Consider the following 72089-nt stretch of genomic DNA (forward strand, 5'->3'; position numbering starts at 1 on the left):
GACTGAAACACACCAGCCCCTCCACTGCAGCGACAGACTGAAACACACCAGCCCCTCCCACTGCAGCGACAGACTGAAACACACCAGCCCCTCCCTCCACTGCAGCGACAGACTGAAACACACCAGCCCCTCCACTGCAGCGACAGACTGAAACACTGCCAAACACCCCTCCCTCCACTGCAGCGACAGACTGAAACACACCAGCCCCTCCACTGCAGCGACAGACTGAAACACACCAGCCCCTCCTCCACTGCAGCGACAGACTGAAACACCAGCCCCTCCACTGCAACGACAGACTGAAACACCCCCACTGCAGCGACAGACTGAAACACACCAGCCCCTCCCTCCACTGCAGCGACAGACTGAAACACACCAGCCCCTCCCTCCACTGCAGCGACAGACTGAAACACACCAGCCCCTCCCTCCACTGCAGCGACAGACTGAAACACACCAGCCCCTCCCTCCACTGCAGCGACAGACTGAAACACACCAGATTCCTCCCTCCACTGCAGCGACAGACTGAAACACACCAGCCCCTCCCTCCACTGCAACGACAGACCAGCCCCTCCCTCCACTGCAACGACAGACTGAAACACACCAGCCCCTCCCTCCACTGCAACGACAGACTGAAACACACCAGCCCCTCCCTCCACACGACAGACTGAAACACACCAGCGACAGACTGAAACACACCAGCCCCTCCCTCCACTGCAGCGACAGACTGAAACACACCAGCCCCTCCCTCCACTGCAGCGACAGACTGAAACACACCAGCCCCTCCACTGCAGCGACAGACTGAAACACACCAGCCCCTCCACTGCAGCGACAGACTGAAAACACACCAGCCCCTCCACTGCAGCGACAGACTGAAAAACACCAGCCCCTCCCTCCACTGCAGCGACAGACTGAAACACACCAGCCCCTCCACTGCAACGACAGACTGAAACACACCAGCCCCTCCCTCCACTGCAGCGACAGACGACAGACTGAAACACACCACACCCCCTCCCCACTGCAACGACAGACTGAAACACACCAGCTTCCTCCCTCCACTGCAGCGACAGACTGAAACACACCAGCTTCCTCCCTCCACTGCAGCGACAGACTGAAACACACCAGCTTCCTCCCTCCACTGCAGCGACAGACTGAAACACACCAGCTTCCTCCCTCCACTGCAGCGACAGACTGAAACACACCAGCCCCTCCACTGCAGCGACAGACTGAAACACACCAGCCCCTCCCTCCACTGAAACACACCAGCCCCCCTCCACTGCACGACAGACTGAAACACACCAGCCCCTCCCTCCACTGCAGCGACAGACTGAAACACACCAGCCCCTCCCTCCACTGCAGCGACAGACTGAAACACACCAGCCCCTCCACTGCAGCGACAGACTGAAACACACCAGCCCCTCCACTGCACTGACAGACTGAAACACACCAGCCCCCCTCCACTGCAGCGACAGACTGAAACACACCACTGCCCCTCCACTGCAGCGACAGACTAAAACACACCAGCCCCTCCACTGCAATGACAGACTGAAACACACCAGCTTCCCCCTCCACTGCAGCGACAGACTGAAACACACCAGCTTCCCCCTCCACTGCAGCGACAGACTGAAACACACCAGCCCCCCCTCCACTGCAGCGACAGACTGAAACACACCAGCCCCTCCCTCCACTGCAGCGACAGACTGAAACACACCAGCCCCCCTCCACTGCAACGACAGACTGAAACACACCAGCCCCCCTCCACTGCAACGACAGACTGAAACACACCAGCCCCCCTCCACTGCAACGACAGACTGAAACACACCAGCCCCTCCCTCCACTGCAGCGACAGACTGAAACACACCAGCCCCCTCCACTGCAACGACAGACTGAAACACACCAGCCCCTCCACTGCAAGCGACAGACTGAAACACACCAGCCCCTCCACTGCAGCGACAGACTGAAACACACCAGCCCCTCCCTCCACTGCAACGACAGACTGAAACACACCAGCCCCTCCACTGCAACGACAGACTGAAACACACCAGCCCCTCCCTCCACTGAAACACACCAGCCCCTCCACTGCAGCGACAGACTGAAACACACCACCTCCACTGCAGCGACAGACTGAAACACACCAGCCCCTCCCTCCACTGCAGCGACAGACTGAAACACACCAGCCCCTCCACTGCCGACCTCCACTGCAGCGACAGACTGAAACACACCAGCCCCTCCACTGCAGCGACAGACTGAAAACACCAGCCCCTCCACTGCAGCGACAGACTGAAACACACCAGCCCCTCCCTCCACTGCAACGACAGACTGAAACACACCAGCCCCTCCACTGCAGCGACAGACTGAAACACACCAGCCCCTCCACTGCAGCGACAGACTGAAACACACCAGCCCCTCCACTGCAGCGACAGACTGAAACACACCAGCCCCTCCACTGCAGCGACAGACTGAAAAACACCAGCCCCTCCACTGCAGCGACAGACTGAAACACACCAGCCCCTCCACTGCAATGACAGACTGAAACACACCAGCCCCTCCACTGCAGCGACAGACTGAAACACACCAGCCCCTCCCTCCACTGCAACAACAGACTGAAACACACCAGCCCCTCCATCCATTGCAACGACAGACTGAAACACACCAGCCCCTCCAGCCCCTCCATCCACTGCAACGACAGACTGAAACACACCAGCCCCTCCCTACACTGCAACGACAGACTGAAAGACACCAGCTTCCTCCCTCCACTGCAGCGACAGACTGAAACACACCAGCTTCCTCCCTCCACTGCAGCGACAGACTGAAACACACCAGCTTCCTCCCTCCACTGCAGCGACTGAAACACACCAGCCCCTCCACTGCAGCGACAGACTGAAACACACCAGCCCCTCCACTGCAGCGACAGACTGAAACACACCAGCCCCTCCCTCCACTGCAACAACAGACTGAAACACACCAGCCCCTCCCTCCACTGCAGCGACAGACTGAAACACACCAGCCCCCCTCCACTGCAACGACAGACTGAAACACACCAGCCCCTCCCTCCACTGCAGCGACAGACTGAAACACACCAGCCCCTCCACTGCAACGACAGACTGAAACACACCAGCCTCCCTCCACTGCAGCGACAGACTGAAACACACCAGCCCCTCCCTCCACTGCAGCGACAGACTGAAACACACCAGCCCCCCCTCCACTGCAGCGACAGACTGAAACACACCAGCCCCTCCACTGCACTGCAGCGACAGACAGACTGACAGAAACAGACACCACCAGCCCTCCACTGCAGCGACAGACTGAAACACACCAGCTTCCTCCCTCCACTGCAGCGACAGACTGAAACACACCAGCCCCTCCACTGCAGCGACAGACTGAAACACACCAGCTTCCTCCCTCCACTGCACGACAGACTGAAACACACCAGCCCCTCCACTGCAGCGACAGACTGAAACACACCAGCCCCTCCCTCCACTGCAACAACAGACTGAAACACACCAGCTCCCTCCACTGCAGCGACAGACTGAAACACACCAGCCCCCCCTCCACTGCAGCGACAGACTGAAACACACCAGCACCCTCCACTGCAGCGACAGACTGAAAAACACACCAGCCCCTCCCTCCACTGCAGCGACAGACTGAAACACACCAGCCCCTCCACTGCAGCGACAGACTGAAACACACCAGCCCCTCCACTGCAGCGACAGACTGAAACACACCAGCCCCTCCCTCCACTGCAGCGACAGACTGAAACACACCAGCCCCTCCACTGCAGCGACAGACTGAAACACACCAGCCCCTCCCTCCACTCCACTGAAACACACCAGCCCCTCCACTGCAGACAGACTGAAACACGCCAGCCCCTCCCTCCACTGCAACGACAGACTGAAACACACCAGCCCCTCCATCCACTGCAGCGACAGACTGAAACACAGCCCCTCCCTCCAGCGACAGACCTCCAGCCCCTCCATCCACTGCAACGACAGACTGAAACACACCAGCCCCTCCCTCCACTGCAACGACAGACTGAAACACACCAGCTTCCTCCCTCCACTGCAGCGACAGACTGAAACACACCAGCTTCCTCCCTCCACTGCAGCGACAGACTGAAACACACCAGCCCCTCCCTCCACTGCAGCGACAGACTGAAACACACCAGCCCCTCCACTGCAGCGACAGACTGAAACACACCAGCCCCTCCACTGCAGCGACAGACTGAAACACACCAGCCCCTCCCTCCACTGCAACGACAGACTGAAACACACCAGCCCCTCCCTCCACTGCAACGACAGACTGAAACACACCAGCCCCTCCCTCCACTGCAGCGACAGACTGAAACACACCAGCCCCCTCCCTCCACTGCAGCGACAGACTGAAACACACCAGCCCCTCCACTGCAAAGACAGACTGAAACACGCCAGCCCCTCCACTGCAACGACAGACTGAAACACACCAGCCACCTCCCTCCACTGCAGCGACAGACTGAAACACACCAGCTTCCTCCCTCCACTGCAGCGACAGACTGAAACACAACACACCAGCCCCCTCCACTGCAGCGACAGACTGAAACACACCAGCCCCTCCACTGCAGCGACAGACTGAAACACACCAGCCCCTCCACTGCAGCGACAGACTGAAACACACCAGCCCCTCCACTGCAGCGACAGACTGAAAAACACCAGCCCCTCCACTGCAGCGACAGACTGAAACACACCAGCCCCTCCACTGCAATGACAGACTGAAACACACCAGCCCCTCCACTGCAGCGACAGACTGAAACACACCAGCTTCCTCCCTCCACTGCAGCGACAGACTGAAACACACCAGCCCCTCCACTGCAGCGACAGACTGAAACACACCAGCTTCCTCCCTCCACTGCAACGACAGACTGAAACACACCAGCCCCTCCACTGCAGCGACAGACTGAAACACGCCAGCCCCTCCCTCCACTGCAACGACAGACTGAAACACACCAGCCCTCCCTCCACTGCAGCGACAGACTGAAACACACCAGCCCCTCCACTGCAGCGACAGACTGAAACACACCAGCCCCTCCACTGCAACGACAGACTGAAACACACCAGCCCCTCCCTCCACTGCAACGACAGACTGAAACACACCAGCTTCCTCCCTCCACTGCAGCGACAGACTGAAACACACCAGCTTCCTCCCTCCACTGCAGCGACAGACTGAAACACACCAGCCCCTCCACTGCAGCGACAGACTGAAACACACCAGCCCCTCCACTGCAGCGACAGACTGAAACACACCAGCCCCTCCCTCCACTGCAGCGACAGACTGAAACACACCAGCCCCTCCCTCCACTGCAGCGACAGACTGAAACACACCAGCCCCTCCACTGCAATGACAGACTGAAACACACCAGCCCCTCCACTGCAGCGACAGACTGAAACACACCAGCTTCCTCCCTCCACTGCAACGACAGACTGAAACACACCAGCCCCTCCACTGCAGCGACAGACTGAAACACGCCAGCCCCTCCCTACACTGCAACGACAGACTGAAACACACCAGCCCCTCCCTCCACTGCAGCGACAGACTGAAACACACCAGCTTCCTCCCTCCACTGCAGCGACAGACTGAAACACACCAGCTCCCTCCCTCCACTGCAGTGACAGACTGAAACACACCAGCCCCTCCACTGCAGCGACAGACTGAAACACACCAGCCCCTCCCTCCACTGCAGCGACAGACTGAAACACACCAGCCCCTCCCTACACTGCAACGACAGACTGAAAGACACCAGCTTCCTCCCTCCACTGCAGCGACAGACTGAAACACACCAGCCCCTCCACTGCAGCGACAGACTAAAACACACCAGCCCCTCCCTCCACTGCAACGACAGACTGAAACACACCAGCCCATCCACTGCAACGACAGACTGAAACACACCAGCCCCTCCACTGCAGCGACAGACTGAAACACACCAGCCCCTCCACTGCAGCGACAGACTTAAACACACCAGCCCTCCCTCTACTGCAGCGACAGACTGAAACACACCAGCCCCTCCCTCCACTGCAGCGACAGACTGAAACACACCAGCCCCTCCACTGCAGCGACAGACTGAAACACACCTGCCCCTCCACTGCAGCGACAGACTGAAACACACCAGCCCCTCCCTCTACTGCAGCGACAGACTGAAACACACCAGCCCCTCCCTCCACTGCAGCGACAGACTGAAACACGCCAGCCCCCTCCCTCCACTGCAGCGACAGACTGAAACACACCTGCCCCTCCACTGCAACGACAGACTGAAACACACCAGCCCCTCCCTCCACTGCAGCGACAGACTGAAACACGCCAGCCCCTCCACTGCAACGACAGACTGAAACATGCCAGCCCACTCCCTCCACTGCAGCGACAGACTGAAACATGCCAGCCCACTCCCTCCACTGCAGCGACAGACTGAAACATGCCAGCCCACTCCCTCCACTGCAGCGACAGACTGAAACACACCAGCTTCCTCCCTCCACTGCAGCGACAGACTGAAACACACCAGCTTCCTCCCTCCACTGCAGCGACAGACTGAAACACACCAGCTTCCTCCCTCCACTGCAGCGACAGACTGAAACACACCAGCCCCTCCACTGCAACGACAGACTGAAACACACCAGCCCCTCCCTCCAGACTGAAACACACCAGCCCCCCCTCCACTGCAGCGACAGACTGAAACACACCAGCCCCTCCCTCCACTGCAGCGACAGACTGAAACACACCAACACACCAGACTGAAACACACCAGCCCCCTCCTCCACTGCAGCGACAGACTGAAACACACCAGCTTCCTCCCTCCACTGCAGCGACAGACTGAAACACACCAGACTCCTCCCTCCACTGCAGTGACAGACTGAAACACACCAGCCCCTCCACTGCAACGACAGACTGAAACACACCAGCCCCTCCCTCCACTGCAACAACAGACTGAAACACACCAGCCCCTCCCTCCACTGCAGCGACAGACTGAAACACACCAGCCCCTCCCTCCACTGCAACGACAGACAAAAACACGCCAGCCCCCTCCCTCCACTGCAGCAACAGACTGAAACACACCAGCCCCTCCACTGCAAAGACAGACTGAAACACGCCAGCCCCTCCACTGCAATGACAGACTGAAACACACCAGCCCTCCCTCCACTGCAGCGACAGACTGAAACACACCAGCCCCCCCTCCACTGCAGCGACAGACTGAAAGACACCAGCCCCTCCACTGCAACGACAGACTGAAACACACCAGCCCCTCCCTCCACTGCAACGACAGACTGAAACACACCAGCTTCCTCCCTCCACTGCAGCGACAGACTGAAACACACCAGCTTCCTCCCTCCACTGCAGCGACAGACTGAAACACACCAGCCCCTCCACTGCAGCGACAGACTGAAACACACCAGCCCCTCCACTGCAGCGACAGACTGAAACACACCAGCCCCTCCACTGCAGCGACAGACTGAAACACACCAGCCCCTCCACTGCAGCGACAGACTGAAAACACACCAGCCCCTCCACTGCAATGACAGACTGAAACACACCAGCCCCTCCACTGCAGCGACAGACTGAAACACACCAGCTCCCCACTGCAGCGACAGACTCCCTCCACTGCAGCGACAGACTGAAACACACCAGCCCCTCCACTGCAGCGACAGACTGAAACACACCAGCCCCTCCCTCCACTGCAACAACAGACTGAAACACACCAGCCCCTCCCTCCACTGCAGCGACAGACTGAAACACACCAGCCCCTCCACTGCAGCGACAGACTGAAACACACCAGCCCCTCCACTGCAGCGACAGACTGAAACACACCAGCCCCTCCCTCCACTGCAGCGACAGACTGAAACACACCAGCTTCCTCCCTCCACTGCAACGACAGACTGAAACACACCAGCCCCTCCACTGCAGCGACAGACTGAAACACACCAGCCCCTCCCTCCACTGCAACAACAGACTGAAACACACCAGCCCCTCCCTCCACTGCAGCGACAGACTGAAACACACCAGCCCCTCCCTCCACTGCAACGACAGACTGAAACACACCAGCCCCTCCACTGCAGCGACAGACTGAAACACGCCAGCCCCTCCCTCCACTGCAGCGACAGACTGAAACACACCAGCAGCGACAGACTCCCCCTCCCTCCACTGCAACGACAGACTGAAACACACCAGCCCCTCCACTGCAGCGACAGACTGAAACACGCCAGCCCCTCCCTCCACTGCAACAACAGACTGAAACACACCAGCCCCTCCCTCCACTGCAGCGACAGACTGAAACACACCAGCCCCTCCATCCACTGCAGCGACAGACTGAAACACACCAGCCCCTCCATCCACTGCAGCGACAGACTGAAACACACCAGCCCCTCCCTACACTGCAACGACAGACTGAAACACACCTGCCCCTCCACTGCAACGACAGACTGAAACACACCAGCTTCCTCCCTCCACTGCAGCGACAGACTGAAACACACCAGCCCCTCCCTCCACTGCAACGACAGACTGAAACACACCAGCGCCTCCCTCCACTGCAACGACAGACTGAAACACACCAGCCCCTCCCTCCACTGCAACGACAGACTGAAACACACCAGCCCCTCCCTCCACTGCAACGACAGACTGAAACACACCAGCTTCCTCCCTCCACTGCAGCGACAGACTGAAACACACCAGCTTCCTCCCTCCACTGCAATGACAGACTCATAAACAAAGTAGAATAGTGTAACAGTATAACTTTAGTCCGTCCCCTCGCCCATACCCGGACTCGAACCAGGGACCCTCTGCACACATCAACTACTGACACCCATGAAGCATCGTTACCCAATTCTCCACAACAGCTGTGGCCATTGCAGAGCAAGGGGAACCACTACTTCAAGGTCTCAGAGCAAGTGATGTTACCAATTGAAACGCTATTAGCGCGCACCACCGCTAACTAGCTAGCCAATTCACATCCATTACAATAGCATCTGTAATACAGTATTATAAAGTACTGTGTCAAGTAGAGTAGGCCAGAAGGCTAAACTGGATAACCTAACCTCTATCAAAATAAAAAGATGGCGGAGCCGCAAAAGTTCTTCTGTGCAAAGGTGTTTATTTACAAGTGATTCCGGAACAAAAAACAACAGTACTGCCATCAACATCTACCTTATGGGACAGCTTAAAAACAATGCTGCCCCATCCACAGCTCAATCCAAAAATGCCTCTCCATGACTGAGGCTCCTTTTGTAGGGCTAGCCCCTACCCTCAGAACAATTAACCCTAATTAATTAATCAATTAACAATACAAACCTACATTTTCCATGAACTAAACATACTAAAGGATATACATTGCAACACGGTTTTAAACTATCACAACATAACATTTACAACATTACATCACTACTGACAATATCTTTCAATATGCCCATATGCATTAATGAGCCATTTGGGACAGGCACTATAAAGCCAACCCAATTCCCTTAGCTCGGGTCCTTTTCCAGCATACCCGGAAGCTACAGAGATGGAGAGAGAGGAACAGAACAAACAAACAAACAATGCGCTCATCCACAACATTGATAAGTATAATAATTATTGTATCTCTCAAATATGAACATTGACAAGTGTGAAATGCATGCACCAAGAGAGAAGTTAATTTGTGTGTCGACCCACATTGTTAACTTATCTAATAATGGCGCAGGGAGGAGTGATGAATGTGTGTGCGTTAAAGAACCAAATGCTGCCTGCGGCCAGTGACCGACTTCTACGTCACATACTGACACACACATACAGTAATGACTCACACATACTGTCACGATCGTCGTACGAACTGGAAATATAATCAGACCAACGTGCAGCATGATTTGGGTTTTAAATAAGGAAACTATATCACCCACCCTAGTCACACTCGACCTAACCAAAATAGAGAATAAAAAGGCTCTCTATGGTCAGGGTGTGACAGTACACCCCCCCCCCCCCAAAGGTGCAGACTCCGGCCGCAAAACCTGACTCTATAGGGGAGGGTCCGGGTGGGCATCTAGCGTCAGTGGCACCTCTGGTGCGGGACTTTGCCCCTAACTATCCTATTCCCTCATGCTCTATTGTTCTTTCCTGTGATATTGACTAAGATTCTGGATGATGTTTTATGGAGATTTCAAGCTATTTAGGAACACTAGGCTTCCACCCCAGCCAAAGGTACAACACGATACCACAAGCAATAGGATAATTGATTAATTGTCTAAATCAATGTGTGTGTGACCGAGCCGAGAGCTCACCTTTCCACACAGCCAGAGAGTTGAGTTCACCTTTCTACACAGCCAGCCCAGCACTCTTCATCATTGTGGGATGAGGAGCATCACTACCCCCTAGTGGACAAATAATGCACATACAGTACCTCTCTGTCTCTAGTAAAATGTTGGTTGATGAGTGGACTGCTGTAGTATTGTATTTAGAGATTGTAGTTTATGATGGTAGTTCTCATGTTTTATTTGTTTACTGAGAAGCTAATTGGTATCCATGAAAACAGCTTTACCACTCAGTCTGAGAGACACACAAACGTTTATGCACGACACACACACACACACACACACACACACACACACACACACACACACACACACACACACACACACACACACACACACACACACACACACACACACACACACACACACACACACACACAACTCTCTCTGTTATATGCTAATGCAGGAAGGCTCCAACTCCCACAGCCCCCAGCCAAACCAGATAAACAAAGTGCTGTTTAGCACCTCAGACAGACTCTATAATCTGGGGGGGGGAGAACAGTGTGATTAGAAATGATTAGATTGGGGTACACAAGATTGGGGGGGGGGGGGACTCCACATTTATGGTGACCAGAAAAGGTTACAGAAGATGGTGAAATTACCTAGCCTATCAGAGGGCAAGTTGGAGCCATTACCTATATGTCCTATACTGAAGTTTTGGAAAAGGAGTTTCTCCTGACCACACGACCATATAAGGAAAACCATCTGTTCAAGGTGGTCAGTACATGAAGTGTGTCGGCAGTGTGGTTTACTAGGTGTTGCAAGGTCAAGCAAAGAGAGAGTCCACCACTCCTCGATAGTCTCCTCCCAGCGAGGAAGTTCTAGTGTGTCCAGCTCTCTATCACAGGAAGACTTTTGGTATTTGATTAGGATCCCCCATTAGCTGTTGCAAAAAAAACAACAGCAGCTACTCTTCCTGGAGTCAACATGAAATATGATATAATACAGAACATTAATAGACAAGAACAGAACTACATCAAAACAATGTTTTAAAAATGCACACGTAGCCTACATACCAATACATACACACGATCTACAATGGCAAGAGAAATGTTTGTGAACCTGTTTGATATTACCTGGATTTCTGCATATATTTCATCATAAAATTTGATCTGATCTTCATCTAAGTCACAATAATAGACTAACAGTCTGCTTAAACTATTAACATGCAAATTGTATTTCTTGTCCATATTGAATACATACATCATTTAAAATATTCACAGTGTGGGTTGGGGGAAAGTATGTGAACCCCTAGGCTAATGACTTCTCCAAAACCTAAATGGAGTCAGTAGTCAGCTAACCTTTAGTCCAATCAATGAGATGAGATCGGAGATGTTGATTAGAAAGCTGGAAAGGGTTACAAAAGTATCTCTAAAAGCCTTGGATGTTCATCAGTCCACGGAAAGACAAATTGTCTATAAATGGAGAAAGTTCAGCACAGTTGCTACTCCCTAGGAGTGGCTGTCCTGCAAAGATGGCTGCAAGACCACAGCACAGAAAGCTCAATGAGGTTAGGAAGAATCCTAGCGTGCTGCTAAAGACTTATAGAAATCTATGGAACATGCTAACATCTCTGTTGACGAGTCTACGATACGTAAAACAGTAAACAAGAATGTTGATGGGAGGACACCACGGAAAAAACCACTGCTGTCCAAAAAAACATTGCTGCACGTCTGAAGTTTGCAAAAGAGCACCTGGATGTTCCACAGCGCTACTGGAACAATATCCTGTGGACAGATGAAACTACAGTTGTTTGGAAGGAACACACAGTAGTATGTACTCACGACGCCAGGACAGCGGAGTCAATCACCACCTTCCGGAGACACCTGAAACCCCACCTCTTTAAGGAATACCTAGGATAGGATAAAGTAATCCTTCTCACCCCCCCCCCCCCTCAAAAGATTTAGATGCACTATTGTAAAGTGGCTGTTCCACTGGATGTCATAAGGTGAATGCACCAATTTGTAAGTCGCTCTGGATAAGAGCGTCTGCTAAATGACTTAAATGTAAATGTATGTGTGGAGAAAAAAAGGCACAGCACACCAATATTGAAACCCCATCCCAATGGTAAAGTTTGGTGGAGGGAGCATGATGTCCTGACTTAGAGCATCTGGACGGTTCCACAGCGCTACTGGAACAATTTCCTGTGGACAGATGAAACTACAGTTGTTGTTTGGTGGAGGGAGCATGATGTCCTGACTTAGAGCATCTGGACGGTTCGGACTTAGAATATGTGAGCAACTACAAATACGCAGGTGTCTGGCTAGACTGTAAACTCTCCTTCCAGACTCATTAAGCATCTCCAATCAAAACATTAAATCTAGAATAGGCTTCCTATTTCACAACAAAGCATCCTTCACTCATGCTGCCAAACATACCCTCGTAAAACTGACTATCCTACCGATCCTTGACTTCGGCGATGTCATTTACAAAATAGCCTCCAACACTCTACTCAGAAAATTGGATGTAGTCTATCACAGTGGTTTTCGTTTTGTCACCAAAGCCCCATATACTACCCACCACTGCAACCTGTTCGCTCTTGCTGGCTGGCCCTCGCTTCATACTCGCTGCCAAACCCACTGGCTCCAGGTCATCTACAAGACCCTGCTAGGTAAAGCCCTGCCTTATCTCAGCTCACTGGTCACCATAACAACACTCACCCGTAGTACGCGCTCCAGCATGTATATCTCACTCGCTCCAGCAGTTATATCTCACTGGTCACTATAACAACACCCACCCGTAGCACACGCTCTAGCAGGTATATCTCACTGGTCACCATAACAACACCCACCCGTAGCACGCGCTCCAGCAGGTATCTCACTGGTCACCATAACAACACCCACACGTAGCACGGGCTCCAGCAGGTATATGTCACTGGTCACTATAACAACATCCACCCGTAGCACGCGCTCCAGCAGGTATATCTCACTGGTCACCATAACAACACCCACACGTAGCACGCGCTCCAGCAGGTATATCTCACTCGCTCCAGCATGTATATCTCACTGGTCACCATAACAACACCGACACGTAGCATGCGCTCCAGCAGGTATATCTCACTGGTCACTATAACAACTACAAATACGCAGGTGTCTGGCTAGACTGTAAACTCTCCTTCCAGACTCATTAAGCATCTCCAATCAAAACATTAAATCTAGAATAGGCTTCCTATTTCACAACAAAGCATCCTTCACTCATGCTGCCAAACATACCCTCGTAAAACTGACTATCCTACCGATCCTCGACTTCGGCGATGTCATTTACAAAATAGCCTCCAACACTCTACTCAGAAAATTGGATGCAGTCTATCACAGTGGCTTTCGTTTTGTCACCAAAGCCCCATATACTACCCACCACTGCAACCTGTTCGCTCTTGCTGGCTGGCCCTCGCTTCATACTCGCTGCCAAACCCACTGGCTCCAGGTCATCTACAAGACCCTGCTAGGTAAAGCCCCGCCTTATCTCAGCTCACTGGTCACCATAACAACACTCACCCGTAGTACGCGCTCCAGCATGTATATCTCACTCGCTCCAGCAGTTATAGCTCACTGGTCACCATAACAACACTCACCAGTAGCACGCGCTCCAGCAGGTATATCTCACCGGTCACCCCCAAAGATAACACCTATTTTGCCACCTTTCCTTCCAGTTCTCTGCTGCTAATGACTGGAACCAATTGCAAAAATAAATTGGAGACATATCTCCCTCACTAACATTAAGCATCAGCTGTCAGAGCAGCTTACTGATCGCTGCAGCTGTACACAGCCTGTCTGTAAATAGCCCATCCAACTACCTACCTCATCCCTAGATTTGTTTTTGTCTTTCTGCTCTTTTGCACACCAGTATTTGTACTTGCACATCTCTCACTCCAGTGTTAATTGCTAAATTGTAATTACTTCTCCCCTATGGCCTATTTATTGCCTTACTTCATTTGCACGCACTGTATACAGATGTTTCTATTGTGTTATTGACTGTACGTTTGTTTATCCTATGTGTAACTCTGTGTTGTTTGTGTGGCACTGCTTTGCTTTATCTTGGCCAGGTCACATTTGTAAATGAGAACGTGTTCTCAACTGGCCACCTGGTTAAATAAAGGTGTTCTCAACTGGCCACCTGGTTAAATAAAGGTGTTCTCAACTAGCCACCTGGTTAAATAAAGGTGTTCTCAACTGGCCACCTGGTTAAATAAAGGTGTTCTCAACTGGCCACCTGGTTAAATAAAGGTGTTCTCAACTGGCCACCTGGTTAAATAAAGGTGTTCTCAACTGGCCACCTGGTTAAATAAAGGTGTTCTCAACTGGCCACCTGGTTAAATAAAGGTGTTCTCAACTAGCCACCTGGTTAAATAAAGGTGTTCTCAACTAGCCACCTGGTTAAATAAAGGTGTTCTCAACTGGCCACCTGGTTAAATAAAGGTGTTCTCAACTGGCCACCTGGTTAAATAAAGGTGTTCTCAACTAGCCTACCTGGTTAAATAAAGGTGTTCTCAACTAGCCACCTGGTTAAATAAAGGTGTTCTCAACTGGCCACCTGGTTAAATAAAGGTGTTCTCAACTAGCCTACCTGGTTAAATAAAGGTGTTCTCAACTAGCCCACCTGGTTAAATAAAGGTGTTCTCAACTAGCCTACCTGGTTAAATAAAGGTGTTCTCAACTAGCCCACCTGGTTAAATAAAGGTGTTCTCAACTAGCCCACCTGGTTAAATAAAGGTGTTCTCAACTAGCCTACCTGGTTAAATAAAGGTGTTCTCAACTAGCCCACCTGGTTAAATAAAGGTGTTCTCAACTAGCCCACCTGGTTAAATAAAGGTGTTCTCAACTAGCCTACCTGGTTAAATAAAGGTGTTCTCAACTAGCCTACCTGGTTAAATAAAGGTGTTCTCAACTAGCCCACCTGGTTAAATAAAGGTGAAATACATTTTAAAAAATACATTAAAAAAAATGTTTTGGGGCTGCTTTGCAGCCTCAGGGCCTGGACAGTTTGCTATCATCGACGGAAAAATGAATACCCAAATTTATCAAGACATTTCGCAGGAGAATGTTAGGCCATCTGTCTGCCAATTGAAGCTCAAAGGAAGTTGGGTGATGCAACAGGACAACGACCCAAAACACAGAAGTACAACAACAAGAAAAATACTGGAGTGGACCAGAGTCTGACCGTTTGAGATGCTGTGGCATGACCTCAAGAGAGGAGTTCACACCAGACATCCCAAGAATATTGTGGAACTGAAACTATTTTGTAAAAAGGAATGGTCCAAAATTCCCCCTGACCGTTGTGCCAGTCTGATCTGAAACTACAGAAAACGTTTGGTTGAGGTTATTGCTGCCAAAGGAGGGTCAACCAGTTATTAAATCCAAGGGTTCACATACTTTTCCCACCCTGCACTGTGAATGTTTACACGGTGTGTTCAATAAAGACATGAAAACATATTTGTTTGTGTGTTAGTTTAAACAGACTGTCTATTGTTGTGACCTAGATGAAGATCAGATCTCATTTGATGATAGAATTACCTGGATTTCTGCATAGATTGTAAAGGGCCCACATACTTTTTCTCGCAACTGTAGGTTAAAAATCTGCCACACCGTCTTTGAATCAGCTGTTGTTTTCTCAGAGAAGAAACACATTTCCAATTGGCTCATTCATCCCCCTCCTCTCCCCTGTAACAATTCCCCAGGTCGTTGCTGCAAATGAGAACGTGTTCTCAGTCAACTTACCTGGTAAAATAACAGATAAATAAATACAAATATTTTTTTTAAATTCAAAACCACACTACATATCCTTTTATCTATGAAAGGTCTTTCACAACTAGCTCAATTCCTTTTCATTATTTACACATTTCTTTGGGATTTCACCTATATAAACGGAATTTGCCTCAGCGGAGGAGTTATTTCATGCCAATGCGTTTGTTTCCATGTTTTCCTCTCCCCCATTACCTTTGACCTTTTTCAAAGTGTTGAGGAGAGAACTGAGGACAGGAGGCAAAGCAAAACCAAAACTGGGATCCTTCCACAGTGGAAGCTCCACAAGATGGTGAAAGCTATCCGAGGGAACGACGGAGCTATTTTCACGTGAGTAGAAAATACTGTACAAGGCCAATCTGTTCAGATCAACAGAACGCGAGGAGCCTTTGGATAGGCTGTAGGGTTCTCTGATGGCCCTCCTGATACCCAATCTGGTCTCTCCTTCCCAAAAAGATTGGATAGGTTTCCCCTTCCTCCCCCACCATCTCTACCCAGGCCCCAGATCTTTCTCTATGCACCTCTAGAACTCGTCTCCTTACACCTCTCTCCCCATGCATACAATTACACCCCCACCCCTCCCCAATGCATACAATTACACCCCCACCCCTCCCCGCATACAATTACACCCCTCCCCGCCAGACATTCCCTTCATTAGCACAAGTACAGTAGAGCAGACAGAAAGGAGACTAGGCAGAAATCAACATGGTCAAAGATTGAGTTGTGCATTTCATGCACTGTAAATCCCTATGGGGGTGGGGGGGGGGTAAACAGAGTTGCTGAGTTTGGCTTTACTACCATCTCTCTCTTATGCGGTCAGACAATCTCGTCTGAACGTTAAGACAATTAAATAAACACTATGGATGTGTACCTGTAATACGACCAGAGCATTAGACAATACAATAGAAACACTATGGTTGTGTACCTGTAATACGACCAGAGCATTAGACAATAGAAACACTATGGTTGTGTTTTCAAATACTTGTTGGTCGGCTACCTGTAATACGACCGGAGCATTAGACAATACAATAGAAACACTATGGTTGTGTACCTGTAATACGACCAGAGCATTAGACAATAGAAACACTATGGTTGTGTTTTCAAATACTTGTTGGTCGGCTACCTGTAATACAACCAGAGCATTAGACAATAGAAACACTATGGTTGTGTTTTCAAATACTTGTTGGTCGGCTACCTGTAATACGACCAGAGCATTAGACAATAGAAACACTATGGTTGTGTTTTCAAATACTTGTTGGTCGGCTACCTGTAATACGACCGGAGCATTAGACAATAGAAACACTATGGTTGTGTTTTCAAATACTTGTTGGTCGGCTACCTGTAATACAACCAGAGCATTAGACAATAGAAACACTATGGTTGTGTTTTCAAATACTTGTTGGTCGGCTACCTGTAATACAACCAGAGTATTAGACAATAGAAACACTATGGTTGTGTTTTCAAATACTTGTTGGTCGGCTACCTGTAATACAACCAGAGCATTAGACAATAGAAACACTATGGTTGTGTTTTCAAATACTTGTTGGTCGGCTACCTGTAATACAACCAGAGCATTAGACAATAGAAACACTATGGTTGTGTTTTCAAATACTTGTTGGTCGGCTACCTGTAATACGACCGGAGCATTAGACAATACAATAGAAACACTATGGTTGTGTTTTCAAATACTTGTTGGTCGGCTACCTGTAATACAACCAGAGCATTAGACAATAGAAACACTATGGTTGTGTTTTCAAATACTTGTTGGTCGGCTACCTGTAATACGACCGGAGCATTAGACAATACAATAGAAACACTATGGTTGTGTACCTGTAATACGACCAGAGCATTAGACAATACAATAGAAACACTATGGTTGTGTACCTGTAATACGACCAGAGCATTAGACAATACAATAGAAACACTATGGATGTGTACCTGTAATACGACCAGAGCATTAGACAATAGAAACACTATGGATGTGTACCTGTAATACGACCAGAGCATTAGACAATACAATAGAAACACTATGGTTGTGTACCTGTAATACGACAATACAATAGACCTGAAGAACCTATCTATTCCTACTTCCTCACACCATTTGCACACACTGTATATAGACTTTTTCTATTGTGTTAGACTGTACGTTTGTTTATTCCAGGTGTAACTCTGTTGTTTTTGTCGCTCTGCTTTTGCTTGGCCAAGTCCTAATTGTAAATGAGAACTTGTTCTCAACTGACCTACCTGGTTAAATAAAGGTGAAATAAATAAATAAAATGCAACTGGTCCACTGCTCTCAGCTTTGATAATGGTAATTATGACATGATATACACATTACATTCTGCCACTCAGAAATCATGAGATGGGTGAGAAATCTGTTGATTTTTTGAGCACAGTTAGAAAATGAACCACCAAACTATGACTCATTGACATAGCAGTGGGAGAAAGCCATCAATTGAAAACCCCCCCTCCCCCCCCTTGAAGCGGATTGGTCAATACCACTGATGCCGAAGCGGATTGTTCAATACCACAGCGGATTGGTCAATACCACTGATGCCGAAGCGGATTGGTCAATACCACTGATGCTGAAGCGGATTGGTCAATACCACTGATGCCGTAGCGGATTGGTCAATACCACTGATGCCGAAGCGGATTGGTCAATACCACAGCGGATTGGTCAATACTACTGATGCCGAAGCGGATTGGTCAATACCACTGATGCTGAAGCGGATTGGTCAATACCACTGATGCCGAAGCGGATTGGTCAATACCACTGATGCCGAAGCGGATTGGTCAATACCACTGATGCCGAAGCGGATTGGTCAATACCACTGATGCTGAAGCGGATTGGTCAATACCACTGATGCCGAAGCGGATTGGTCAATACCACAGCGGATTGGTCAATACCACAGGATTGGTCAATACCACTGATGCCGAAGCGGATTGGTCAATACCACTGTGATCACTGTATTTTGTGTCTGTTAAACAGATTAGTCCATCATAGTCTCCTCAAGCTAGGGGGACAATGAACTACAACAGAATAAAATCACACTAAACTAAAGCAAGAACCTGCTGCCAGGTATATGAATGGAGCTAGAAGCTCTAGGAGTCATCCAATCAAGAACAAGCAGAGTTTGAGTTGGTGGTTTATTGTTATTCTGCCTTGTAGCAACAAAAGAACATTTTACAAGAAAATATTTTTTTTTAAATGGAGAAAACAATATTTTCACTTTGTGAGTGAGAAAAATATGGTTGTTGTACACTCCAACAGACAAAACAAATAAATATGCAGAAATTGAAATATAAAAATGTTTGGTTAAGTTTGATGGCAGTTATACACCAGTGTCTAAAATGTCAGAAAAAAAAATGTTTTGAGAAAAAAAAGAAGATATAACTGGACATTTAAAAAAAATGTAAAAGAAAAACATAATTAATCAAAACTAACATACCACAGTTTAAGACTTCACATGTTAAGAAGATACTTCACAGAATAGTTACCAGATAAAAATATTGGTAGTTAAAAAATAAAAAGCATGGTAAATTAGCAAGAAAAATAGAGATTCATAACAGAAATATATACTTAATCAGGCCAATTAGTACATTCTAAGTACATGTTCTGGTAGTGAGTCCAGAAGTGTTGTAAAACCTTCATTAGTAAACAAATCAATGAAAATAAAACAAAATGTCTTGAACCCTGTAACACATGCTGGAAAACCAATGAACCCTCTCATACTGTAAGTAGCATTGGGGTGGCGGGTAGCCTAGTGGTTAAAGCATTGGACTAGTAACCGAAAGGTTGCTAGATCGAATCCCCGAGCTGACAAGGTAGAAATGTGTCATTCTGCCCCTTTAACAAGGCAGTGGATGAACACTTCAATTGTAAAAAAAAAAAAATGTGTGTGGGTGGAATCAAAACTCGGTGTTTGCAGAACACGCTTGGAAAACGCTTGGAAAACAAAAGGGATTTAAACAATAAAGGAGAAACTTGATTCCTGAAGCCTTTCCCGATAACTCAAGACTTCTTTCAACGCATCACAGCTTAAACTAGATCTAATAAAAAAAGGTCAACCACTATGAATCTTCTAGAACAGATAGACATCAAATGGATGAACAAAAACAGCAGACCTTGAGAAACAATTAAGGAACTAAAATGGTGTTGAACACAATACTGAGAGAGAAATTAAAACCAACATTACTGAGAGATGAAAACCCATCATAATGAGAGAGATGGGATTATAAAACCCATCATAATGAGAGATGAAAACCCATCATAATGAGAGAGATGGGATTATAAAACCCATCATAATGAGACAGGATTATAAAACCCATCATAATGAGAGAGATGGGATTATAAAACCCATCATAATGAGAGAGATGGGATTATAAAACCCATCATAATGAGAGAGATGGGATTATAAAACCCATCATAATGAGAGAGATGGGATTATAAAACCCATCATAATGAGAGAGATGGGATTATAAAACCCATCATAATAAGAGAGACAGGATTATAAAACCCATCATAATGAGAGAGACAGGATTATAAAACCCATCATAATGAGAGAGACAGGATTATAAAACCCATCATAATGAGAGAGACAGGATTATAAAACCCATCATAATGAGAGAGACAGGATTATAAAACCCATCATAATGAGAGAGACAGGATTATAAAACCCATCATAATGAGAGAGACAGGATTATAAAACCCATCATAATGAGAGAGACAGGATTATAAAACCCATCATAATGAGAGAGACGGGATTATAAAACCCATCATAATGAGAGAGACGGGATTATAAAACCCATCATAATGAGAGAGAAAACCCAACATTAATGAGGATTATAAAACCCATCATAATGAGAGAGACAGGATTATAAAACCCATCATAATGAGAGATGACAGGATTATAAAACCCATCATAATGAGAGAGATGGGATTATAAAACCCATCATAATGAGAGAGACAGGATTATAAAACCCATCATAATGAGATTAAAGAATCATACTGAGAGGATTATAAAACCCATCATAATGAGAGAGACAGGATTATAAAACCCATCATAATGAGAGACGGGATTATAAAACCCATCATAATGAGAGAGACAGGATTATAAAACCCATCATAATGAGAGAGATGGGATTATAAAACCAATCATAATGAGAGAGACGGGATTATAAAACCCATCATACTGAGAGAGGGGATTAAAACGAATCATACTGAGAGAGGGGATTAAAACGAATCATACTGAGAGAGGGGATTAAAATGAATCATACTGAGAGAGAAATTAAAACCAACATTACTGAGAGATGAAAACCCATCATAATGAGAGATGGGATTAAAACGATTCATATTGAGAGAGAAATTAAAACCAACATTACTGAGAGATGAAAACCCATCATAATGAGAGAGACGGGATTATAAAACCAATCATAATGAGAGAGATGGGATTATAAAACCCATCATAATGAGAGAGACGGGATTATAAAACCCATCATACTGAGAGAGGGGATTAAAACGAATCATACTGAGAGAGGGGATTAAAATGAATCATACTGAGAGAGAAATTAAAACCAACATTACTGAGAGATGAAAACCCATCATAATGAGAGATGGGATTAAAACGATTCATATTGAGAGAGAAATTAAAACCAACATTACTGAGAGATGAAAACCCATCATAATGAGAGAGATGGGATTATAAAACCCATCATAATGAGAGAGATGGGATTATAAAACCCATCATAATGAGAGAGACGGGATTATAAAACCCATCATACTGAGAGAGGGGATTATAAAACCCATCATAATGAGAGAGACGGGATTATAAAACCCATCATAATGAGAGAGATGGGATTATAAAACCCATCATAATGAGAGAGACGGGATTATAAAACCCATCATAATGAGAGAGACGGGATTATAAAACCCATCATAATGAGAGAGACAGGATTATAAAACCCATCATAATGAGAGAGATGGGATTAAAACCAAGACTAGAGAGACAAGAGAAGCAGAAACAACCAGCCTCAAACAAAGAGCCATTTAAATAAAGCCCCACTGTCACCGTCATGGTGACTTTCAACTGCCTTTTGCCTGGAGGCCAGCGGAACATTAGTGGACCAGTGTCTTTTCACACACATGCAAATGTCCATGAGCTGAAGGTGATAGGTAAAGGAATGGAGGGAGGAGGGGAACAGACAAGGAGAGAAGGACAAATCAAGATTAAAGATGCGTTTAGCTACAATTCCAATGCATTAGGCTTCACCCACGTGCTCTACCCAAACAAATAGTGTGTTCAGTTGAAGAAAAATCAACATTTTTAAAGAGGGTGAGATGATACTGATGGCTCTGTTTGAGGAAGTGAAGGAGGGAGAAGGGATTGTTTAGGATTCTGAAGAGACAAGAGAGCATTTCAGTTTGTTACAGGGACACCGTTCTGCTTAAATCTAGTGTAACAGAGTATGCCCTCTCTCTCTCAGCCATGCCCTCCCTCTCTCCCTCTCTCTCAGCCATGCCCTCCCTCTCTCTCAGCCATGCCCTCCCTCCCTCTCAGCCATGCCCTCCCTCCCTCTCTCCATGCCTCTCTCTCTCTCTCAGCCTCCCTCAGCCATCTCTCTCTCTCTCTCTCCCTCCCTCAGCCATGCCCTCTCTCTCTCCCTCCCTCAGCCATGCCCTCTCTCTCTCCCTCCCTCAGCCATGCCCTCTCTCTCTCTCTCTCCCTCCCTCAGCCATGCTCTCTCTCTCTCTCTCTCCCTCCCTCAGCCATGCTCTCTCTCGCTCTCTCAGCCATGCTCTCTCTCGCTCTCTCAGCCATGCTCTCTCTCTCTCTCAGCCATGCTCTCTCTCTCTCTCTCAGCCATGCCCTCCCTCTCTCTCTCAGCCATGCCCTCCCCTCTCTCAGCCATGCCCTCTCTCGCTCTCTCAGCCATGCCCGCCCTCCCTCTCTCTCTCTCTCAGCCATGCCCTCTCTCTCTCTTTCTCAGCCATGCTCCCTCTCTCTCTCTCTCAGCCATGCCCCTTCTCTCTCTCTCTCAGCCATGTACCAGTGGCACTCCGTGATGCAGGGCTCTCTTCCACATATAGTAGGTGGAACGGGGAGTCAGGGGGAAGAAGGACCTGAACTCTTTGAAGGTGGGGAAGGACTTCTCCTCGAAGCGTTTCTGGAGGAACAGTTTGGCCTTGGCCTTGAAGTTAGCCAGGGCCACCAGATCCATCACAAACATCTGGTCGTCTGTTGTGGTGGTAGACATCTTGGTTGGGTTGGGGAGGGGCAAAGGGGACATGGGTAAAGGGAGGGGAGCATCGAATGCGGGTGTCACAAAAGTCATTGTGGAAGGGCCTCTCAGACCCTCTGTTGGATCCCCCCCCAAGAACAACACGTCCCGAGTCACGTCCTGAGTCACGTCCTGAGTCACGTCCTGAGTCAGACCCCTCGTCTTTATCTCCATCACGCCGTTAACATTCTCCGTTACTGCGTTGTTGTTTTCCATAATATTCTCAGGCCTGTTCACCTCTAGAGACAGAGACGGATGGGTGCTTTTCTCCTTCCTGTTTTGACTCGGGCCGTTGCGCCACATCCAATAGAAACAGAGTGACAGGGAGGGGTAGTTCACTTTGAACTTGGACATCGGCCATCTTGACATCCACACCTTCACCTTGGCTGCTTCTCTCAGCTTCTTCCTGTGTAGGAACGCCATCCTGAACCCTTTGTGGTTGTTTCTACAAATCTTCATTCTGGGGAAGACAGCAGCAGCATGACCATGTCTCTCAGTACCCCCGATAGGAGACAGTCCACCAGTGGAACTACTCTTATCCACATCAGAGTTGCCTTCACTACTCCTAGCCTTGTAGCCTCTATTGAACAGCATGGCTTCCCTTCTCCAGTTGTAGTAAGTGGATCTGTATTCATTCAAATTAAACTTGTGTTAAATTGCATTTAAAATTGTAACACACTTAGTAAAATCAATAAAATGAAGGAGATGAATAAACGAACAAAGACAATGATTGATTAAAGGCTATATAGCAATTAAATCCTTGTCACTGACCTGGAGATGCCTGGGAAGCTCCTCTTGAAGATCCTGAAGGGGAATGAGGTGTTCATAGCGATGCAGTTCTGAAGAACTTTCTTGGCTTCCTGCATCAGCGCCAGGTTCTGGGCCCGTTCCCCGTCCACCTTATCATTGTTGTAGTTCAGGCCGAACATACCGGCCACGCTGTCTTGGTGCTCTGGGTCTGGCTCTACCTCTTTGTCCTCCTCCTGCCTGGGCTTTGTCTCTGGGGAGGACCAGGACTCTTGCTCCGTGCTGTCCCCTGGACTCACCTCGTCCGTGGAGAAACTACCACCGGACGAGATCAGCTCGTGCTTCCAGGCATAGTAGGTGGACCTGGGAGAGAATGACATTGTTGTTGTCCCAAAAGGAAAGGTAATTCAGCAGCAACAGAAGTATACAAGACAGCGGTAGCATAACTACAGCATTCTGGGCACAGAAAAGTCAAGTTAAAAATCTAGATATTTTTTTTAACCATTTAAAAAAGTTTTTTTTTTTTTTTTTTTTTTTAAATACATCATGCCATGTGGTGATCTCAACTGTATTGACAATGCTTTCAGTATCTTATTTACCGGGATATCTCAGGGAAGAACTCTTTAAACTGGTGCAGAGGCATAAGTTTCCCTTTCAGATAACACGCCTGGACGAAGTGCTTGGCCTCGTACCTTCATAGAAAGAGATTGAATTAGTATTAAATCTGTCTATGTCAGCAGAAGGTTAAATATACAGAACAAACGACACCACAATAAACACAGCACCACAACAAAACACCACAACAAAACACAAGCCATTAAAGTGCGAATGACCCAGAGTGCCATGACACTGTCATCACTATCTACGACTGATAAAAAGTATTGAGCTGTATAGACGTGGACCTGGCAGCTGATTTCTCGCGGTGCTCCTGTGTCTGCCGTCTCCAGCGGTAGAAGGTACTCTTGGTGACCTTGTACTTGTCCTTCAGACTGGAGTAGGACAGGAGAGAGTCCTGGTTGAGAAGCTCCTGGGTCTTCAACAGAGGGGGGGCCCTCTTTTCCGTGTTAGGACTGCCCATCCGGAGGTCACTAGCCTGGACTAACGCTACAAAGATTATGGGTCTAAATCTGGAGCTGGTGGAGCCCACCTCTAGCTCTCCAGACCACATAATGTGCAAGGTGATAGGATCCATGTCTTTGGGGTAGGACCTGGGTCTTATCAGGCGGTTGAAGTAGGGTCGTATCTTGAGGTTGTACATGGGGTAGACAGAATAGATGTTGCACTGGAGGACGGAGGAAAGAGCATAGAGGTGCCACATGTTGGCGTAGGAGCCGGAGAAGCAGGAGGCTTTGACATCAGCGTCAAATATAGCCTCGAGGACGGACAGGGGCAGGTTGAGCATGTCCTGGGACTCCTCGGCACACAAGCTGAACCTGGCTGCCTGCAGCATCACCTTAGAGTCGATCATACCACACAAGTAGTACCTCTTCCACAGCAGCATGTCGACTACTGTACGCACCTGGAGGGGATAGAGTACATGTTTCGGTACTTGTCAAAATACAGATTAGGCTACAAACCAGTATAGTAACTAATTATATATTTCTAAAATGCGTTGTCAGAATACAGTATTTTATATTTTGAAAACACAGAAAAATTACTTTTTTTTTAGCTCCGAGTTATCCACATTCAAAAGGACATAATTATAACCTTCATGCCTTGGAAATACAAATCCACAGAAGCAAATACAATGTGAAACACTTGCTGCTCACCTGTAGCTCCAGACTGAGACTAGTCGTCCCTACTAGCAGCATGCTGGCTGCATCAAACAACAGGTTCCCCTCTCCCTTACAGACCAGAGGCAGGAGGCCTCTGGGGGCGTCAGCAGGGTACAGGCTATGGGCCACGCCGTCGATGCCCGCCCAGCCGGGGAACTCCTGGCAAGGGGAGGAGGGCAGGGTGAAGGGGGTCAGTACCTGGTGGACCTCCAGGGCTACCCTGGTGAGGGCGTGCAGGCCGGAGCTCTCTGTAGCATCCTGAAGCTGTCCTAGAACTGACAGAACCACATCCTTCCTCTGAATCATACCTGCTGGGATACAGAGACAGAACAGAGATCTTTATATAGGAAGATGCACAAAACGTTACAGAAAGATATTGTACAGAAACTGGACAGAAACTTTCCAGTAAATTAATTCAATGTAGTGTTGTCTCTCTTGTCATTATGTGCGTTTTGTCCTATATTTAAATTTTTATTTTGAATCACAGACCCTGTCCCCGCAGGAGGCCTTATGCTTTTTAGTAGGCCTTCATTGTAAATAAGAAAGTGTTCTTAACTGACGTGCCTAGTTAAGGCAAAATAAATAAAATGAATGAAAAATGTAATTCTGCTGTTGCATGAAACATTTTCAAGAGTAGACTTAACAAGACACCTGTTTACGGTTTTTATTGAATAGGCCTTGACATACATTTGACATATATACATTTATAACTGACTGCGAATGATTGAATTCTAGTGTCCCGATGAATGTTCAAACTAACGAGAACTACACTGTTTCGTGAAGGCATATGTATATATCTGTGACAATGTTGTTTTAAAGCATTTAAAATATGTATTAAATTCCCTATTAGAACATGTAACCCGTGTAAAACACCCAATAGCAGTCTCCACGGAGATAAAAAGTCGCGTATTTACCGTGCTAAATGAAGTGCAATAATTTCAGCCTAATGCAACGCACGAAGAAGACGTGTGGCACGCAGTACAAGAATACGTGCTGAACCGAGGAACTATGGGTCATTACAATTGTAATTATTTAATTTAAAAAAGAAACAAAACAATCTCTACACTACTGATTCATGGTCATTAATTAAAAACGCGTGCGCAAAATTGCACCAGACAACTTTGCCTGAAAACAGTTTCGGACTATGTGCCAATTTTTTCTCCCGATTACATCTCTGCGCTACTTTAAACACTGCAACAGCAACAAACAAAAAAGAAGTCATTCGGGCACATTCCTTACCTGAAATATTTGGTAGAAATAGTTTTCCAAGAGGACGTCACTCACTTCTGGAGTGGCAAAATGCACAGCATAGATTTTGAGCTTTCGTTCCAGTTTCTCCCTCAGATAGTTAGTCCATTGTGTGTGCGTGTAACAATGTCATCTGCGTGCTTGCGCCAATTCAGCCAACCAAGGTCCACTCCAGATGGGTCACTTTGGAGAGAAATTTGAGAGTGATTAGCCCAACCTCCCTTCAGGAAATTGTCAATTGCCTAATAGTTTTTTTGTGTTTTTGTTTTGCCTGTGGCTTCAGAAAACACCGCACTCCTTCCTTCGCTCAGGGCCACGGTCAATATCAACGTGAAGTGTTAACAAAAGCCACGGTGTCAAAGGCTATCTGTAGAGGAACAGTTATATGGGTATATATCGAGTTGCTGACTTACTTTAAGATTTTTACAACGTTGTTATGGGTTTGTTTTGTTTGGAGTGTTTATGTTTGTGTTTTTTTCACGCTGTTGCTTAATAATTAGGCCTGGTTCATTTACAAGTTTATTTCATTTACAAGTTCTAGGGCTTTCCAAAAACATACATGTTTTACTCATATCATGCTTGTAGAATATTGAATAATTTACACAGGACATGGATTCTTTAACTTGAGTTTACATTTACATTTAAGTCATTTAGCAGACGCTCTTAACCAGAGCGACTTACAAATTGGTGCATTCACCTTATGACATCCAACAGCACGTGTTGTGTGTGTTGTGTTGTGTGTTGTGGGTGACCTGGCCTCCCTGTTTCTCCTTAGACGAGGCCTTCTTCATGGAAGTGCAGAAAAGTCCTCCAAATAACAGTGACCTCACTTTGTGTACTTTCTGTAACTTGTGCATATTAACATTGATAGTCTGATGACCCATGTCCAACCTCTCCCATTGACACGTCAGGCCAGTATCACTCTCAGAACCTGTACTGAACAGACTAGAGGCATTGTCCCATGTGGCTCAGTTGGTAGAGCATGGCATTTGCAAAGCAAGGGTTGTGGGTTTGATTTGGAGGACCAGTAGGAGGACCAGTATGAAAGCGTATGCACTCACTACTGTAGTGGATCTGGATCAGAGAGTCTGTTAAATGACTCACTACTGTAGTGGCTCTGGATCAGAGAGTCTGTTAAATGACTCACTACTGTAGTGGCTCTGGATCAGAGAGTCTGTTAAATGACTCACTACTGTAGTGGCTCTGGATCAGAGAGTCTGTTAAATGACTCACTACTGTAGTGGCTCTGGATCAGAGAGTCTGCTAAATGACTCACTACTGTAGTGGCTCTGGGTAAGAGAGTCTGTTAAATGACTCACTACTGTAGTGGCTCTGGATGAGAGTCTGTTAAATGACTCACTACTGTAGTGACTCTGGGTAAGAGAGTCTGTTAAATGACTCACTACTGTAGTGGCTCTGGATGAGAGTCTGTTAAATGACTCAGTACTGTAGTGGCTCTGGGTAAGAGAGTCTGTTAAATGACACACTACTGTAGTGGCTCTGGGTAAGAGAGTCTGTTAAATGACTCACTACTGTAGTGGCTCTGGGTAAGAGAGACTGTTAATTAAATGACTCACTACTGTAGTGGCTCTGGATAAGAGAGTCTGTTAATTAAATTACTCACTACTGTAGTGGCTCTGGATAAGAGAGTCTGTTAATTAAATGACTCACTACTGTAGTGGCTCTGGATAAGAGAGTCTGTTAATTAAATGACTCACTACTGTAGTGGCTCTGGCTAAGAGAGTCTGTTAATTAAATTATTCACTACTGTAGTGGCTCTGGCTAAGAGAGTCTGTTAATTAAATTATTCACTACTGTAGTGGCTCTGGCTAAGAGAGTCTGTTAATTAAATGATTCACTACTGTAGTGGCTCTGGCTAAGAGAGTCTGTTAATTAAATTATTCACTACTGTAGTGGCTCTGGATAAGAGAGTCTGTTAATTAAATGACTCACTACTGTAGTGGCTCTGGCTAAGAGAGTCTGTTAATTAAATGACTCACTACTGTAGTGGCTCTGGATAAGAGAGTCTGTTAATTAAATGACTCACTACTGTAGTGGCTCTGGCTAAGAGAGTCTGTTAATTAAATTATTCACTACTGTAGTGGCTCTGGCTAAGAGAGTCTGCTAAATGACTCACAGCTCTGTCCTGCAAGTCTTTTGTTCCCCACACACTGCACAACAACCCTGTATGTCAACTACACCAGACTAAACCCATCTAATCTATGCACACACACACATCTAAAACAAATGTATAAACCCCCACCTTTGTCTCCCCTCTGTCCAATGCCATCCTGGGTAGACGTGCTGGTGCCTGGGTGTTCTGGTGATCAAGGGATTGACCTGCTGGGAGGGAGATAGAGATTACACAACAATTTATCTGGGGGTTCAGGTCAAACCACAGCTATATGTAAGTGAACAGATATTAGGTACAGGCAGATGGGAATATTCAAACCTAATTTAGGATAGATTATAGACAGGAAAGTCTAAACTGGTCTCTCACACAACTCTCTGTTTATTTTTCCTTCATTTCACTAGGCAAGTCATTGAAGAACAAATTCTTAGTTACAATGACGGCCCGGACGACCCTGGGCTAATTGTGCGCCACCCTATGGGACTCCCAATCACAGCCAGATGGGATACAGCCTGGATTTGAACCAGGTACTGCAGTGACACATCTAGCACTGAGATGCAGTGTCTTGGACCACTGAGCCACTCGGGAGCCCACTGGCTTGCTCTCTCTCTTATTATGTTTTCCACTTTTGATTGGACTGGCATTGATGTGTTAGGAGTATTGGCTTCCAGAATGATTGAATAGCTCTGTGTAATATTTTCAGATTCCTCACATCAAAAGAAGCTATTTCTGAATATAGTACAGGCTATATAGTAAAGGCCCATAGCAATAGAATACTCTTGACCTTGTAGATACTACACAGCTAGTCTGCAGGAGGCCCTTGATTTAAAACTAAGTACTTTCATTCTTTAATTTAATTTCAACCCGTGGAGTTTCCCTACATCCCAACAGATATCTTCCACAGGGAAGAAGGTATTGGCCACATCCCAACAGATATCTTCCACAGGAAAGAAGGTATTGGCCACATCCCAACAGATATCTTCCACAGGGAAGAAGGTATTGGCCACATCCCAACAGATATTTTCCACAGGGAAGAAGGTATTGGTCACATCCCAGGGAAGGTATTGGTCACATCCCAGGGAAGAAGGTATTGGTCACATCCCAGGGAAGGTATTGGTCACATCCCAGGGCAGGTATTGGTCACATCCCAGGGCAGGTATTGGTCACATCCCAACAGATATCTTCCACAGGGAAGAAGGTATTGGTCACATCCCAGGGAAGGTATTGGTCACATCCCAGGGAAGGTATTGGTCACATCCCAGGTAAGGTATTGGCCACATCCCAGGGAAGGTATTGGCCACATCCCAGGGAAGGTATTGGTCACATCCCAGGGAAGGTATTGGTCACATCCAAGGGAAGGTATTGGTCACATCCCAGGGAAGGTATTGGTCACATCCCAGGGAAGGTATTGGTCACATCCAAGGGCAGGTATTGGCCACATCCCAGGGAACATATTGACCTCATTTTTCCCCATTTGCTTCAGATCTGACAAGTCTGGTTCTGTCTTTGTGAAACTTGTGGATGTTTGTAATTTTCTATGTAAGCCTTATATTTGCGTGTGTGGGGGGGGGGGGTGTTACTTGCTTGATATTAATATTGAAGTTTGTTTTAACATGTCTAATTTTTAAAATGCTGGGGGGGTGTTACTTGCTTGATATTCATATTGAAGTTTGTTTTAACATGTCTAATGTTTAAAATGCTGTGTTTTGTAGTTAAGTTTTCGACTGACCCCAGCAACCCTTTTCATTGGTGATCTGTACTTGAGCTGTTGAACTGACTCTTCTTGGCGAAATATATCCTGCTGTGTTTTTATTCACTTCCCATTGGCTGAGCAGATTGATATTCTGGTCTTGTGGAGTCCATTGACTGGGGTCAGCCCCACACCTTAAGTGTGTTGATTAGCTGTACTGTGCTACACTGTGGACACAGGAGGGAGGGCTGGCCAAAGGTGTTTGAATGCAAATAGAGCAACACTGAGATCGGCTCCGATAGTCTCTCACATGCTGTGTGTGTGTGTGTGTGTGTGTGTGTGTGTGTGTGTGTGTGTGTGTGCGTGCGTGCGTGCGTGCGTGCGTGCGTGCGTGCGTGCGTGCGTGCGTGCGTGTGTGAGCGTGCGTGCGTGCGTGCGTGCGTGCGTGCGTGTGTGTGTGTGTGTGGGGGGGGGGAGACGGCAGATCAGTGAAGACAGTCCACTTAGTTTTAGTTTATTAATTCGACCATAAAAAAAGCACACATAAGACTTAAAAGTCATACATTCACATGAATAAAATCATGGAGGATGACACACTATACAGTCTGGGACTTATTTCCATTGTTAAATCATGGAGGATAACACACTATACAGTCTGGGACTTATTTCCATTGTTAAATCGGCAGATCATGAAGACAGTCCACTTACAGTCTGGGACTTATTTCCATTGTTAAATCATGGAGGATGACACACTTACAGTCTGGGACTTATTTCCATTGTTAAATCATGGAGGATACTATACAGTCTGGGACTTATTTCCATTGTTAAAAAGGATGACACACTATACAGTCTGGGACTTAAGTTAAATCATGGAGGATAAACAGACTTATTTCATTGTTAAATCATTCACATGGGAATTTCCAAAATCATGGAGGATGACACACTATACAGTCTGGGACTTATTTCCATTGTTAAATCATGGAGGATAAGTCTGGGACATTTCCATTGTTAAATCAGTGACACACTATACAGTCTGGGACTTATTTCCATTGTTAAATCATGGAGGATGACACACTATACAGTCTGGGACTTATTTCCATTGTTAAATCATGGAGGATGACACACTATACAGTCTGGGACTTATTTCCATTGTTAAATCATGGAGGATGACACACTATACAGTCTGGGACTTATTTCCATTGTTAAATCATGGAGGATGACACACTATACAGTCTGGGACTTATTTCCATTGTTAAATCATGGAGGATGACACACTATACAGTCTGGGACTTATTTCCATTGTTAAATCATGGAGGATGACACACTATACAGTCTGGGACTTATTTCCATTGTTAAATCATGGAGGATGACACACTATACAGTCTGGGACTTATTTCCATTGTTAAATCATGGAGACTTATTTCCATTGATGACACACTATACAGTCTGGGACTTATTTCCATTGTTAAATCATGGAGGATGACATACACTATACAGTCTGGGACTTATTTCCATTGTTAAATCATGGAGGATGACACACTATACAGTCTGGGACTTATTTCCATTGTTAAATCATGGAGGATGACACACTATACAGTCTGGGACTTATTTCCATTGTTAAATCATGGAGGATGACACACTATACAGTCTGGGACTTATTTCCATTGTTAAATCATGGAGGATGACACACTATACAGTCTGGGACTTATTTCCATTGTTAAATCATGGAGGATGACACACTATACAGTCTGGGACTTATTTCCATTGTTAAATCATGGAGGATGACACACTATACAGTCTGGGACTTATTTCCATTGTGGTCCTCTTGAAACAAGATGGCTGGACAAGATGGAACACAGTTAAACAGTATGGCAGTGAAATAATCAAACAAAAACATAGGAGAAGAACATCTATCTCATCAAAAACAGAGAAGAAGAACATCTATCTCATCAAAAACAGAGAAGAAGAACATCTATCTCATCAAAAACAGAGAAGAAGAACATCTATCTCATCATTCCAGTTACATCACAGGGGTTATTCATATAGACACAGAAGACATCAAACATATTTTGACTTTATTTTCTAAGCTGTCCAGAGAGGACATTGTTTTAATAGGCAGAGGCAACTCATTCCATTCTGAGGCTCCAGTACACAAGAAACTGGTTCACCTTTGTGCCCAGGGGCCCTGGACTCCAGGGGGGGCCCATTGATTTTGTTAGTCACTCTAACTCAGATATCATATGAACATGGCATAAATCATGGCAAAATGAGTAGAATTGCATAACATTTGTTTTAAAACAGCAACATTGTCTTTACACGCCATGGAAAATGAGTAGAATTGCAGAGAATTTGTTTTAAAACAGCAACATTGTCTTTACACGCCATGGAAAATGAGTAGAATTGCAGAGAATTTGTTTTAAAACAGCAACATTGTCTTTACACGCCATGGAAAATGAGTAGAATTGCAGAGAATTTGTTTTAAAACAGCAACATTGTCTTTACACAACATGGAAAATGAGTAGAATTGCAGAGAATTTACTTTTAAAGTTGCATTTTTTCTTTCACGTTTCCACCCCGACAGCTGATGAAATTGAAGAGTTTTTCTGTCTGTGATAAAGTCCTTTTGTGGGGAAAAACTCATTCTGATTGGCTGGGCCTGGCTCTCCAATGGGTGGGCTTCGCTCCCCAGTGGGTGGGTTTTTGCCCAGTAATGTCAAATCCATAGATTAAGAGTTAATTAATTTATTTAAATTAACTGATTTCCTTATATGAACTGTAATTTAGTAAAATCTTTGAAATTGTTGCATGTTGTGTATATATTTTTTTCAGTAAAGATAGATAATGTCTATTTGTCTGGCCCATGGCCCACCATGCAGAATTCATTTTGGTCCACCAAGCAGATTATATTTTGGGCCACCATGCATATTACATTTTGGCCCACCACTCAGATTACACATTTTGGCCCACCACGCAGATTACACATTTTGGCCCACCACGCATATTACATTTTGGCCCACCACTCAGATTACACATTTTGGCCCACCACGCAGATTACACATTTTGGCCCACCACGCATATTACATTTTGGCCCACCACTCAGATTATATTTTGGGCCACCATGCAGATTACACATTTTGGCCCACCACTCAGATTATATTTTGGGCCACCATGCAGATTACACATTTTGGCCCACCACTCAGATTATATTTTGGCCCACCACTCAGATTGTATTTTGGCCCACCACTCAGATTATATTTTGGCCCACCACGCAGATTATATTTTGGGCCACCACGCAGATTATATTTTGGGCCACCACGCAGATTACACATTTTGGCCCACCACTCAGATTATATTTTGGGCCACCATGCAGATTACACATTTTGGCCCACCACTCAGATTATATTTTGGCCCACCACTCAGATTATATTTTGGCCCACCACTCAGATTATATTTTGGGCCACCACGCAGATTACACATTTTGGCCCACCACTCAGATTATATTTTGGGCCACCATGCAGATTACACATTTTGGCCCACCACTCAGATTCTATTTTGGCCCACCACTCAGATTATATTTTGGCCCACCACTCAGATTGTATTTTGGCCCACCACGCAGATTATATTTTGGGCCACCACGCAGATTATATTTTGGGCCACCATGCAGATTACACATTTTGGCCCACCACTCAGATTATATTTTGGCCCACCACGCAGATTATATTTTGGGCCACCACGCAGATTATATTTTGGGCCACCATGCAGATTACACATTTTGGCCCACCACTCAGATTGTATTTTGGCCCACCACTCAGATTATATTTTGGCCCACCACGCAGATTATATTTTGGGCCACCACGCAGATTATATTTTGGCCCACCACTCAGATTATATTTTGGCCCACCACTCAGATTATATTTTGGCCCACCACTCAGATTGTATTTTGGCCCACCACTCAGATTATATTTTGGCCCACCACTCAGATTATATTTTAGCCCACCACGCAGATTATATTTTGGCCCACCACTCAGATTATATTTTGGCCCACCACGCAGATTATATTTTGGCCCACCACTCAGATTATATTTTGGCCCACCACGCAGATTATATTTTGGCCCACCACGCAGATTATATTTTGGCCCACCACTCAGATTATATTTTGGCCCACCACTCAGATTATATTTTGGCCCACCACGCAGATTATATTTTGGCCCACCACTCAGATTATATTTTGGCCCACCACGCAGATTATATTTTGGCCCACCACGCAGATTATATTTTGGCCCACCACGCAGATTATATTTTGGCCCAACATGCAGATTACACATTTTGGCCCACCACTCAGATTATATTTTGGGCCACCACGCAAATTACATTTTGGCCCACCACTCAGATTATATTTTGGCCCACCACTCAGATTGTATTTTGGCCCACCACTGAGATTATATTTTGGCCCACCACTTCAGATTTGGCCCATAGCCTGGTGGACTGTCTTCACTGATCTGCAGTCCTGCTACAACCTGTCCTGTAGAGTGACATCCTGTCCTGTAGAGTGACATCCTGTCCTGCTACATTCTGTCCTGTAGAGTGACATCCTGTCCTGTAGAGTGACATCCTGTCCTGCAGAGTGACATCCTGTCCTGCAGAGTGACATCCTGTCCTGTAGAGTGACATCCTGTCCTGCTACATCCTGTCCTGTAGAGTGACATCCTGTCCTGCTACATTCTGTCCTGTAGAGTGACATCCTGTCCTGTAGAGTGACATCCTGTCCTGTAGAGTGACATCCTGTCCTGCTACATCCTGTCCTGTAGAGTGACATCCTGTCCTGCTACATTCTGTCCTGTAGAGTGACATCATGTCCTGTAGAGTGACATCCTGTCCTGTAGAGTGACATCCTGTCCTGTAGAGTGACAACCTGTCCTGTAGAGTGACAACCTGTCCTGTAGAGTGACAACCTGTCCTGTAGAGTGACATCCTGTCCTGTAGAGTGACATCCTGTCCTGTAGAGTGACATCCTGTCCTGCTACATCCTGTCCTGTAGAGTGACATCCTGTCCTGTAGAGTGACATCCTGTCCTGTAGAGTGACATCCTGTCCTGCAGAGTGACATCCTGTCCTGTAGAGTGACATCCTGTCCTGCTACATCCTGTCCTGTAGAGTGACATCCTGTCCTGTAGAGTGACATCCTGTCCTGCAGAGTGACATCCTGTCCTGTAGAGTGACATCCTGTCCTGCTACATCCTGTCCTGTAGAGTGACATCCTGTCCTGCTACATTCTGTCCTGTAGAGTGACATCCTGTCCTGTAGAGTGACATCCTGTCCTGCTACATTCTGTCCTGTAGAGTGACATCATGTCCTGTAGAGTGACATCCTGTCCTGTAGAGTGACAACCTGTCCTGTAGAGTGACAACCTGTCCTGTAGAGTGACAACCTGTCCTGTAGAGTGACAACCTGTCCTGTAGAGTGACATCCTGTCCTGTAGAGTGACATCCTGTCCTGTAGAGTGACATCCTGTCCTGTAGAGTGACATCCTGTCCTGCTACATCCTGTCCTGTAGAGTGACATCCTGTCCTGTAGAGTGACATCCTGTCCTGTAGAGTGACATCCTGTCCTGCAGAGTGACATCCTGTCCTGTAGAGTGACATCCTGTCCTGCTACATCCTGTCCTGTAGAGTGACATCCTGTCCTGCTACATTCTGTCCTGTAGAGTGACATCCTGTCCTGTAGAGTGACATCCTGTCCTGTAGAGTGACATCCTGTCCTGTAGAGTGACATCCTGTCCTGCTACATCCTGTCCTGTAGAGTGACATCCTGTCCTGTAGAGTGACAACCTGTCCTGTAGAGTGACATCCTGTCCTGCAGAGTGACATCCTGTCCTGCAGAGTGACATCCTGTCCTGCAGAGTGATAACCTGTCCTGCAGAGTGACATCCTGTCCTGCAGAGTGACATCCTGTCCTGCAGAGTGACATCCTGTCCTGCAGAGTTACATCCTGTCCTGTAGAGTGACATCCTGTCCAACAGAGTGACATCCTGTCCTGCTACATCCTGTCCTGTAGCGTGACATCCTGTCCTGCAGAGTGACATCCTGTCCTGTAGAGTGACAACCTGTCCTGTAGAGTGACATCCTGTCCTGCAGAGTGACATCCTGTCCTGCTACATCCTGTCCTGTAGAGTGACATCCTGTCCTGTAGAGTGACATCCTGTCCTGTAGAGTGACAACCTGTCCTGTAGAGTGACATCCTGTCCTGCAGAGTGACATCCTGGTCCTGTAGAGTGACATCCTGTCCTGTAGAGTGACATCCTGTCCTGCAGAGTGACATCCTGTCCTGCTACATCCTGTCCAGCAGAGTGACATCATTCTGTCCTGTAGAGTGACATCCTGTCCTGTAGAGTGACATCCTGTCCTGTAGAGTGACATCCTGTCCTGCTACATCCTGTCCTGTAGAGTGACATCCTGTCCAGTAGAGTGACATCCTGTCCTGTAGAGTGACATCCTGTCCTGTAGAGTGACATCCTGTCCTGTAGAGTGACATCCTGTCCTGTAGAGTGACATCCTGTCCTGCTACATCCTGTCCTGTAGAGTGACATCCTGTCCTGTAGAGTGACATCCTGTCCTGTAGAGTGACATCCTGTCCTGTAGAGTGACATCCTGTCCTGCAGAGTGACAACCTGTCCTGTAGAGTGACATTCTGTCCTGCAGAGTGACATCCTGTCCTGTAGAGTGACATCCTGTCCTGCTACATCCTGTCCTGTAGCGTAACATCCTGTCCTGCAGAGTGACATCCTGTCCTGTAGAGTGACATCCTGTCCTGCACAGTGACAACCTGTCCTGTAGAGTGACATTCTGTCCTGCAGAGTGACATCCTGTCCTGTAGAGTGACATCCTGTCCTGCTACATCCTGTCCTGTAGCGTAACATCCTGTCCTGCAGAGTGACATCCTGTCCTGTAGCGTGACATCCTGTCCAGCAGAGTGACATCCTGTCCTGCTACAACCTGTCCTGTAGAGTGACATCCTGTCCTGTCCAGCAGTGTGATGTCCTGTAGTGTCGCGTCCTGTAGTGCATAGGCAGAAATCCCAGGGGGGATGGGGGGACACAACCCTGTGTCACAGCCACGGCAGGACCAACCATGTTGCCAGAAGCACCAATATAGGGGACAGTGGCACAGCATTGTCCAGTTACCTCAGTGATAGCACAAACCAAAACACCCACCCAATTTATAGAACCGCAAAACTCTTTCCAACAGAGTATGGCGATTTCCCCTGGCTACATTATAATCCATCAATAAAAGGAGTGTTGGCCATCTTTTGGCCAAAGAGCAGATGCTGCCTTCATTAGTGCAGGATTTAGGAAATGGAGAAAAGCCATTGTAAAATTCACAGCACATCAAAACTGCTAAACCCACCGCCACTTTGTAACTGTAACAGCACATCAACTACAGTGGGGCAAAAAAGTATTTAGTCAGCCACAAATTGTGCATGTTCTCCCACTTAAAAAGATGAGAGAGGCCTGTAATTTTCATCATAAGTACACATCAACTATGACAGACAAAATGAGAAAGAAAATCCAGAAAATCACATTGTAGGATTTTTAATGAATTTATCTCAATACTTTGTTATATACCATTTGTTGGCAATGACAGAGGTCAAACGTTTTCTGAAAGTCTTCACAAGGTTTTCACACACTGTGGCCCATTCCTCCATGCATATCTCCTCTAGAGCAGTGATGTTTTGGGGCTGTTGCTGGGCAACATGGACTTTCAACTCCCTCCAAATATTTTCTATGGGGTTGAGATCTGGAGACTGGCTAGGCTACTCCAGGACCTTGAAATGCTTCTTACGAAGCCACTCCTTTGTTGCCCGGGTGGTGTGTTTGGGATCATTGTCATGCTGAAAGACCCAGCCACGTTTCATCTTCAATGCCCTTGCTGATGGAAGGAGGTTTTCACTCAAAATCTCACAATACATGGCCCCATTCAATCTTTCCTTTACACGGATCAGTCGTCCTGGTCCCTTTGCAGAAAAACAGCCCCAAAGCATGATGTTTCCACCCCCATGCTTCACAGGAGGTATTGTGTTCTTTGGATGCAACTCAGCATTCTTTGTCCTCCAAACACGACGAGTTAAGTTTTTACCAAAAAGTTATATTTTGGTTTCATCTGACCATATGACATTCTCCCAATCTTCTTCTGGATCATCCAAATGCTCTCTAGCAAACGTCAGACAGGCCTGGACATGTACTGGCTTAAGCAGGGGGACACATCTGGCACTGCATGATTTGAGTCCCTGGCGGCGTAGTGTGTTACTGATGGTAGGCTTTGTTACTTTGGTCCCAGCTCTCTGCAGGTCATTCACTAGGTCCCCCCGTGTGGTTCTGGGATTTTTGCTCACCGTTCTTGTGATCATTTTGACCCCACGGGGTGAGATCTTGCGTGGAGCCCCAGATCGAGGGAGATTATCAGTGGTCTTGTATGTCTTCCATTTCCTAATAATTGCTCCCACAGTTGATTTCTTCAAACCAAGCTGCTTACCTATTTCAGATTCAGTCTTCCCATTCTACAATTTTGTTTCTGGTGTCCTTTGACAGCTCTTTGGTCTTGGCCATAGTGGAGTTTGGAGTGTGACTGTTTGAGGTTGTGGACAGGTGTCTTTCATACTGATAACAAGTTCAAACAGGTGCCATTAATACAGGTAACGAGTGGATGACAGAGGACAGAGGAGCCTTTTAAAGAAGAAGTTACAGGTCTGTGAGAGCCAGACATCTTGCTTGTTTGTAGGTGACCAAATACTTATTTTCCACCATAATTTGCAAATAAATTCATAAAAAATCCTACAATGTGATTTTCTGGTTTTGTCTGTCATAGTTGAAGTGTATCTATGATGAAAATTACAGGCCTCTCATATTTTTAAGTGGGAGAACTTGCACAATTGGTGGCTGACTAAATACTTTTTTGCCCCACTGTAAATCCAATCAGTGTCCAGCTATCCAGCGTGTGGGGTAAACAGAAGGAGGCATTGCTTGATGAAAATTGATAGTTCTTTGTGGCATGTAGCAAGACAGGGACAAGCCATTTAGGGGCCACATGGATGACAATGGGAATGTATAAATCTGATTACACAGGCTGGCTGCTCAGCCTCTCTACTGATCCAGGATTCCTTTCTTGGGTCCATCAGTTAGTTGTCCTCTATGTGTCATGTTTTGTCATTGATTATCATGTCTTGTCCCCGTGCTTCCCCTTCTATTCGTTTCCCTCTGCTGGTCTTATTAGGTTCTTTCCCTCTTTCTATCCCTCTCTCTCCCCCTCCCTCTCTCACTCTCCCGCTCTCTCTTCTCTCTATCGTTCCCTTCCTGCTCCCAGCTGTTCCTATTCCCCTAATCAATCATTTAGTCTTCCCACACCTGTTCCCGATCCTTTTCCCTGATTAGAGTCCCTATTTCTCTCCTTGTTTTCCGTTCCTGCCCTGTCGGATCCTTGTCTAGAATTCACCATGCTGTGTTTGTGTATCGCCCTGTCGTGTCGTGTTTCCCTCAGATGCTGCGTGGTGAGCAGGTGTCTGAGTCTGTTTGGTTCAAGTGCCTTCCCGAGGCAACCTGCAGTTCAAGATCGAGTCTCCAGTCGGTTCTCGTCATTTCGAGTGAAAGTTGTGTTTTTTGATTGTATTTTACTTTACTGGATTAAAGACTCTGTTTTCGCCAAGTCGCTTTTGGGTCCTCATTCACCTGCACGACACTATGACCAGTCAGGAAAGTTTAAGAGCATGTTTGAATCAATTGCCACATCCGATGATACACATCTGACCACCCTGAAACCACCCAATAAGGTGGACTGTGTAGAATACTGCTATTAGAGCTGTGCTAGTATGAACCGCCACTAAGCAGCCTAGAGGAGATGGCAAAAAACTGCATCCAAGACAGCTTCAACTGCCAGTGGCTTATTCGAGCACTTCAGCAAAGGCAAGACTGTGTTGGGCCTCACATTTGCCTCTGCTGTTCTTGGAGAGCTTGAATGCCTAAACATTTCACTGCAACAGAAAACTCAGACTGTCTCTGGTGTGCAGGATGCAGTCGAGTGTGTGTGGTCACCTCTTAGGGGAAAGAGACATGACAAAGGCTACATTGCACTGTATGAGAAGGCAACAACATTGATTGACTCCATTGAGCCCATTGAGACACACTCAAGACGATTTGCTGGCAAAGCAGTGGATCACTATAGGGCAGAATGTTTTTTAAGTGTTGGATGGTTGGGAGGTTCAGTTTGGCGACCGTTTTGACCAGGACAGTCTAAACGTCCTGCAAAAGTTGGAAAGACCGCTTCTCACGGTGGAGTTGGATGAGTCTCTAGATCAGTATCCTGAGCTGAACATAGATTCTCTTTCAGTGCAGTTGCCTCTCTTTCGCAACAAATACCCCTGTAGTAGCAGTGGAGAGGCAGCAGAGGTCCTCAGGAGGCTTCCAGTGGAGGCGTGGGGGTTGTTTGACCAAGTTGAGGTGCTGATCAGAATTTTGTTTGTGGTGCCAGTGTCAAATCAATCAAATGTATTTATAAAGCCCATCTTACATCAGCTGATATCTCAAAGTGCTGTACAGAAACCCAACCCAAAACCCCAAACAGCAAGCAATGCAGGTGTAGAAGCACGGTGGCTAGGAAAAAGAAAGAAAGGCCAGAACCCAGGAAGAAACCTAGAGAGGAACCAGGCTATGAGGGGTGGCCAGTCCTCTTCTGGTTGTGCCGGGTGGAGATTACAACAGAACATGGCCAAGATGTTCAAATGTTCATAAATGACCAGCATGGTCAAATAATAATAATCACAGTAGTTGTCGAGGGTGCAACAGGTCAGCACCTCAGGGGTAAATGTCAGTTGGCTATTCATAGCCGATCATTCAGAGTATCTCTATCGCTCCTGCTGTCTCTAGAGAGTTGAAAACAGCAGGTCTGGGACAGGTAGCACGTCGGGTGAACAGGTCAGTGTTCCATAACAGTTGAAACTGGAGCAGCAGCACGGCCCGGTGGACTGGGAACAGCAAGGAGTCATCAGGCCAGGTAGTCCTGAGGCATGGTCCTAGGGCTCAGGTCCTCCGAGAGAGAGAAAGAGGGAGAGAGACAAAGAGAGAGAGACAAAGAGAGAGAGAGACAAAGAGAGAGAGACAGAGAGAGAGAGAGAGAGAGAGAGAGAGAGAGAGAGAGAGAGAGAGAGAGAGAGAGAGAGAGAGAGAGAGAGAGAGAGAGAGAGAGAGAGAGAAGGAAGGAAGGAAGGAAGGAAGGAAGGAAGGAAGGAAGGAAGGAAGGAAGGAAGGAAGGAAGGAAGGAAGGAAGGAAGGAAGGAAGGAAGGAAGGAAGGAAGGAAGGAAGGAAGGAAGAAAGAGAGAACGAGAGAGAATTAGAGAGAGCATATTTAAATGCACACTGAACACCGGATAAGACAGGAGAAATACTCCAGATATAACAGACTGACCCTAGCCCCCGACAGCATTGGGGCAGCATAAATACGTGTCTTCATGTGAGGCTGAGAGGAGTTTCAGTGCACTCTGCAGGTTACAAACTTTGACTACGGGCTAGCATGGGCCAAGAGAGACTGAACAGCACAGTTGTCTGTAACCAAATTAAATTAAACAGTTTATTTGTTGTAGTCCACAATCATCTCCTTAGTCTTGGTTACGTTGAGGGATAGGTTGTTGTTCTGGCACCACCCAGGACTCTGTCCTCCTCTGTATAGGCTGTCTCGTTGTTGTAGGTGATCAGGCCTACCAATGTTGTGTCGTCTGCAAACTTAATGATGTTGTTGGAGTTGTACCTGGCCACGCAGTAGTGGGTGAACAAGGAGTACAGGAGGGGACTGAGCACACACTGCTGAGGGGCTCCAGTGTTGAGGATCACCATGGCAGATGTGTTGCTACCTACCCTCACCACCTGGCGATGACCCATCTGGAATTTCAGGATCCAGTTGCAGAGGGAGGTGTTTAGTCCCAGGATCCTTAGCTTAGTGATGAGCTTTGAGGGTACTATGGTGTTGAACGCTGAGCTGTAGTCAATGAATAGCATTCTCACATAGGTGTTCCTTTTGTCCAGGTGGGAAAGGGCAGTGTGGAGTGCAATAGAGATTGCATCATCTGGTGATCTGTTTGTGTGGTATGCAAATTGGAGTGGGTCTAAGGTTTCTGAGATAATGGTATTGATGTGAGCCATTACCAGCCTTTCAAAGCACTACATGGCTACAGACGTGAGTGCTACGGTTCTGTAGTCATTTAGGCTGGTTCCCTTAGTGTTCTTGGGCACAGTGACTATGGTGGTCTCCTTGAAACATGTTGATATTACAGACTCAATCAGGGACATGTTGAAAATGTCAGTGAAGACACCTGCCAGTTGGTCAGCGTTGTGTCAAAGGGAATTGCCAAGGAATTATTCGATGTTCTCTCGTGTGGGCCAGTTGGTCAGCACATGCCCGGAGCACACGTCCTGGTAATCCGTCTGGCCCCGCAGCCTTGTGAATGTTGACCTGTTTAAAGGTCTTACTCACGTCGGCTACGGAGAGTGTGATCACACAGTCGTCCGGAACAGCTGATGCTCTTATGCATGCCTCAGTGTTGCTTGCCTCAATGCGAGCATAGAAGCTCAATGTACATAAAGACAGTCTCAAGAGGTCAAATATCTGCCAGCAATTTGTTGGATCCATTGAAACCCGCAAACATTTTGTTTGGTTCTTTTGTTCATTAGTTCAGTAGTGTGTATAGCAGTGGTTCTCAAGCTTTTTTGGGTACTGGAACCCATATTTTGAGGCAAGGCAGGCAAGGTTTTGAGGAGTGGTCCTCAGGGACCATCACCCCCTCTATATTATATGTAAAGTTACTGGAAACCTTGTGAGTGTCATGTATTGTCATAGATTGTCATGTCTTGTCCCTGTGCTTTCTCTTCTATTCGTTTCCCCCTGCTGGTCTTACCAGAGTCAATTAAGCACAGGAAGGTTTCTTTCCCTCTCTCTTTCCCTCCCTCTCTCCCTCTCTCTCTCTCTCTCTCTATCGTTCCGTTCCTGCTCCCAGCTGTTCCTCATTCTCCTAACGACCTCGTTTACTCTTTCACACCTGTCCCCTATTTTGCCCTCTGATTAAGTCTCTATTTCTCTCTTCGTTTCTGCTTCTGTCCTTGTCGGATCCTTGTTTGCTGTGCTGTGTTCTTGTTCCGTTCCGGCCTGTCGTGTTTTTGCCTTCATCAGATGCTGCGTGTGAGCAGGTGTCTCTGTCAGCTACGGCCTGCGCCTACCCGAAGCGACCTGCAGTCTGTGGCCGCTTATCCTGTCCTTCCCCTCTACAGACTAGAGGATTTCTGTTATTCCCCGTTTGGACATTTCCTGTTAAGGATTCAGGATTTGTTATTTTCTGTTTGGACTTGAATAAACTCTGTTTCTGTTAAGTCGCTTTTGGGTCCTCACTCACCTGCATAACAGTGAGAGTAAAAGGAGCAGGTTTCTGGGCATGATAGCATAGATTCAAGGCATAGTGTACAGACAAAGGTAAGGTAGGATGTGAGTACATTGGAGGTAAACCTAGGCATTGAGTAATGAAGAGAGAGATATAGTCTCTAGAGATGTTTAAACCAGGTGATGTCATCGCATATGTAGGAGATGGAACAACATGGTTGGTTAAGGCATATTGAGCAGGGCTAGAGGCTCTACATTGAAATAAGACAGTAATCACTAACCAGGACAGTAATGGACAAGGCATATTAATATTAGAGAGAGGCATGCGTAGCCAAGTGAACATATGGGTCCAGTGAGTGGTTGGGCTGACTGGGAACACGGCGATTCAGACAGTTAGCAGGCCGATGCTAACACGCTATCAGTTAGTAGGCCGGGGCTAAACAAGCTAGCAGTTAGCAGGCCGGGTTAGCAAGCAAGCAGTTAGCAAGGGCTAGCAGTTAGCAGACCGGGTTAGCAAGCAAGCAGTTAGCAAGGGCTAGCAGTTAACAGACCGGGCAGGCAAGCTAGCAGTTAGCAGACCGGGCACGGCAAGCTAGCAGTTAGTAGGGGCTAGCAGTTAGCAGACCGAGTTAGCAAGCAAGCAGTTAGCAAGGGCTAGCAGTTAGCAGACCGGGCAGGCAAGCTAGCAGTTAGCAGACCGGGTTAGCAAGAAAGCAGATAGCAGGGGCTAGAAAGTTAGCCTTTGGGGGATGTCGCGATGGGGGTAGGTCTGTTTTTGCCTCTTTGTGCGGTGACGTCGATAGACCAGTCGTGGAATTAGTAGGGTTCCAAGTAGTTCTAGGTAGCTAGCAGGCCTAGCTGGTTAGCATAATCGGCCTTCAGCGGGCGTCGCGCCTGAGGGGCCTGTTGGAGTCCTCGGGCAGATTATGTCAGTATTCCAGTCGTAGGGGATCTGCAGGGTTCTATGCCCCGTACCGGCTGTAGAAGGGGTCCGGGTATTGTAGTCCAGGAGTATGCTTCGGTGGTAGCACAGGAGCCCTGGCCGGGCTAGCTTCAAGCTAATTGGTGCTTGCTCTGGGATGGAAACGTAGCCAGCTAACCGCAATCATCCGGGATTGCGGTTAGCTAGTTGTGAAAATCCAGATGAAAATGTTCAGTTTGCGGTAGGAATCCGCGGTTAAAAATAATAGGTCCGTTATGAGTCACGTTGTTCGAACTGACGAGAGATTTTCCGAGCTGAAGGTTAGTTGATGACCGCTGGCAATGAATTCCAGATCCGAAGTAAATATAAATACTTTAGAAAAAAAGGCAGATCCACGCCACATTGGGTGAGGTGGGTTGCAGGAGAGTATTTAGATGCTGAGGTTTAGCAAAATATTTTAAAGGATATGCGACGAAGAAGATGTAAAACGATATATACAAGGGACACGACAGGACAACGACGTCTGACTGCTATGCCATCTTGGATTGATGTCCTGTCCTGTAGTGTCCTATAGTATCCTGTCCTGTAGTGTCCTGTCCTGTAGTGTCCTGTAGTATCCTGTCCTGTAGTGTCCTGTCCTGTAGTGTCCTGTCCTGTAGTATCCTGTCCTGTAGTGTCCTGTCCTGTCCTGTAGTGTCATGTCCTGTAGTGTCCTGTCCTGTAGTGTCCTTTCCTATAGTATCCTGTCCTGTAGTGTCCTGTCCTGTAGTGTCCTGTCCTGTAGTGTCCTGTCCTATAGTATCCTGTCCTGTAGTGTCCTGTCCTGTCCTGTAGTATCCTGTCCTGTAGTGTCCTGTCCTGTAGTATCCTGTCTTGTAGTATTCTGTCCTGTAGTGTCCTGTCTTGTAGTATTCTGTCCTGTAGTGTCCTGTCCTGTAGTGTCCTGTCCTGTAGTGTCCTGTACTGTAGTGTCCTATAGTATCCTGTCTTGTAGTGTCCTGTCCTGTAGTGTCCTGTCTTGCAGTATTCTGTCTTGTAGTATCCTGTCCTGTCCTTTAGTGTCCTGTCCTGTAGTGTCCTATAGTATCCTGTCCTGTAGTGTCCTGTCTTGCAGTATTCTGTCTTGTAGTATCCTGTCCTGTCCTTTAGTGTCCTGTCCTGTAGTGTCCTGTCTTGCAGTATTCTGTCTTGTAGTATCCTGTCCTGTCCTGTAGTGTCCTGTCCTGTAGTGTCATGTCCTGTAGTGTCCTGTCCTGTAGTTTCCTGTACTGTAGTGTCCGGTCCTGTAGTGTCCTGTCTTGTAGTGCCCTGTCCTGTAGTGTCCTGTCCTGTAGTGTCCTGTCCTGTAGTGTCCTGTACTGTAGTGTCCGGTCCTGTAGTGTCCTGTCTTGTAGTGCCCTGTCCTGTAGTGCCCTGTCCTGTAGTGCCCTGTCCTGTAGTGTCCTGTCCTGTAGTGTCCTGTCTTGCAGTATTCTGTCTTGTAGTATCCTGTCCTGTCCTTTAGTGTCCTGTCCTGTAGTGTCCTGTCTTGCAGTATTCTGTCTTGTAGTATCCTGTCCTGTCCTGTAGTGCCCTGTCCTGTAGTGTCCTGTCCTGTAGTGTCCGGTCCTGTAGTGTCCTGTCCTGTAGTGTCCTGTCCTGTAGTGTCCTGTCCTGTAGTGCCCTGTCCTGTAGTGTCCTGTCCTGTAGTGTCATGTCCTGTCTTGCACTAATCTGTCTTGTAGTATCCTGTCCTGTCCTGTAGTGTCCTGTCTTGTAGTATCCTGTCCTTTAGTGTCATGTCCTGTAGTGTCCTGTCCTGTAGTGTCCTGTACTGTATTGTCCTGTCCTGTAGTGTCCTGTCCTGTAGTGTCCTGTACTGTAGTGTCCTGTCCTGTAGTGTCCTGTCTTGTAGTATCCTGTCCTGTCCTGTAGTGTCCTGTCTTGTAGTATCCTGTCCTGTAGTGCCCTGTCCTGTAGTGTCATGTCCTGTAGTGTCCTGTCCTGTAGTGTCCTGTCCTGTAGTGTCCTGTCCTGTAGTGTCCTGTACTGTAGTGTCCTGTCCTGTAGTGTCCTGTCTTGTAGTATCCTGTCCTGTAGTGCCCTGTCCTGTAGTGTCCTGTCTTGTAGTGTCCTGTCCTGTAGTGTCCTGTCTTGTAGTATCCTGTCCTGTCCTGTAGTGTCATGTCCTGTAGTGTCCTGTCCTGTAGTGTTCTGTCCTGTAGTGTCCTGTCTTGTAGTATCCTGTCCTGTAGTGTCCTATAGTATCCTGTCTTGTAGTATCCTGTCCTGTCCTGTAGTGTCCTGTCCTGTAGTGTCCTGTCCTGTATTGTCCTGTCCTGTAGTGCCCTGTCCTGTAGTGTCATGTCCTGTAGTGTCCTGTCCTGTAGTGTCCTGTCCTCTAGTGTCCTGTACTGTAGTGTTCTGTCCTGTAGTGTTCTGTCCTGTAGTGTCCTGTCCTGTAGTGTCCTGTCTTGTAGTATCCTGTCCTGTAGTGTCCTGTACTGTATTGTCCTGTCCTGTAGTGTCCTGTCCTGTAGTGTCCTGTCCTGTAGTGTCCTGTCCTGTAGTGTCCTGTCTTGTAGTATCCTGTCCTGTAGTGCCCTGTCCTGTAGTGTCCTGTCCTGTAGTGTCATGTCCTGTCTTGCACTAATCTGTCTTGTAGTATCCTGTCCTGTCCTGTAGTGTCATGTCCTGTAGTGTCCTGTCCTGTAGTGTTCTGTCCTGTAGTGTCCTGTCTTGTAGTATCCTGTCCTGTAGTGTCCTATAGTATCCTGTCTTGTAGTATCCTGTCCTGTCCTGTAGTGTCCTGTCCTGTAGTGTCCTGTCCTGTATTGTCCTGTCCTGTAGTGCCCTGTCCTGTAGTGTCATGTCCTGTAGTGTCCTGTCTTGCAGTATTCTGTCTTGTAGTATTCTGTCCTGTCCTATAGTGTCCTGTCTTGTAGTATCCTGTCCTGTAGTGTCCTGTCCTGTAGTGCCCTGTCCTGTCCTGTAGTGTCCTTTAGTGTCCTGTCCTGTACTGTGGAGTACATTGGACTGAATTCAAATACCTTGAAGAAGGAAAAGCATGTTAATTGGGCCTACTAAGGAAGGACAACGGAAGCATTACCTCTTGGATACGTCCCAAATGGTCCCCTGTTCCCTACAAAGAGCCCTAGGGCACTATAAAGGAAATAGAGTTCCATTTGGGATGCAGCCCTTGGCTGAGGCCCAAAATGGATGGAAAGATTTGTATCCTCCTCGTCATTATTACCATCTGTGTTTCTAAATATTACGTTCCACTGTCAGAGGAACTGAGGGACGGACACACGCTTCCCACGGTTGATCCTCGACCTCTGTGGCTGTTAGTAGAGGTTCGTCTGAGAAGGAATCTTTCTGAAGTCCTTGGACACATTCATGGAATGTTCGTCTATCTTTAGTTCTGGAACACCAACTCATGATGATCAATAGAACAATAGAACAACAGGCCGTATTACTCCCCGACCTTGACCTTTCTTTGTTACTTGAGAAAAATGTGCTTATTATTGCATTCAGAGGCATCATACCCACGTTGCCCCTGTGCCCCCTATGGGTTTGTCCTGTTAAAAATAGTATAATTCCTCAACAACAACAAAAAATGTTTAGTTGTTTCTCTGTTATACTACTAGACCTGATAGGTTCCCAATCTCCCAACCTAATAACTAGCCAATTCAGTCTATCAATCAAGTTAGAGTAGCTAGCTTGTCTCACTATCTTAGCTGGCATGCCTGATGGCAAGGTTGGTAGACTTTCGAAAAGCAAGCGATAACGAAATGTACTGAATAATACTGTCAATATTTTACCCAGATTTTAGCAGAGATACAGAGAAGCATAGCCTAGTGGTTAGAGTGGAGGGGCGGCAGGGTAGCCTAGTGGTTAGAGTGGAGGGGCGGCAGGGTAGCCTAGTGGTTAGAGTGGAGGGGCGGCAGGGTAGCCTAGTGGTTAGAGTGGAGGGGCGGCAGGGTAGCCTAGTGGTTAGAGTGGAGGGCCGGCAGGGTAGCCTAGTGGTTAGAGTGGAGGGGCGGCAGGGTAGCCTAGTGGTTAGAGTGGAGGGGCGGCAGGGTAGCCTAGTGGTTAGAGTGGAGGGGCGGCAGGGTAGCCTAGTGGTTAGAGTGGAGGGGCGGCAGGGTAGCCTAGTGGTTAGAGTGGAGGGGCGGCAGGGTAGCCTAGTGGTTAGAGTGGAGGGGCGGCAGGTAGCCTAGTGGTTAGAGTGGAGGGGCGGCAGGGTAGCCTAGTGGTTAGAGTGGAGGGGCGGCAGGGTAGCCTAGTGGTTAGAGTGGAGGGGCGGCAGGGTAGCCTAGTGGTTAGAGTGGAGGGGCGGCAGGGTAGCCTAGTGGTTAGAGTGGAGGGGCGGCAGGGTAGCCAGTGGTAGCCTAGTGGTTAGAGTGGAGGAGGGGCGGCAGGGTAGCCTAGTGGTTAGAGTGGAGGGGCGGCAGGGTAGCCTAGTGGTTAGAGTGGAGGGGCGGCAGGGTAGCCTAGTGGTTAGAGTGGAGGGGCGGCAGGGTAGCCTAGTGGTTAGAGTGGAGGGGCGGCAGGGTAGCCTAGTGGTTAGAGTGGAGGGGCGGCAGGGTAGCCTAGTGGTTAGAGTGGAGGGGCGGCAGGGGTAGCCTAGTGGTTAGAGTGGAGGGGCGGCAGGGTAGCCTAGTGGTTAGAGTGGAGGGGCGGCAGGGTAGCCTAGTGGTTAGAGTGGAGGGGCGGCAGGGTAGCCTAGTGGTTAGAGTGGAGGGGCGGCAGGGTAGCCTAGTGGTTAGAGTGGAGGGGCGGCAGGGTAGCCTAGTGGTTAGAGTGGAGGGGCGGCAGGGTAGCCTAGTGGTTAGTGGTTAGGGTAGAGTGGAGGGGCGGCAGGGTAGCCTAGTGGTTAGAGTGGAGGGGCGGCAGGGTAGCCTAGTGGTTAGAGTGGAGGGGCGGCAGGGTAGCCTAGTGGTTAGAGTGGAGGGGCGGCAGGGTAGCCTAGTGGTTAGAGTGGAGGGCGGCAGGGTAGCCTAGTGGTTAGAGTGGAGGGGCGGCAGGGTAGCCTAGTGGTTAGAGTGGAGGGGTGGCAGGGTAGCCTAGTGGTTAGAGTGGAGGGGCGGCAGGGTAGCCTAGTGGTTAGAGTGGAGAGGCGGCAGGGTAGCCTAGTGGTTAGAGTGGAGGGCGGCAGGGGCAGGGTTAGCCTAGGGTGGTTAGAGTGGAGGGGCGGCAGGGTAGCCTAGTGGTTAGAGTGGAGGGGCGGCAGGGTAGCCTAGTGGTTAGAGTGGAGGGGCGGCAGGGTAGCCTAGTGGTTAGAGTGGAGGGGCGGCAGGGTAGCCTAGTGGTTAGAGTGGAGGGGCGGCAGGGTAGCCTAGTGGTTAGAGTGGAGGGGCGGCAGGGTAGCCTAGTGGTTAGAGTGGAGAGGCGGCAGGGTAGTTTAGTGGTTAGAGTGGAGGGGCGGCAGGGTAGCCTAGTGGTTAGAGTGGTTAGAGAGGCGGCAGGGTAGCCTAGTGGTTAGAGTGGAGGGGCGGCAGGGTAGCCTAGTGGTTAGAGTGTAGAGGCGGCAGGGTAGCCTAGTGGTTAGAGTGGAGGGGTGGAGGGTAGGCAGGGTAGCCTAGTGGTTAGAGTGGAGGGGCGGCAGGGTAGCCTAGTGGTTAGAGTGGAGGGGCGGCAGGGTAGCCTAGTGGTTAGAGTGTAGAGGCGGCAGGGTAGCCTAGTGGTTAGAGTGGAGGGGCGGCAGGGTAGCCTAGTGGTTAGAGTGGAGGGGCGGCAGGGTAGCCTAGTGGTTAGAGTGGAGGGGCGGCAGGGTAGCCTAGTGGTTAGAGTGGAGGGGCGGCAGGGTAGCCTAGTGGTTAGAGTGGAGGGGCGGCAGGGTAGCCTAGTGGTTAGAGTGGAGGGGCGGCAGGGTAGCCTAGTGGTTAGAGTGGAGGGGTGGCAGGGTAGCCTAGTGGTTAGAGAGGGGCGGCAGGGTAGCCTGTGGTTAGTGTAACGGCGGAAGGTTGCAAGTTCAAAGGCCCCTAGTGGTTAGCTGACAAGGTACAAATCTGTCATTCTGCCCCTGAACAGGGTAGCCAGTGGTTAAGGGGTGGCAGGGTAGCCACTGTTCCAAGTTCAAAGAGCTGACAAGGTACAAATCTGTCATTCTGCCCCTGAACAGGCAGTTCAAATAAGAATTTGTTCTTAACTGACTTGCCTAGTTAAATAAAGATCAAATAAAAACAAACAGCTCAAGAGTTATGGTTAGATATGCAGAAATATATATATATATTTTTACCTACAATTAGTCATAATGATTATGGCTCGAGATCACAGGAAAAAAGCTATTTCAGGTGTTTGAAAAATACAGAAATCTCCAACTTCTCCAAGACCACCCCGCCCACCCTCCGGATGACCCTCCCAGCCATCCTCACATATTTTCCGTCCCCTCAGCCATCCCAGAGTCATATTTGTGGATGTAAAATATTTTTTATTTTTAAAACTAGTTTGCTTTGAACTTTAAGAATAGGCCAGCTTATGATGACAATTGACACATGAAACATTCAAGTTTATATTGACGAACAAATTTTTGAATTAGTCAAATGTAAAACCCTGCAGTGTCTTCTCCTTTCAACGGAAATTCATTTCAATTAATAAAATCTAATGGCTTTTTGTTCCGATTAATCTTTTATTTTAAGCTGTGAAACAAATCAAATGGATTAAAATGAATTAACTTCCTCAACTTCATGTTTTATTCATAAAGACAGAGTTATATCTTCATCATTGATTCAACCTTGATCTCAAACAATGTCTCTGTAAGCACCATCAGACTCATCCTTCTTGTACAAACCATCCAATCAAATGGCCTCAAACTGACAATCCAGCCAGGGGAGAGAGGGGTGTTTACCCAGCTGGACCTGGTATCAGGGGAGAGAGGGGTGTTTACCTAGCTGGACCTGGTATCAGGGGAGAGAGGGGTGTTTACCCAGCTGGACCTGGTATCAGGGGAGAGAGGGGTGTTTACCCAGCTGGACCTGGTATCAGGGGAGAGAGGGGTGTTTACCCAGCTGGACCTGGTATCAGGGGAGAGAGGGGTGTTTACCCAGCTGGACCTGGTATCAGGGGAGAGAGGTGTGTTTACCCAGCTGGACCTGGTACCAGGGGAGAGAGGTGTGTTTACCCAGCTGGACCTGGTATCAGGGGAGAGAGGTGTGTTTACCCAGCTGGACCTGGTACCAGGGGAAAGTGGTGTGTTCATGTTGCTGGACCTGGTACCAGGGGAGAGAGGTGTGTTCATGTTGCTGAACCTGGTACCAGGGGAGAGAGGTGTGTTCATGTTGCTGAACCTGGTACCAGGGGAGAGAGGTGTGTTCATGTTGCTGGACCTGGTACCAGGGGAGAGAGGTGTGTTCATGTTGCTGAACCTGGTACCAGGGGAGAGAGGTGTGTTCATGTTGCTGAACCTGGTACCAGGGGAGGTGTGTTCATGTTGCTGAACCTGGTACCAGGGGAGAGAGGTGTGTTCATGTTGCTGAACCTGGTACCAGGGGAGGTGTGTTCATGTTGCTGAACCTGGTACCAGGGGAGAGAGGTGTGTTCATGTTGCTGAACCTGGTACCAGGGGAGAGAGGTGTGTTCATGTTGCTGAACCTGGTACCAGGGGAGAGAGATGTGTTCATGTTGCTGAACCTGGTACCAGGGGAGAGAGGTGTGTTCATGTTGCTGAACCTGGTACCAGGGGAGAGAGGTGTGTTCATGTTGCTGAACCTGGTACCAGGGGAGAGAGGTGTGTTCATGTTGCTGAACCTGGTACCAGGGGAGAGAGGTGTGTTCATGTTGCTGAACCTGGTACCAGGGGAGAGAGGTGTGTTCATGTTGCTGAACCTGGTACCAGGGGAGAGAGGTGTGTTCATGTTGCTGAACCTGGTACCAGGTGTGTTCATGTTGCTGGTACCAGGGGAGAGAGGTGTGTTCATGTTGCTGAACCTGGTACCAGGGGAGAGAGGTGTGTTCATGTTGCTGAACCTGGTACCAGGGGAGAGAGGTGTGTTCATGTTGCTGAACCTGGTACCAGGGGAGAGAGGTGTGTTCATGTTGCTGAACCTGGTACCAGGGGAGAGAGGTGTGTTCATGTTGCTGAACCTGGTACCAGGGGAGAGAGGTGTGTTCATGTTGCTGAACCTGGTACCAGGGGAGACGTTCGCTGGAATAAATATCAGACCGGATGTTGAGTTCCACATCATTTTAATAATAAAGTGAAAGTTAACAAAAACAAAAACAAATAAACAAAAAACCAATCAACTAACAACGAACCGTGACAACAGAGGTGCTACGTCCACTAACTCAAAACACAATATCCCACAAACACAGGTGGGAACAACACTACTTAAATATGATCCCCAATTAGAGACAACGATTACCAGCTGCCTCTAATTGGGAACCATACAAATCACCAACATAGACATTTTAAACTAGAACCCCACATAGAAATAATCAACTAGAATAACCCCCAGTCACGCCCCGACCTACTATACCATAGAGAAACAAAGGCTCTCTATGGTCAGGGTGTGACAGCCCCATACTGTCAGCTTAGCCAATCAGACGGTCTCATACAGCAGCATCCCGCTGAAGATTGTGAGGGGTTCAGAAGAGTGGGCCAGTTCCCCGGTGACCAGGTCGATGCAGACGGTATCTCCCGCCTTCATAGGGAGGATGATGTTGAAGACAGCCAGGGCTCCAGGCGTGTGTCTGGCCTCTGCCATGGGTTTCTCCAGTCCCTCTGGTTGGTAGCCTGCAGAGTCCCCACACGCCACTCCGTAGTTAGACTTAGATAGGACAGCCTCAAGCTTCACATTCTTATGGCCTGTCTGGGTAGCGCTGAAGGAGTATGTACCACTCACTGGGGCTGTGAAATAACCTGGAGAGACAAGTTATAGCAAGTGATATTAACTTCCATATTTTTGGACAACAAAGTTGTATTGTAAAATATAAAATAACATAGCAAATAAAACAAATTGTGTCATGAGTTTTTTACATTCAAACAAGCACAACATACCAGAATTCAGTATTCATTATTTACTCAAATGGAAATTATAGACCTCCATGTTTACAAAGACCTTCGTGAAGAACTTCGCTCCTGCCCTGGCCTGGCGGGTCAGAGCTGCTCAGAAGGACAAACAAGGAACATGGGCATCTGATCCAGCTGGACCTGGTATCAGGGGAGAGAGGTGTGTTTACCCAGCTGGACCTGGTACCAGGGGAGAGAGGTGTATTTATCTAGCTGGACCTGGTACCGGGGGAGAGAGTGGTGTTTACCCAGCTGGACCTGGTACCAGGGGAGAGAGGTGTATTTATCTAGCTGGACCTGGTACCGGGGGAGAGAGGTGTGTTTACCCAGCTGGACCTGGTACCAGGGGAGAGAGGTGTATTTATCTAGCTGGACCTGGTACCGGGGGAGAGAGGTGTGTTTATCTAGCTGGACCTGGTATCAGGGGAGAGAGGTGTGTTTATGTTGCTGGACCTGGTACCAGGGGAGAGAGGTGTGTTTACCCAGCTGAACCTGGTACCAGGGGAGAGAGGTGTGTTTACCTAGCTGGACCTGGTACCAGGGGAGAGAGGTGTGTTTACCCAGCTGAACCTGGTACCAGGGGAGAGAGATGTGTTTACCTAGCTGGACCTGGTACCAGGGGAGAGAGGTGTGTTCATGTTGCTGGACCTGGTACCAGGGGAGAGAGATGTGTTTATCTAGCTGGACCTGGTACCGGGGGAGAGAGGTGTGTTTATCCAGCTGGACCTGGTATCAGGGGAGAGAGGTGTGTTTATCCAGCTGGACCTGGTACCAGGGGAGAGAGGTGTGTTTATCCAGCTGGACCTGGTATCAGGGGAGAGAGGTGTGTTTATCCAGCTGGACCTGGTACCGGGGGAGAGAGGTGTGTTTATGTTGCTGGTCCTGATATCGGGGGAGAGAGGTGTGTTTACAGATATAGATGTATCATAAAACAATAGGCCTTCACATTGGTGGCGTTAGTTAAAGCACAGCCTATGTAGATGTACTACCATAAAACACAATACAGGACTCAGATTACCAAAAGGCTACAGTACAATACACAACATGCTAATAAACCTAAATAGTCAAATTCAGGATTGGATGAGAGAGTAACCACACGGTGCTTTCCTGTTAACATTATCACTGAAGAGATACTCGAAAACACCTTCTTCACCTCTCAGACCTGGGATGAAATAACACATGTAAAGAAGAAATAACAGAACACTGATTTAGTTCATTTTAGAATTTATTTCATTTTTAGTACAGTGATGGTTATTATAACTTTTGTCAGTATTTTTCACTTTTATAAGATTTAGGAGAAATTGAAACCCTGCATTGTGCATCTGCCACTGTCAATTGCGTTTATTGAGACTTCACATCCTTTCCAGAGCTTCTGTATCACTTTGTGAAGATCAAAATGTGTGTTTGTTTCAGCTGGAGGTCCCAGGGGCGCCTTCTTGCCAGGTTTGCCTTGGGACCCTTCTTCCATTGGACCGGGCAGTCCAGAGTAGTCCCTCTCTCCCATTGGACCGGGCAGACCAGAGTAGTCCCTCTCTCCCATTGGACCGGGTAGTCCAGAGTAGTCCCTCTCTCCCATTGGGCCCGGGCAGACCAGAGTAGTCCCTCTCTCCCATTGGGCCGGGCAGACCAGAGTAGTCCCTCTCTCCCATTGGGCCGGGCAGACCAGAATAGTCCCTCTCTCCCATTGGGCCGGGCAGACCAGAGTAGTCCCTCTCTCCCATTGGGCCGGGCAGACCAGAGTAGTCCCTCTCTCCCATTGGACCGGGCAGACCAGAGTAGTCCCTCTCTCCCATTGGACCGGGCAGTCCAGAGTAGTCCCTCTCTCCCATTGGACCGGGCAGACCAGAGTAGTCCCTCCCTCCCATTGGGCCGGGTAGTCCAGAGTAGTCCCTCTCTCCCATTGGACCGGGCAGACCAGAGTAGTCCCTCTCTCCCATTGGGCCGGGTAGTCCAGAGTAGTCCCTCTCTCCCATTGGGCCGGGCAGTCCAGAGTAGTCCCTCTCTCCCATTGGGCCGGGCAGACCAGAGTAGTCCCTCTCTCCCATTGGGCCGGGCAGTCCAGAGTAGTCCCTCTCTCCCATTGGGCCGGGCAGACCAGAGTAGTCCCTCTCTCCCATTGGGCCGGGCAGTCCAGAGTAGTCCCTCTCTCCCATTGGACCGGGCAGACCAGAGTAGTCCCTCTCTCCCATTGGACCGGGCAGACCAGAGTAGTCCCTCTCTCCCATTGGACCGGGCAGACCAGAGTAGTCCCTCTCTCCCATTGGACCGGGCAGACCAGAGTAGTCCCTCTCTCCCATTGGCCCAGTAGTCCAGAGTAGTCCCTCTCTCCCATTGGGCCGGGCATAGGATGCCCGGTAGTCCAGAGTAGTCCCTCTCTCCCATTGGACCGGGCAGTCCAGAGTAGTCCCTCTCTCCCATTGGACCGGGCAGTCCAGAGTAGTCCCTCTCTCCCATTGGACCGGGCAGACCAGGGGAACCTTACACATAGAACACAGGGTGTGTTATTTTAGGACAGCTAATGCACGCACACGTAATTCTTCTCTGGAAATATACCTTTTCTAGTTTTGTTGTTGGTGCTTACCAATACAGAATGAGTATGTGGGCACAGAGTGCCACAGGTAATGACATAGCATGTCACAGGTAATGACATAGGATGCCACAGGTAATGACATAGGATGCCACAGGTAATGACATAGGATGTCACAGGTAATGACATAGGATGTCACAGGTAATGACATAGGATGCCACAGGTAATGACATAGGATGTCACAGGTAATGACATAGAGTGTCACAGGTAATGACATAGAGTGTCACAGGTAATGACATAGAGTGTCACAGGTAATGACATAGAGTGTCACAGGTAATGACATAGAGATGTCACAGGTAATGACATAGGATGCCACAGGTAATGACATAGAGTGTCACAGGTAATGACATAGAGTGTCACAGGTAATGACATAGAGTGTCACAGTCAGACTGACATAGTTAATCACAGTATAATTGACCAGTCAGACTGACAGTTAATAGACATAGAGTGTCAGACAGGTAATGACATAGAGACCAGTCAGACTGACAGTTAATAGAGGTATAGATTAGACCTCAGACTGACAGTTAATAGAGGTATAGATTAGACCAGTCAGACTGACAGTTAATAGAGGTATAGATTAGACCAGTCAGACTGACAGTTAATAGAGGTATAGATTAGACCAGTCAGACTGAGGGTTAATAGAGGTATAGATTAGACCAGTCAGACTGACAGTTAATAGAGGTATAGATTAGACCAGTCAGACTGACAGTTAATAGAGGTATAGATTAGACCAGTCAGACTGACAGTTAATAGAGGTATAGATTAGACCAGTCAGACTGAGGGTTTATAGAATAGAGGTATAGATTAGACCAGTCAGACTGACAGTTAATAGAGGTATAGATTAGACCAGTCAGACTGAGGGTTAATAGAGGTCTAGATTAGACCAGTCAGACTGAGTGTTTATAGAATAGAGGTATAGATTAAACCAGTCAGACTGAGGGTTAATAGAGGTATAGATTAGACCAGTCAGACTGAGGGTTATTAGAATAGAGGTATAGATTAGACCAGTCAGACTGAGGGTTAATAGAGGTATAGATTAGACCAGTCAGACTGACAGTTAATAGAGGTATAGATTAGACCAGTCAGACTGAGGGTTAATAGAGGTATAGATTAGACCAGTCAGACTGACAGTTAATAGAGGTATAGATTAGACCAGTCAGACTGACAGTTAATAGAGGTATAGATTAGACCAGTCAGACTGACAGTTAATAGAGGTATAGATTAGACCAGTCAGACTGAGGGTTAATAGAGGTATAGATTAGACCAATCAGACTGACAGTTAATAGAGGTATAGATTAGACCAGTCAGACTGACAGTTAATAGAGGTATAGATTAGACCAGTCAGACTGACAGTTAATAGAGGTATAGATTAGACCAGTCAGACTGAGGGTTAATAGAGGTCTAGATTAGACCAGTCAGACTGAGTGTTTATAGAATAGAGGTATAGATTAAACCAGTCAGACTGACAGTTAATAGAGGTATAGATTAGACCAGTCAGACTGAGGGTTAATAGAGGTCTAGATTAGACCAGTCAGACTGAGTGTTTATAGAATAGAGGTATAGATTAAACCAGTCAGACTGAGGGTTAATAGAGGTATAGATTAGACCAGTCAGACTGAGGGTTATTAGAATAGAGGTATAGATTAGACCAGTCAGACTGAGGGTTAATAGAGGTAAAGATTAGACCAGTCAGACTGAGGGTTAATAGTCAGACTGAGGGTTAATAGAGGTATAGATTAGACCAGTCAGACTGAGGGTTAATAGAGGTATAGATTAGACCAGTCAGACTGAGCGTTATTAGAATAGCGGTATAGATTAGACCAGTCAGACTGAGGGTTAATAGAATAGAGGTATAGATTAGACCAGTCAGACTGAGGGTTAATAGAATAGAGGTATAGATTAGACCAGTCAGACTGAGGGTTAATAGAGGTATAGATTAGACCAGTCAGACTGAGGGTTATTAGAATAGAGGTATAGATTAGACCAGTCAGACTGAGGGTTAATAGAGGTATAGATTAGACCAGTCAGACTGAGGTATAGTTCAGATGAGGGTTAATAGAGGTATAGATTAGACCAGTCAGACTGAGGGTTAATAGAATAGAGGTATAGATTAGACCAGTCAGACTGAGGGTTAATAGAGGTATAGATTAGACCAGTCAGACTGAGGGTTTATAGAATAGAGGTATAGATTAGACCAGTCAGACTGAGGGTTTATAGAATAGAGGTATAGATTAGACCAGTCAGACTGAGGGTTAATAGAGGTATAGATTAGACCAGTCAGACTGAGGGTTAGAATAGAGGTATAGATTAGACCAGTCAGACTGAGGTTAATAGAATAGAGGTATAGATTAGACCAGTCAGACTGAGGGTTTAATAGAGGTATAGATTAGACCAGTCAGACTGAGGGTTAATAGAGGTATAGATTAGACCAGTCAGACTGAGTGTTTTAGAATAGAGGTATAGATTAGACCAGTCAGACTGACAGTTAATAGAGGTATAGATTAGACCAGTCAGAGAGGTTAATAGATAGATTAGACCAGTCAGACTGAGGGTTAATAGAGGTATAGATTAGACCAGTCAGACTGAGGTATGTTTATAGAATAGAGGTATAGATTAGACCAGTCAGACTGAGGGTTGACAGTTAATAGAGGTATAGATTAGACCAGTCAGACTGAGTGTTTATAGAATAGAGGTATAGATTAGACCAGTCAGACTGAGTGTTTATAGAATAGAGGTATAGATTAGACCAGTCAGACTGAGGGTTAATAGAGGTATAGATTAGACCAGTCAGACTGAGTGTTTATAGAATAGAGGTATAGATTAGACCAGTCAGACTGAGGGTTAATAGAGGTATAGATTAGACCAGTCAGACTGACAGTTAATAGAGGTATAGATTAGACCAGTCAGACTGACAGTTAATAGAGGTATAGATTAGACCAGTCAGACTGACAGTTAATAGAGGTATAGATTAGACCAGTCAGACTGAGGGTTAATAGAGGTATAGATTAGACCAGTCAGACTGACAGTTAATAGAGGTATAGATTAGACCAGTCAGACTGAGTGTTAATAGAGGTATAGATTAGACCAGTCAGACTGAGTGTTTTAATAGAGGTATAGATTAGACCAGTCAGACTGAGGGTTAATAGAGGTATAGATTAGACCAGTCAGACTGAGTGTTTATAGAATAGAGGTATAGATTAACCACCAGTAGACCAGTCAGACTGAGGGTTAATAGAGGTATAGATTAGACCAGTCTGAGTGTTTATAGAATAGAGGGTAAACCAGTCAGACTGAGGGTTAATAGAGGTATATTTAGAATAGAGGTATAGATTAGACCAGTCAGACTGAGGGTTTAGAATAGAGGTATAGATTAGACCAGTCAGACTGAGGGTTAATAGAGGTATAGATTAGACCAGTCAGACTGAGGGTTAATAGAGGTATAGATTAGACCAGTCAGACTGAGGGTTAATAGAGGTATAGATTAGACCAGTCAGACTGAGGGTTAATAGAGGTATAGATTAGACCAGTCAGACTGAGGGTTAATAGAGGTATAGATTAGACCAGTCAGACTGAGGGTTAATAGAGGTATAGATTAGACCAGTCAGACTGAGGGTTATAGAATAGAGGTATAGATTAGACCAGTCAGACTGAGGGTTAGATTAGACCAGTCAGACTGAGGTTTATAGAATAGAGGTATAGATTAAACCAGTCAGACTGAGGGTTAATAGAGGTATAGATTAGACCAGTCAGACTGAGGGTTAATAGAGGTATAGATTAGACCAGTCAGACTGATTAGACCAGTCAGACTGAGGGTTAATAGAATAGAGGTATAGATTAGACCAGTCAGACTGAGGTTTATAGAATAGAGGTATAGATTAGACCAGTCAGACTGAGGGTTAATAGAGGTATAGATTAGACCAGTCAGACTGAGTGTTTATAGAATAGAGGTATAGATTAGACCAGTCAGACTGAGTGGTTAGAATAGAGGTATAGATTAGACCAGTCAGACTGAGGGTTAATAGAGGTATAGATTAGACCAGTCAGACTGAGTGTTTATATAGAGGTATAGATTAGACCAGTCAGACTGAGTTAATAGAGGTATAGATTAGACCAGTCAGACTGACAGTTAATAGAGAGGTATAGATTAGACCAGTCAGACTGACAGTTAATAGAGGTATAGATTAGACCAGTCAGACTGACAGTTAATAGAGGTTAGATTAGACCAGTCAGACTGAGGGTTATAGAGGTATAGATTAGACCAATCAGACTGACAGTTAATTGAGGTATAGATTAGACCAGTCAGACTGACAGTTAATAGAGGTATAGATTAGACCAGTCAGACTGAGGGTTAATCAGACTGAGGGTTAATAGAGGTATAGATTAGACCAATCAGACTGACAGTTAATAGAGGTATAGATTAGACCAGTCAGACTGACAGTTAATAGAGGTATAGATTAGACCAGTCAGACTGACAGTTAATAGAGGTATAGATTAGACCAGTCAGACTGAGGGTTAATAGAGGTATAGATTAGACCAGTCAGACTGAGTGTTTATAGAATAGAGGTATAGATTAAACCAGTCAGACTGACAGTTAATAGAGGTATAGATTAGACCAGTCAGACTGAGGGTTAATAGAGGTCTAGATTAGACCAGTCAGACTGAGTGTTTATAGAATAGAGGTATAGATTAAACCAGTCAGACTGAGGGTTAATAGAGGTATAGATTAGACCAGTCAGACTGAGGGTTATTAGAATAGAGGTATAGATTAGACCAGTCAGACTGAGGGTTAATAGAGGTAAAGATTAGACCAGTCAGACTGAGGGTTAATAGAGGTATAGATTAGACCAGTCAGACTGAGGGTTAATAGAGGTATAGATTAGACCAGTCAGACTGAGCGTTATTAGAATAGCGGTATAGATTAGACCAGTCAGACTGAGGGTTAATAGAATAGAGGTATAGATTAGACCAGTCAGACTGAGGGTTAATAGAATAGAGGTATAGATTAGACCAGTCAGACTGAGGGTTAATAGAGGTATAGATTAGACCAGTCAGACTGAGGGTTACTAGAATAGAGGTATAGATTAGACCAGTCAGACTGAGGGTTAATAGAGGTATAGATTAGAGCAGTCAGACTGAGCGTTTATAGAATAGAGGTATAGATTAAACCAGTCAGACTGAGGGTTAATAGAGGTATAGATTAGACCAGTCAGACTGAGGGTTATTAGAATAGAGGTATAGATTAGACCAGTCAGACTGAGGGTTAATAGAGGTATAGATTAGACCAGTCAGACTGAGGGTTAATAGAATAGAGGTATAGATTAGACCAGTCAGACTGAGGGTTAATAGAATAGAGGTATAGATTAGACCAGTCAGACTGAGGGTTAATAGAGGTATAGATTAGACCAGTCAGACTGAGTGTTTATAGAATAGAGGTATAGATTAGACCAGTCAGACTGAGTGTTTATAGAATAGAGGTATAGATTAGACCAGTCAGACTGAGGGTTAATAGAGGTCTAGATTAGACCAGTCAGACTGAGTGTTTATAGAATAGAGGTATAGATTAGACCAGTCAGACTGACAGTTAATAGAGGTATAGATTAGACCAGTCAGACTGACAGTTAATAGAGGTATAGATTAGACCAGTCAGACTCACAGTTAATAGAGGTATAGATTAGACCAGTCAGACTGACAGTTAATAGAGGTATAGATTAGACCAGTCAGACTGAGGGTTAATAGAGGTATAGATTAGACCAATCAGACTGACAGTTAATTGAGGTATAGATTAGACCAGTCAGACTGACAGTTAATAGAGGTATAGATTAGACCAGTCAGACTGACAGTTAATAGAGGTATAGATTAGACCAGTCAGACTGAGGGTTAATAGAGGTCTAGATTAGACCAGTCAGACTGAGTGTTTATAGAATAGAGGTATAGATTAAACCAGTCAGACTGAGGGTTAATAGAGGTATAGATTAGACCAGTCAGACTGAGGGTTATTAGAATAGAGGTATAGATTAGACCAGTCAGACTGAGGGTTAATAGAGGTATAGATTAGACCAGTCAGACTGAGGGTTAATAGAGGTATAGATTAGACCAGTCAGACTGAGGGTTAATAGAGGTATAGATTAGACCAGTCAGACTGAGGGTTAATAGAGGTATAGATTAGACCAGTCAGACTGAGGGTTAATAGAGGTATAGATTAGACCAGTCAGACTGAGCGTTATTAGAATAGCGGTATAGATTAGACCAGTCAGACTGAGGGTTAATAGAGGTATAGATTAGACCAGTCAGACTGAGGGTTAATAGAATAGAGGTATAGATTAGACCAGTCAGACTGAGGGTTAATAGAATAGAGGTATAGATTAGACCAGTCAGACTGAGGGTTAATAGAGGTATAGATTAGACCAGTCAGACTGAGTGTTTATAGAATAGAGGTATAGATTAGACCAGTCAGACTGAGTGTTTATAGAATAGAGGTATAGATTAAACCAGTCAGACTGAGGGTTAATAGAGGTATAGATTAGACCAGTCAGACTGAGGGTTAATAGAATAGAGGTATAGATTAGACCAGTCAGACTGAGGGTTAATAGAGGTATAGATTAGACCAGTCAGACTGAGGGTTAATAGAGGTATAGATTAGACCAGTCAGACTGAGGGTTAATAGAGGTATAGATTAGACCAGTCAGACTGAGGGTTAATAGAGGTATAGATTAGACCAGTCAGACTGAGGGTTAATAGAGGTATAGATTAGACCAGTCAGACTGAGCGTTATTAGAATAGCGGTATAGATTAGACCAGTCAGACTGAGGGTTAATAGAGGTATAGATTAGACCAGTCAGACTGAGGGTTAATAGAATAGAGGTATAGATTAGACCAGTCAGACTGAGGGTTAATAGAATAGAGGTATAGATTAGACCAGTCAGACTGAGGGTTAATAGAGGTATAGATTAGACCAGTCAGACTGAGTGTTTATAGAATAGAGGTATAGATTAGACCAGTCAGACTGAGTGTTTATAGAATAGAGGTATAGATTAAACCAGTCAGACTGAGGGTTAATAGAGGTATAGATTAGACCAGTCAGACTGAGGGTTGATAGAATAGAGGTATAGATTAGACCAGTCAGACTGAGGGTTAATAGAGGTATAGATTAGACCAGTCAGACTGAGGGTTATTAGAATAGAGGTATAGATTAGACCAGTCAGACTGAGGGTTAATAGAGGTATAGATTAAACCAGTCAGACTGAGGGTTAATAGAGGGATAGATTAGACCAGTCAGACTGAGGGTTATTAGAATAGAGGTATAGATTAGACCAGTCAGACTGAGGGTTAATAGAGGTATAGATTAGACCAGTCAGACTGAGGGTTATTAGAATAGAGGTATAGATTAGACCAGTCAGACTGAGGGTTATTAGAATAGAGTTATAGATTAGACCAGTCAGACTGAGGGTTATTAGAATAGAGGTATTGATTAGACCAGTCAGACTGAGGGTTAATAGAGGTATAGATTAGACCAGTCAGATTGACAGTTAATAGAGGTATAGATTAGACCAGTCAGACTGAGGGTTAATAGAGGTATAGATTAGACCAGTCAGACTGAGGGTTAATAGAATAGAGGTATAGATTAGACCAGTCAGACTGAGGGTTAATAGAGGTATAGATTAGACCAGTCAGACTGACAGTTAATAGAGGTATAGATTAGACCAGTCAGACTGAGGGTTAATAGAGGTATAGATTAGACCAGTCAGATTGACAGTTAATAGAGGTATAGATTAGACCAGTCAGACTGAGGGTTATTAGAATAGAGGTATAGATTAGACCAGTCAGACTGAGGGTTATTAGAATAGAGGTATAGATTAGACCAGTCAGACTGAGGGTTATTAGAATAGAGTTATAGATTAGACCAGTCAGACTGAGGGTTATTAGAATAGAGGTATAGATTAGACCAGTCAGACTGAGGGTTAATAGAATAGAGGTATAGATTAGACCAGTCAGACTGAGGGTTAATAGAGGTATAGATTAGACCAGTCAGACTGAGGGTTAATAGAATAGAGGTATAGATTAGACCAGTCAGACTGAGGGTTATTAGAATAGAGGTATAGATTAGACCAGTCAGACTGAGGGTTATTAGAATAGAGTTATAGATTAGACCAGTCAGACTGAGGGTTATTAGAATAGAGGTATAGATTAGACCAGTCAGACTGAGGGTTAATAGAGGTATAGATTAGACCAGTCAGACTGACAGTTAATAGAGGTATAGATTAGACCAGTCAAACTGAGGGTTAATAGAGGTATAGATTAGACCAGTCAGACTGACAGTTAATAGAGGTATAGATTAGACCAGTCAGACTGACAGTTAATAGAGGTATAGATTAGACCAGTCAGACTGACAGTTAATAGAGGTATAGATTAGACCAGTCAGACTGAGGGTTAATAGAGGTATAGATTAGACCAATCAGACTGACAGTGTCATGTTTTGTCATTTATTATCATGTCTTGTCCCTGTGCTTCCCATTCTATTCGTTTCCCTCTGCTGGTCTTATTAGGTTCTTTCCCTCTTTCTATCCCTCTCTCTCCCCCTCCCTCTCTCACTCTCTCGCTCTCTCTTCTCTCTATCGTTCCGTTCCTGCTCCCAGCTGTTCCTATTCCCCTAATCATCATTTAGTCTTCCCACACCTGTTCCCGATCCTTTTCCCTGATTAGAGTCCCTATTTCTCTCCTTGTTTCCCGTTTCTGCCCTGTCGGTTCCTTGTCTAGAATTCACCGTGCTGTGTTTGTGTATCGCCCTGTCGTGTCGTGTTTTCCTCAGATGCTGCGTGGTGAGCAGGTGTCTGAGTCTGTCTGGTTCAAGTGCCTTCCCGAGGCAACCTGCTGTTCACCTGCTGTTCAAGATCGAGTCTCCAGTTTGTCCTCGTCATTTCGAGTGAAAGTTGTGTTTTTTGATTGTATTTACTTTACTGGATTAAAGACTCTGTTTTCGCCAAGTCGCTTTTGGGTCCTCTTTCACCTGCATGACAGAAGGAACCGACCAAGGAATGGACCCAGCGACTTCAGACGCTCGTTACACTGCCGTCGAGATCCAAGGAGCCATGCTCGGCAGACACGAGCAGGAATTGTCTGCTGCTCGCCATGCCGTGGAGAACCTGGCCGCTCAGGTTTCCGACCTCTCTGGACAGTTCCAGAGTCTACGTCTCGTGCCACCTGTTACTTCCTGGCCTGCCGAGCCTCCAGAACCTAGGGTTAATAACCCACCTTGCTACTCCGGGCAGCCCACTGAGTGCCGCTCCTTTCTCACGCAGTGTGAGATTGTGTTCTCTCTCCAACCCAACACATACTCTAGAGAGAGAGCTCGGGTTGCTTACGTTATTTCACTCCTTACTGGCCGGGCTCGAGAATGGGGCACAGCTATCTGGGAGGCAAGGGCTGATTGCTCTAACAAGTTCCAGAACTTTAAAGAGGAGATGATTCGGGTTTTTGACCGTTCAGTTTTTGGTAGGGAGGCTTCTAGGGCCCTGGCTACCTTATGCCAAGGTGAACGGTCCATAACGGATTATTCTATTGAGTTTCGCACTCTTGCTGCCTCTAGTGAGTGGAACGAGCCGGCGCTGCTCGCTCGTTTTCTGGAGGGACTCCACGCAGTGGTTAAGGATGAGATTCTCTCCCGGGAGGTTCCTTCAGATGTGGACTCTTTGATTGCTCTCGCCATCCGCATAGAACGACGGGTAGATCTTCGTCACCGGGCTCGTGGAAGAGAGCTCGCATCAACGGTGTTTCCCTGCTCCGCATCGCAACCATCTCCCTCCTCTGGCTCAGAGACTGAGCCCATGCAGCTGGGAGGGATTCGCATCTCGACTAAGGAGAGGGAACGGAGGATCACCAACCGCCTGTGCCTCTATTGCGGAGTTGCTGGACATTTTGTTAATTCATGTCCAGTAAAGCCAGAGCTCATCTGTAAGCGGAGGGCTACAGGTGAGCGCAACTACTCAAGTCTCTCCATCAAAATCCTGTACTACTTTGTCGGTCCATCTACGCTGGACCGGTTCGGGTGCTACATGTAGTGCCTTGATAGACTCTGGGGCTGAGGGTTGTTTCATGGACGAAGCATGGGTTCGGAAACATGACATTCCTTTCAGAGAGTTAGAGAAGCCTACGCCCATGTTCGCCTTAGATGGTAGTCATCTTCCCAGTATCAGATTTGAGACACTACCTTTAACCCTCACAGTATCTGGTAACCACAGTGAGACTATTTCTTTTTTGATTTTCCGTTCACCGTTTACACCTGTTGTTTTGGGTCATCCCTGGCTAGTATGTCATAATCCTTCTATTAATTGGTCTAGTAATTCTATCCTATCCTGGAACGTTTCTTGTCATGTGAAGTGTTTAATGTCTGCCATCCCTCCCGTTTCTTCTGTCCCTACTTCTCAGGAGGAACCTGGCGATTTGACAGGAGTGCCGGAGGAATATCATGATCTGCGCACGGTCTTCAGTCGGTCCCGAGCCAACTCCCTTCCTCCTCACCGGTCGTATGATTGTAGTATTGATCTCCTTCCGGGGACCACTCCTCCTCGGGGTAGACTATACTCTCTGTCGGCTCCCGAACGTAAGGCTCTCGAGGATTATTTGTCTGTGTCTCTTGACGCCGGTACCATAGTGCCTTCTTCCTCTCCGGCCGGGGCGGGGTTCTTTTTTGTTAAGAAGAAGGACGGTACTCTGCGCTCCTGCGTGGATTATCGAGGGCTGAATGACATAACGGTTAAGAATCATTATCCGCTTCCCCTTATGTCATCAGCCTTCGAGATTCTGCAGGGAGCCAGGTGCTTTACTAAGTTGGACCTTCGTAACGCTTACCATCTCGTGCGCATCAGAGAGGGGGACGAGTGGAAAACGGCGTTTAACACTCCGTTAGGGCATTTTGAGTACCGGGTTCTGCCGTTCGGTCTCGCCAATGCGCCAGCTGTTTTTCAGGCATTAGTTAATGATGTTCTGAGAGACATGCTGAACATCTTTGTTTTTGTCTATCTTGACGATATCCTGATTTTTTCTCCGTCACTCGAGATTCATGTTCAGCACGTTCGACGTGTTCTACAGCGCCTTTTAGAGAATTGTCTCTACGTAAAGGCTGAGAAGTGCTCTTTTCATGTCTCCTCCGTTACTTTTCTCGGTTCCGTTATTTCCGCTGAAGGCATTCAGATGGATTCCGCTAAGGTCCAAGCTGTCAGTGATTGGCCCGTTCCAAGGTCACGTGTCGAGTTGCAGCGCTTTTTAGGTTTCGCTAATTTCTATCGGCGTTTCATTCGTAATTTCGGTCAAGTTGCTGCCCCTCTCACAGCTCTTACTTCTGTCAAGACGTGTTTTAAGTGGTCCGGTTCCGCCCAGGGAGCTTTTGATCTTCTAAAAGAACGTTTTACGTCCGCTCCTATCCTCGTTACTCCTGACGTCACTAGACAATTCATTGTCGAGGTTGACGCTTCAGAGGTAGGCGTGGGAGCCATTCTATCCCAGCGCTTCCAGTCTGACGATAAGGTTCATCCTTGCGCTTATTTTTCTCATCGCCTGTCGCCATCTGAGCGCAACTATGATGTGGGTAACCGTGAACTGCTCGCCATCCGCTTAGCCCTAGGCGAATGGCGACAGTGGTTGGAGGGGGCGACCGTTCCTTTTGTCGTTTGGACAGACCATAAGAACCTTGAGTACATCCGTTCTGCCAAACGACTTAATGCCCGTCAAGCTCGTTGGGCGTTGTTTTTCGCTCGTTTCGAGTTTGTGATTTCTTACCGTCCGGGTAGCAAGAACACCAAGCCTGATGCCTTATCCCGTCTGTTTAGTTCTTCTGTGGCTTCTACTGATCCCGAGGGGATTCTTCCTTATGGGCGTGTTGTCGGGTTAACAGTCTGGGGAATTGAAAGACAGGTTAAGCAAGCACTCACGCACACTGCGTCGCCGCGCGCTTGTCCTAGTAACCTCCTTTTCGTTCCTGTTTCCACTCGTCTGGCTGTTCTTCAGTGGGCTCACTCTGCCAAGTTAGCTGGTCATCCCGGTGTTCGAGGCACTCTTGCGTCTATTCGCCAGCGCTTTTGGTGGCCGACTCAGGAGCGTGACACGCGCCGTTTCGTGGCTGCTTGTTCGGACTGCGCGCAGACTAAGTCGGGTAACTCTCCTCCTGCCGGTCGTCTCAGACCGCTCCCCATTCCTTCTCGACCATGGTCTCACATCGCCCTAGACTTCATTACCGGTCTGCCTTTGTCTGCGGGGAAGACTGTGATTCTTACGGTTGTCGATAGGTTCTCTAAGGCGGCACATTTCATTCCCCTCGCTAAACTTCCTTCCGCTAAGGAGACGGCACAAATCATTATCGAGAATGTGTTCAGAATTCATGGCCTCCCGTTAGACGCCGTTTCAGACAGAGGCCCGCAATTCACGTCACAGTTTTGGAGGGAGTTCTGTCGTTTGATTGGTGCGTCCGTCAGTCTCTCTTCCGGGTTTCATCCCCAGTCTAACGGTCAAGCAGAGAGGGCCAATCAGACGATTGGTCGCATACTACGCAGCCTTTCTTTCAGAAACCCTGCGTCTTGGGCAGAACAGCTCCCTGGGCAGAATACGCTCACAATTCGCTTCCTTCGTCTGCTACCGGGTTATCTCCGTTTCAGAGTAGTCTGGGTTACCAGCCTCCTCTGTTCTCATCCCAGCTTGCCGAGTCCAGCGTTCCCTCCGCTCAAGCGTTTGTCCAACGTTGTGAGCGCACCTGGGAGGAGGGTGAGGTCTGCACTTTGCCGTTACAGGGCACAGACTGTGAGAGCCGCCAATAAACGCAGGATTAAGAGTCCAAGGTATTGTTGCGGCCAGAGAGTGTGGCTTTCCACTCGCAACCTTCCTCTTACGACAGCTTCTCGTAAGTTGACTCCGCGGTTCATTGGTCCGTTCCGTGTCTCCCAGGTCGTCAATCCTGTCGCTGTGCGACTGCTTCTTCCGCGACATCTTCGTCGCGTCCATCCTGTCTTCCATGTCTCCTGTGTCAAGCCCTTTCTTCGCACCCCGTTCGTCTTCCCTCCCCCTCCCGTCCTTGTCGAGAGCGCACCTATTTACAAGGTACATAAGATCATGGACATGCGTTCTCGGGGACGGGGTCACCAATACTTAGTGGATTGGGAGGGTTACGGTCCTGAGGAGAGGAGTTGGGTTCCGTCTCGGGACGTGCTGGACCGTTCACTCATTGATGATTTCCTCCGTTGCCGCCAAGATTCCTCCTCGAGTGCGCCAGGAGGCGCTCGGTGAGTGGGGGGGTACTGTCATGTTTTGTCATTTATTATCATGTCTTGTCCCTGTGCTTCCCATTCTATTCGTTTCCCTCTGCTGGTCTTATTAGGTTCTTTCCCTCTTTCTATCCCTCTCTCTCCCCCTCCCTCTCTCACTCTCTCGCTCTCTCTTCTCTCTATCGTTCCGTTCCTGCTCCCAGCTGTTCCTATTCCCCTAATCATCATTTAGTCTTCCCACACCTGTTCCCGATCCTTTTCCCTGATTAGAGTCCCTATTTCTCTCCTTGTTTCCCGTTTCTGCCCTGTCGGTTCCTTGTCTAGAATTCACCGTGCTGTGTTTGTGTATCGCCCTGTCGTGTCGTGTTTTCCTCAGATGCTGCGTGGTGAGCAGGTGTCTGAGTCTGTCTGGTTCAAGTGCCTTCCCGAGGCAACCTGCTGTTCACCTGATGTTCAAGATCGAGTCTCCAGTTTGTCCTCGTCATTTCGAGTGAAAGTTGTGTTTTTTGATTGTATTTACTTTACTGGATTAAAGACTCTGTTTTCGCCAAGTCGCTTTTGGGTCCTCTTTCACCTGCATGACAGACAGTTAATAGAGGTATAGATTAGACCAGTCAGACTGACAGTTAATAGAGGTATAGATTAGACCAGTCAGACTGACAGTTAATAGAGGTATAGATTAGACCAGTCAGACTGAGGGTTAATAGAGGTCTAGATTAGACCAGTCAGACTGAGTGTTTATAGAATAGAGGTATAGATTAAACCAGTCAGACTGACAGTTAATAGAGGTATAGATTAGACCAGTCAGACTGAGGGTTAATAGAGGTATAGATTAGACCAGTCAGACTGACAGTTAATAGAGGTATAGATTAGACCAGTCAGACTGACAGTTAATAGAGGTATAGATTAGACCAGTCAGACTGACAGTTAATAGAGGTATAGATTAGACCAGTCAGACTGAGGGTTAATAGAGGTATAGATTAGACCAATCAGACTGACAGTTAATAGAGGTATAGATTAGACCAGTCAGACTGACAGTTAATAGAGGTATAGATTAGACCAGTCAGACTGACAGTTAATAGAGGTATAGATTAGACCAGTCAGACTGAGGGTTAATAGAGGTCTAGATTAGACCAGTCAGACTGAGTGTTATAGAATAGAGGTATAGATTAAACCAGTCAGACTGACAGTTAATAGAGGTATAGATTAGACCAGTCAGACTGAGGGTTAATAGAGGTCTAGATTAGACCAGTCAGACTGAGTGTTTATAGAATAGAGGTATAGATTAAACCAGTCAGACTGAGGGTTAATAGAGGTATAGATTAGACCAGTCAGACTGAGGGTTATTAGAATAGAGGTATAGATTAGACCAGTCAGACTGAGGGTTAATAGAGGTAAAGATTAGACCAGTCAGACTGAGGGTTAATAGAGGTATAGATTAGACCAGTCAGACTGAGGGTTAATAGAGGTATAGATTAGACCAGTCAGACTGAGCGTTATTAGAATAGCGGTATAGATTAGACCAGTCAGACTGAGGGTTAATAGAATAGAGGTATAGATTAGACCAGTCAGACTGAGGGTTAATAGAATAGAGGTATAGATTAGACCAGTCAGACTGAGGGTTAATAGAGGTATAGATTAGACCAGTCAGACTGAGGGTTATTAGAATAGAGGTATAGATTAGACCAGTCAGACTGAGGGTTAATAGAGGTATAGATTAGACCAGTCAGACTGAGCGTTTATAGAATAGAGGTATAGATTAGACCAGTCAGACTGAGGGTTATTAGAATAGAGGTATAGATTAGACCAGTCAGACTGAGGGTTAATAGAGGTATAGATTAGACCAGTCAGACTGAGGGTTAATAGAATAGAGGTATAGATTAGACCAGTCAGACTGAGGGTTAATAGAATAGAGGTATAGATTAGACCAGTCAGACTGAGGGTTAATAGAGGTATAGATTAGACCAGTCAGACTGAGTGTTTATAGAATAGAGGTATAGATTAGACCAGTCAGACTGAGTGTTTATAGAATAGAGGTA

At 46.8% G+C, this 72089-nt stretch overlaps 1 protein-coding gene across 2 annotated transcripts; it reads right to left on the reverse strand.

Annotated features, from left to right (window-relative positions):
• Positions 1–23002: 23002 nt before the first annotated feature.
• Positions 23003–27334, reverse strand: vrtn (vertebrae development associated). 2 transcript variants are annotated; one of them, XM_046299010.1, is made up of 6 exons: positions 27067–27334; positions 25822–26135; positions 24955–25571; positions 24652–24744; positions 24077–24415; positions 23003–23930 (listed from the first exon to the last, which is right to left on the reverse strand). In XM_046299010.1, exons 2-6 carry the CDS (start codon positions 26131–26133, stop codon positions 23063–23065), a joined length of 2229 nt encoding a protein of 742 aa, XP_046154966.1. In that variant the 5' UTR covers positions 26134–26135; positions 27067–27334; the 3' UTR covers positions 23003–23062. The 2 variants fall into 2 exon arrangements, with proteins under 2 accessions (XP_046154966.1, XP_046154965.1); XM_046299009.1 differs by having other exon boundaries at positions 25822–26138.
• Positions 27335–72089: the final 44755 nt, after the last annotated feature.

This window comes from Oncorhynchus gorbuscha, linkage group LG14 (genome assembly GCF_021184085.1).
Source record: "Oncorhynchus gorbuscha isolate QuinsamMale2020 ecotype Even-year linkage group LG14, OgorEven_v1.0, whole genome shotgun sequence".
NCBI lineage: Eukaryota > Metazoa > Chordata > Actinopteri > Salmoniformes > Salmonidae > Oncorhynchus > Oncorhynchus gorbuscha.

Excerpts from the sequence above, each read along its gene's own strand:
- vrtn (XM_046299010.1), bottom strand. The coding sequence starts at position 26,133 with ATGATTCAGAGGAAGGATGTGGTTCTGTCAGTTCTAGGACAGCTTCAG. Across the intron at positions 25,572-25,821 it reads GTCTCAGTCTGGAGCTACAG|GTGCGTACAGTAGTCGACAT; the intron begins GTGAGCAGCAAG and ends TATCCCCTCCAG. Across the intron at positions 24,416-24,651 it reads TTCTTCCCTGAGATATCCCG|GTCCACCTACTATGCCTGGA; the intron begins GTAAATAAGATA and ends ATTCTCTCCCAG.